The 71,933-nt window shown below is 41.2% G+C and overlaps 4 protein-coding genes across 5 annotated transcripts; 2 read left to right on the forward strand and 2 right to left on the reverse strand.

Moving 5' to 3' along the window:
- Positions 1-8,544: 8,544 nt before the first annotated feature.
- Positions 8,545-23,025, reverse strand: kdsr (3-ketodihydrosphingosine reductase). Its single transcript, XM_036597480.1, has 10 exons — positions 22,628-23,025; positions 20,096-20,185; positions 19,268-19,324; positions 19,034-19,099; positions 17,462-17,557; positions 15,196-15,387; positions 13,047-13,130; positions 11,562-11,645; positions 9,220-9,321; positions 8,545-8,988 (listed from the first exon to the last, which is right to left on the reverse strand). The coding sequence occupies exons 1-10, from the start codon at positions 22,814-22,816 to the stop codon at positions 8,869-8,871; spliced, it is 1,080 nt and encodes a 359-aa protein (XP_036453373.1). The 5' UTR covers positions 22,817-23,025; the 3' UTR covers positions 8,545-8,868.
- Positions 23,026-23,734: 709 nt separating this feature from the next.
- On the reverse strand, positions 23,735-51,502 carry vps4b (vacuolar protein sorting 4 homolog B). Of its 2 annotated transcripts, XM_036596512.1 has the most exons (13): positions 51,364-51,502; positions 48,023-48,134; positions 47,824-47,924; positions 39,216-39,327; positions 37,797-37,944; positions 35,932-35,990; positions 35,611-35,730; positions 32,140-32,296; positions 31,038-31,186; positions 29,563-29,644; positions 27,221-27,440; positions 25,741-25,881; positions 23,735-25,309 (listed from the first exon to the last, which is right to left on the reverse strand). In XM_036596512.1, the coding sequence occupies exons 1-13, from the start codon at positions 51,382-51,384 to the stop codon at positions 25,208-25,210; spliced, it is 1,524 nt and encodes a 507-aa protein (XP_036452405.1). In that variant the 5' UTR covers positions 51,385-51,502; the 3' UTR covers positions 23,735-25,207. The 2 variants fall into 2 exon arrangements, with proteins under 2 accessions (XP_036452405.1, XP_036452406.1); XM_036596513.1 differs by lacking the exons at positions 47,824-47,924; positions 48,023-48,134; positions 51,364-51,502 and adding an exon at positions 44,292-44,535.
- A 2,667-nt stretch (positions 51,503-54,169) lies between these two features.
- LOC118825431 (vicilin-like seed storage protein At2g18540) lies at positions 54,170-54,830 on the forward strand. The gene has a single exon (XM_036596017.1). The coding sequence runs from the start codon at positions 54,170-54,172 to the stop codon at positions 54,761-54,763; it is 594 nt and encodes a 197-aa protein (XP_036451910.1). The 3' UTR covers positions 54,764-54,830.
- Positions 54,831-61,294: 6,464 nt separating this feature from the next.
- On the forward strand, positions 61,295-67,862 carry nmur1b (neuromedin U receptor 1b). Its single transcript, XM_036597747.1, has 3 exons — positions 61,295-62,378; positions 64,717-65,621; positions 67,184-67,862. Exons 2-3 carry the CDS (start codon positions 64,736-64,738, stop codon positions 67,543-67,545), a joined length of 1,248 nt encoding a protein of 415 aa, XP_036453640.1. The 5' UTR covers positions 61,295-62,378; positions 64,717-64,735; the 3' UTR covers positions 67,546-67,862.
- The last annotated feature ends 4,071 nt before the right edge of the window (positions 67,863-71,933 follow it).

Raw genomic sequence — 71,933 nt, forward strand, 5'->3', positions numbered from 1 at the left:
TGACAAGGTAGGAGTGTCTAATAGAGTGGACAGTGAGTGGACACAGTGTTTAAAGACTCCAGCAGCACTGCTGTGTCTGATCTACTCGTACCAGCGCAACACACACTAACACACCACCACCACGTCAGTGTTACCGCAGTGCTGAGAATGATCCACCACCCAAATAGTACCTGCTCTGTGAGGGTCCATGGGGGTCCTGACCACTGAAGAAAAGGGAAAGTATGTAGAGAAACAGATGGACTACAGTCTGTAACTGTAGAACTACAGAGTGAAACTATACGGTCAGTGGAGCTGATAAAGTGGACAGTGAGTGTGTATATATGTGCTTCATTTAAAATAATCTGACCTTCAACCTAAAAGCTTGTCTTTAACAGGTTTAGGCCTCAGTTAATGCTGAGATACAGCACCATCTAGTGGCAGATGTGTGTTTTTTAAATGACACAGCAATTAGGTTTAAACAGTAGCTTTCATGGTCACAGCAAGGGCGTTTAAGAACCCACGTGACTTATTTAGGTTTAAACTCGTGTTAAACTCTAAACCACAGCTAAGCTGATGACAGTGCAATGGCCCTAAATATGCCTAACAAATCATCATTTGGGATTCAGCCATGTGGTCATTTTAAGTGCTTTTGGTGTGTCAAGGCCTAAAAATTGGGCATTTAAAGCCGTTTGTTTGTAAAGGTCAGTCATATAAAGTGCTTTTGGTGTGCAAAGGCCTTAAGGTTGGACATTTTAAGTGCTTTTGGTGTGCAAAGGCCTTAAGGCTAGTCATTTTAAGTGCTTTTGGTGTGCAAAGGCCTTAAGATCAGTCATTTAAAGTGCTTTTGTTGTGCAAAGGCCTTAATGTCGGTCAATTAAAGTACTTTTAGTGTGCAAAGGCCTTAAGTTCAGTCATTTAAAGCACTTTTGGTGTGCAAAGGCCTTAAGGTCGGTCAAGTAAAGCACTTTTGGTGTGCACAGGCCTTAAGGTCGGTCATTTAAAGCGCTTTCGGTGTGCAAAAACATTACGGTCAATAATTTTAAGTGCTTTCGGTGTGCAAACGTTGGTCATTTAAAGCACTTTTGGTGTGCAAAGGCTTTAAAGTTGGTCATTTTTAGTGCTTTTGTTGGGTAAAGGTCAGTCATTTAAGTCATTTTGGTGGGCAAAGGCCTTAAGGTCAATTATTTAAAGCCCTAAAAGCTTGGCCAAAGTTGCCCAAAGGTCATTTATAGCACATCAGTTCATAAACGGTAGAGCTGATTGATCAGTGAGCAAATCAGTTTCATGTTTTCTAGAAATTGTGACTAATTTTTCCAATGTATCACACATTTCTATAAGCTTCATTTCAAATAATAACTCAAAAGTAAACAAATCACCGAAACACTTCAAGGCAGTAACTTTCCAAAGATTTTTTATTGTAATCATGTAAGAAAATAAGACAAAGCAACAACGTCCTCCTTTTTTTTTCCTTCGATGGCACACAAGGTGAAAGTTTTACAAGTTTGGCAACCAAAAATGAAGAACAAAGAAAGAAATAAACCTTCAGAGGGAAACGGAAGCGGAATGTGTCCAAGGCTGGTCTAATCTTTACCTTTTAAAATGACTTTTAAACTAGATCAAATTTCGCTTAAATATATCTAAACATCAAAAACCACAACAGAAGGATGAACTACAGCATGAGCACGAGGAAGATTGTTCCCCTGAACGTACGATGAGCACATGCTTGGTTTGCATAGCTTAAAAAGATCGAAAAGAAAGATCATTGCTTGTCTGTTAGCTACGTATCGAACTGATTAGGCTGTGCTGGAATGAGCTGAGTGCTGTTAAATCTTAAGTCTTACACAAACCGGCACCTGAACCAAGGCGTTCCGCGCCGGACTGCGAGCCGGACTGCGAGCCTCGAGCCAAATGTCCAATGAGAACGTCGTCATGGCGACTCATGCATTCTCACCTTCATGCTTTGGGTCCACGTAAGGCCTAATGATTAATCAATACAAATCTAAAGTGAAGCAAACCCAAAATAAAGAACATCTTCTCCATTTATTAAGTGACAAAAACGTGAACGGCCAGTTTGCTGTGGGCTTCTCTCTTCCTGAAGGTCTACAATGGTCTACGTTAAAGGAATAGTTTAACAGAAATAAATCAAATGTCCACAGTTCTCCCCTTACACCATATGATGTTTACCAGATCATGGTTGGTGTGTGAAGTTTGCTTCATTAATTTTAAGGCTAAAGTAGCTAACAAGTAATAGAAGCTTATGTATGCCAGTTAGCATGCTGCTAATGAAACACATGCCAGAAACTAATCGAGTTGTTAAAGGTGCAGTGTGTGAGATTCAGGAGGCTCTATCAGAAGAAATGAAATATAGTTTACAAAACCATGTTTTTATAATCACCTGTGACTGAATTGTTGCGTTTTCGTTAGATTAGAATGAGCTCTTCATATCTACATAGGGAGCGGCTCCTCTTCCAACAGAGGCCGCCATGTTGCGCCGCCTTGTTTCTACAGTAGCCCAGAAAGGACAAACCAAACACTGACTCTAGAGGGCGCCTTTCACGTGTTTTACGAATTTGGTGGCGCTGTAGCTCCAGTTGGAAGACGTGGAAAGAAGAAGAATCAGTGGTTGCTGCCGGTGCTGCTGACCATTTTGTGCTGTGAGAAGTCTGAGAACCCAAATTTTGACGAATGGAGGATCAGACTTATTATTTAGCTCAAGAAAAAGTGAGGGAGGGTGAATCCTCGTCACCAAAGAAGCAAAATGAAATCGGGAGAGGCGACGGCCACCGTAGGTTCTACTACACGCTTGGAAAGGGAGGGGTGAGGGAGGGTGATTCAGTTGGTTGCAATCTTCAACCTCACCACTAGATGCCACTAAATCTCACACACTGCACCTTTAAAGGGGCATTCCGACCTAAAACTAGCATTTAATGTCATTTGATACGCCATATCATATTGTGCAGCGCAGCTTTACATCCCTCAGCCAGAGTGACAAAGTGACACTAAGTTATCTGAAATGAACTAATGTTGTTTCATACAATGTATGACACACTGTTATCTATAAATATGGACTTCAGACACCAAACATGTCCAACCACATTTGGAGTAAGGAGGGAAAACTGGAAAAATTAGACTTTTTTCACTGAACTATTGCTTTAACTGGTCTCTTAAGGCTTAAACAGGCCTCCCCGACTACCGTCTAACCGCTTCGGCCGACTACCTTCCAGGGGAAAACAGCAGCATAACACGGCGAAAAGAATCTCAAATAGTGACGTGTTACGTTGATTTGATGGACACCTTCATTCTGCCCACAGCTGATGATGGCAAAGGAAGACGAGCGAGTTCAGATTATCTACACGTCGTTTTTCTTTTCTCTGCTGCGTTTCGAGAGGTTTCAGAATGGGGGATCTATCCTGTCCTAAGAATACAGCACATAAGAAGTTGACACCACTGACTCCAGTTTATAACAGAGCAGAGCAAAGGCAACTTCAGTGCAGAGCTTCGCTCGGGACACGGAAGCTCTGCTGCTGTTTTATCGTCAATAAATTTGCTTTCTGGTTTTACAACAGCTAGAAAAGTTCAGTGAAAAGACAAAGTTATGCAGTGTCCTGCCTTATGGGTGAATGAAGTTTGCTTCTTTAGTTATGAACTGGGGCTACTAAGCTAACGTAGCCAACAAGCAACAGCTGCTACTGTTTTTTACCTGTTTTTACCCTAAACAGAAATCTGATATATGGACGCATCATAAAGGGTCAGGCATATATTTCAAAATACATGTACATACACCGGTCAGGCATAACATTCTGACCACCTCCTTGTTTCTACGTTCATTGTCCATTTTATCAGCTCCACTTACTATATAGGTGCACTTTGTAGTTCTACAGTTACAGACTGTAGTCCATCTGTTTCTCTGATACTTTGTTAGCCCCCTTTTACCCTGTTCTTCAGTGGTCAGGACCCTCATGGACCCTCACAGAGCAGGTACTATTTGGGTGGTGGATCATTCTCAGCACTGCAGTAACACTGACGTGGTGGTGGTGTGTTAGTGTGTGTTGTGCTGGTCTGAGTGGATCAGACACAGCAGTGCTGCTGGAGTTTTTAAACACCTCAGTGTCACTGCTGGACTGAGAATAGTCCACCAGCCAACAGCGTCCTGTGGGCAGCGTCCTGTGACCACTGATGAAGGACTAGAGGATGACCAACACAAACTGTGCACAGCAGATGAACTATGGACTGACAAGGTAGGAGTGTCTAACAGAGTGGACAGTGAGTGGACACAGTGTTTAAAAACTGCAGCAGTAAGTGAAGCTGATAAAATGGACAAGGAGTGTAGAAACAAAGAGGTGGTCATAATGTTATGCCTGATTTGTGTACATGCATGTCTGAAAGGTGGCTGAATGCATAACAGCACAGATTAATTATACAGTTTTATTACAATTACTTACGTTATCTGAGTTTAAACACTAACTTATTTTAATGTGTCACGGGAACAATATTCTCATTAATTTCAGGTTATAATGTACATGTATGTAGAGTTTGGTTATGCAGCTGTTCACTACATTCGGACAAATGTGGAACAAACAAATAAGATGCCTAAAAACCTTATATTACAAAACATGGAACCGGACGTTTACCCAGGTAATTTATAGTCATTTTTGTTGGTCCATTCATCATGAAATTTATAGACAACTGAGTATTTTCAAATTATGTCAAAAACTGAAAAACAACAAAGATGGAGATACAAGGTTTTGTTCCGATATCAGCGCTATAAAAGGAATATATACCTTCAATATTTTCTGTCATAAATTGTTGAATGTGTGCTACATATATATGTTTGTATATGTTGATATATGGCTGAAATGTATGTCCCATATTTGAAAATGGCCAATTTCAAAGTTGGCTTATATGTCACATATATGTCTACATGTGACTATAATAAGCTGTATATAATGGAAGTCCATATATGATCATGTATCATATTTGAAACCCATATATCAGATTTCTGTATGGGTAGCTATGCTGATGTTCGTTTGTCCATGTTTATAGATAATGGTGTGTCACACAATGTCAGAAACCACATGAACAAGCGAAGTTTGTGATGATTTAGGCGTGCAGTTAGCAAGATGCTAACAGATTGAGTAGAGCAGAGATGTTCCATATGAAGAGACGGTCACTGGTTATAATAGGAAAGCTCATAATGCTCAACATGGCGTATGTTTATGGAGAAAGTCCCACCCTTCAAGAAAAAGAGCCAATCAGCTTGCTGGTTATGCTGCGAACGCCCCCTCGTCGGTGAGATCTGCGCAGCAGCCAGAAGAACCCAGAAAAATCAGGGTTTTGTGTGTTTATTAAGCCAAACGCTACAAACTGATAAGGTTTTGGTTAGATTGTATCTGTCATTTCCAATGTTTTATGTCTTTTAAACGCTAATTTGACCTTTAGTTTTGAGTATTTTTGGTCTCTCCCCATTCAAAGAAAGAGGAGTCTGGTCTTGTATGGCTGGAAATAACTGCCCTGCGGCGTCGCAAAGATGACCAATGAGTGAACAGACCTTCCTGTTAGGACTCTAGGGCTTCTTAGCTACATAGTGCCAGCAAAACTAAAGCAGCAAGCTTTAAACAACAAACCAGTCTTGGCTGATCAACTATATTGGGTAGGGCTGGGCAATATGATGATATTTTATCGTTATTGTGATAAACTATGGCACAATATGCTTTTCCAAGCTTGTCATGGATTTCTTCAGTACTTGAACTGACATGTTTAATTCCAAAGTGAACATATTTAGGCCTGTTTAAGTGGATTCAGTGCAGCGAAGTTTGTAAAACATTGAAGAAAAATCACTGTAGGTTTATTATTTTTAATTATAGTTGTTTTATACATGGCCTGTGTTCTATATTGTCTGTTCCAACTTGTTAAATCTCAGAAAACCTAAATATTGTGATGCATACACTGTAAAAAATGTACCTAGAAAAAAAAACTATAACAAGAAACTTGAACTCAAAAACTACTTTGATTGGAATAATCAAAGTATTTATTTAGGTTGAATAAAAATTTACTTGTTGTGAAGTATTTTTTTAGGTCATTTTTTACAGTGTAGTGTGAAAATGTCTCAAATTATCATGATGTAATTTTTTTGCCACCCCTAATTTGAGGTAAGGAGGGAAAACTGTACACATTTGAGTTTTTCTCCACAGAACTACTAGCACAGACGTTAAAATGTGCACAGAATGAATTTACTCACACACTGGACAGTTTGGAATGAATCTGCTCGTGGCTAAAGACTTTCTGTTCCTCCAGCGCCCTCTGCTGGCGAAGCGGCAGAGCAACTCGAACCAGCGAGTCATCGCCGTCATGCAGTTCAGTGGACCTTTAGTAGCCCCTGAGGTCACCCAAACCACACATGCACGCACGGACACGCACTCACACGTACAGTAAACATCTCCAACAGGACCCCCCATACAGAGAATCGAGGATAAGGCAAAAATGGCAGACCCAGGCCGTTTTTTTTATCCTAGAATACAGAAAAAGTCTGCAAGTCAAACAAGTCTCACACTGAGCGTCAGTGCTTTTACAACACTACTGGAAAACTAAAAGCAGGACAACACATAGAGGAATGTCAAACATTTACCTCTGCCAGCAAAGGTAACTGACCTGACCAGGACCGAAGCTCGAGAAAAAGCAGGACAGACTTGGTGAAAGTGATTGATAAGGACGTTGATCTCGTATGGCACATGGTCTCTTTCAGAGAGCTCCACAAACGTGGGTTTACCAAAATAAAATGATTTAGGGCCTTTTCCCCCAGATTCAGATCAAGCCTAGACTAAACAGTGACTCAAGACTAGAAAAGCGGAAATTTATAGTGACAGTGTGTCAAGTTTTAAAGGGGAACTCCACCCATTTTTCAACATTTCTGCCTAATTAAGTGGTTAAGAAAGTCGTTCAGAGCGTTTTGGTGTGAAACGCTCTGTTCTAGAGAAACTCAGACTTGTTCACAGTGGTGGTGAGAGGAACCAGGGGCTGGATTCACGAAAGCTTGTGAAGGTTCTTAATACAAACACTAAGAAGTTCGTGAGAATGTTCTTAAATGCAATCCTCGAAAAATACTTAATAAGTTCTCAAATATTCTCTTAAGATAATCAGCTCTTTTAGAAAATCTGCGGCTGTGGAGCATTTTACAGCCGACCATAACGCAGCGAGGTACATTTTTTAGTTTGTATTAACTGTTATTTGCATTATTTAATCAGCCCAGAGGAGCAAAATGGAGGAAAAACATCAAAACCAAGTGTTTAAAAATTTTAGCAAGCAAGAACTAGAGGTGACGGTGGAATAAACAGGAAAAACATCCTCCTTGGAAAATACGATAATCATGGGGTGACGGCGGAAAGCGAGAGGCGAGGATGAGGAGCAGCAGAGGCAGCGCTGAGTTAATTTAAAATATATATTAATAAATTTAGATGCTCACCTCGTCATCTCTCACAGCCTAAGACAAGTGTGAGGCTGTCGTAAGGTTAAGATCTTATTTAAGAACATAAAGAATACCAACATTTCTTAGAGTTTTTCTTAAGAAAAGATTTAGGAGGAAAAAAAAAAAAAAGTTCTTAGTTATTTGAAGAATAGCAACCTTTTTCTTAAGGATGACGCACTTCGTCATATTCTTTACTTCTTTACTTTCATATTTCATAAGCTGCATTCTAAAGGTGGGGGTCGTATGAGGCTGTAACTGTCTTCTTTCCAGTCAAATAGATGGGTGATGTAATTTTAAACCCTTATAATAAAAGAAGCTGAACTCACAACTTTTGTTTTGTCTACTGAAAGTCGACCCATTTTTCCTCAAATCTGGGCTATAAACTATAAACAGACGGCGTCTCTTCAGTGATCTGCACTGTAAAAATTATTTTTATAAAATAATACAAAGAGCGTCTAAGATTTTTGGCTTTCAGCAGTAAATTGTAAGCATATAGCGATATGTGTGATCATAAAACACGTTCTGTTAATTTGAGTGGAGCTATTACAAAAAAAAAAAAATGTACATTTATTTCATGCAGTTACTGAATAATTTGTCTTACGATTTGGGCCTGTAAATTCAGATGGAAAAAAACAAAATATACCCTGGAGAATAAGACACTTTTGTGAATCCGGCCCCAGACGTTCACCTCTAAAAGCCCCCTTACACAAAGATATTACATGAAGCGGTTATGAACACACTGGCCTTTTTCTAACCCCATTCATGGTGGAGGGGTACATGCAGGGTGAAAACCTTATTTCAGATTTTCCACTATTTCACCATCATCAACATTCCATATAAACTCAGAAGACTCGTGTAGGTTCACTGGTGGTTCTGGATAGTAAATAAAATGTCTATATTTGTGTTGTAGTCATGGCGACCCCTGGTTCCTATCACCACCACTGTAAAGAAGCCGGCGAGTTAACAAGTTTGCCCACAATGAACCACTACAATCCACTCAATGACTTTACATTTCAAAGAAGAAGTTTAACAGCTTAAAATCTAGAATCTAAAACTTGTGCTCAGTTCTTACTTGCAGTTGAGCACAGGATCAGTTTTTTTTAAATGGGCAAAAAAGGCAGGAATTCCAAAGTAAACTCACTAACCTCATGGATAATTCTCCTTGTTTGTGCCACGAAAACACAAACGCAAAAGTTTCGACATTAAAATGATTCCAAATTTCTGAGGTTAAATAAAACCCTCAGTTGTCACTGCACTTAAGTGCTTCACAAGACAGAGAAGGACAGCTGGAATAAGAAAAACAGTGGCCTTGACCACAGTGTGTATTGAGAACATAAACATTTTTTTTTACGTGCTGCTCCAATGGCCACTCATTTCAGTGCTGTGTTTGTGTGTGTTTTGGGGGGGGTAGGGGGGGCTCTCTGGTTTTACTCTCGTTTATCAGCCGCTTTGGACTGCTCCCTCTGGATCATGCAGCGGCGGACGATGCTGTCGAAACTGCCCAGGTAGAAGAGAGCGATGGTGCGGAAGAGGCCCATGGTCACGATCTAAACACAGAGAAGTTATTATTCAACTTAGATTCATGTTTTTGTGTGTTAAAGTTAAAACTTTAGTATTTAAATTATTTTAGTCTAGTAGTATAAGCGCTGCTGGTGCTAGGTTGCCTGAAAATTGGTCTAAATGTGTCTTTTTTATAATATACGCAGTCCAGATTCCACAATTTACTTAGAAAAGTGTACTGTGATGTAATTTTGCATGAGAGGGATCAGTAAAGGTACCTGCTGCAGTCCTTCAGTGATGGAGGTGACGGGGGACATCCCACAGGTCAGAGCTGAGAGCATGTAGCCGTCAGGACCCACAGAGCTGTTAAAGTTCCCCTGCTGTAAAAGGATAAAGAGGTGATTAGAACAAATCACACCTGACCCACAACACAGTACTACTCAAAACGTGTGAGATTACTCGTCATTTTAATAACTATTGCTATTTGATTTAATAATAACACACTGCGTATGCTGAAATAGTATTAATGTGTCACAAAATGTACTTTTGGATTTTTCAGGAACAAAAATTTATTCCGTTCTTACATTCCTATAGAAGCACAGCAGCAGTACAATGAAAATGTTATTTCTTATGTTATTATCAAATTTAAATTTCCCTCTCGTTCAATTTTGGGCTCAAAGTCCATTTCTGCCATTTTAATTGGCCATTTGGTACATCAGCACTGCCATTTGATTTACAGAGATTTATACGCTTTAGTAGCTTGAGTAGCTTTAAACTAAAACGTATTTCAGAACTGCATGATTATGCGTAATACAAATATGCTAATATAAATTAACTATGCAATAATGGTGTCAAAATAATTAAAATGTAATTCACCTTATACCTGATTCATCTTGCACACATTTGAAATCGCATTATCAAAGAGATCACCAAGCTAGAAAGATGGTAATTCTAATGCACTCGCCTACGGCGCTCGACCATATGTTGTTCATTTTCTTAGACCTTCACCCGTCCGTCGTCTCATCAGGGCGGGGCCAACAGCGCGCTCAATACGTTGTTATTTTGCATATTTCATTTTCATGTTAATTTTGCTACTGATATGCTGCCATATGGTTAATCCTAAGGCTTATTATTCAGTAATTACACAATAATACAAACATCCTATGTTATAGGAGTGGGGAACAGAACCATCCATCTAAGGAACTGAAGTAATATACCGTACTATCTATTTATAGTCAACTGTGACACCCATCTATACCAGAGGCGTCAAACTCAACCACTGAAAGGGTCTCAACAAATCTGTGGACCAGAGAACGTTTAATGAACAATCTGCTATGACCTGAACTGGACAGAGTTTATTCAAAATATGCCAAAACTGCAACAGAAAAATATAGGCTAGTAAAATTACATGAATACTTGAACTAGTGAAAAATAATTGTTCATATATTGAAAAAAACAACAGCCTATATTACCTACAGATAAACGTTAGGCCCGATCCCATTTCACTCCTGGCCCCTACCGCTTAGCCCTACCCCTCTGTTTTGCGCGTTCATGTCTAGGGGTAGGGTGTCCTGATTCTCGTTGGGGTGGGGTGAAGTGTTAGGACTACATGGCCCTCCAAACGGAGGCTTTTCAGAGACTCCAAACAGAGAGATATGAGGAAAAAAGAAAAATCGGCAAGATGGAGAACAAGAGACCAAGAATTTTCACAAAATTACAATAACCATCATATTATCTTAGTTTAATGTTGTTTCAGTGTATTATGGCCCTTTTCTTCTAATAGTATGCTAATGTCTCGGTAGCTAGGTAACTAACTTTCCCGTTCCACCTTAAATAGTCCAGCAGTTCTGACACCTGAAGCACCACAATGTAACTGCTGCACCATTTAAGGTGGAACAGGAAAATTAGAATAAGAAGCTGGTGAATATCTGACTTCAGCTTCATATCACTGAAGAATCAGGGGTGGGTGATAATAAATAATTGCCCCCCTCTCTGAAGGCATATGATGCCCTAAATGTAACTAAAGCCCAGCAGTGAGGAGCTGAACTTTACCCTCCTCTGCTGTCACTGCAGACTGGCAGGGTCGCCTACAGAGCAGCGCTGGTAGCTGTTAATGAAGTGATGCTCTTTTTATTTGAGGGTCCCATTTCAGAGGGAAGATCTCAACCACTACCCTGTAACTCAGTTCCAATGGGCAGGGGTAAACATAAGAAATGGGATTGGGCCTTAAACCTCTTTAATTTTCTCCAGGAGGTAGGTTTTTTAAACCTGCCTATCTGCTTGAACTAGACACCTACCATCTCTTCTTTCTGTGGTGTAACTGCTGTCACTGACAGGAGGGATGTGGGTCAGAGTGCATAGTACTCTGCAATGCATGCTGAGGATTGTAGTGCGGCTCACTGTGAAACAGCCTCATACTATTAGAACATTAAAATAATTTCACGGGCTGGATAGGATTGTGCTGTGGGCCTTGCGTTTGACACATGGGGTCTATTTAATTGCCGTATTAAAAGTTTCATTATTTATATTCTTACCACTCGCAAAGGTTTCAGGTCAAGATCGAAAATCCCTCAAATCTAAGCAGAGGAGTAGTAATACATTACGCAGTCTGAAAGCTTACCACCGCGTCTTTAACGATGACTTTGGCCACCTGCTCAGGCTGACACACTCCAGACGTCTCCGAGATCAGCTTGGTCTCTAAAGGCTGAGACAGAGATCAGTTAAAATCCACCTCTCTATAAAGATGAATCATTAAAACAGTTCATTAAGAGGAGATTTCAGCCCAGAACTACACCTGAACCGTGTCTGGAAAACTATGAAACGTTTGGAAATTCGCCAAAGTTCTTGTAAAGTTACTGTGAAGACACCGTATGTAGCAGAAGACAAGAAGGCAAACGACTGGACGTTAAAGAAAAAATCTAATTAACACTTTTCCCTTTATCTCAAATGTAGTCAGTCAAGACATGTTTGGCGTCTGAAATCTGCTTCTTCAGTTCTGCAGTGGAGCTACAAGGCTAATGTACGTCAGAATAATATGTAGGATTGGAAATCAAAGGAAAAAGCAAGAATTCAATCCAGTTCCGTCACAAATTTAGCCTGAAATTAGACAGAATTGCTTGTTGCAGTAAACGTAAAGAAAAAAAAAGGCTACGTTCACACAGCAGGTAAAAGTGGCCCAAATCTGATCTTTTTCTTCATATGTGACGCAGATGTGTGTCTGTGTGAACAGATAAAGACGCTGAATCTGACTTTCATATGTGGTACTGAAATCTGATACGTATCCGATATGTAGCAGTGCGACTCAGTCTGAACAGCCGGATCGGAATTCATGCAACTTTTACGGCAATCCAGCTCGACATTCATCATAATTTAGGCTGATGTTTCTGAATCAAAACATTAGAAGACACTTCGATTTTTCGAAAGAAATGTCCGAACGCGGCCGCAGGAGAACGAGGCTGCAGCGTCAAAGAACAGTTAAAAGTCTGAAAGCAGAGTTTAAAGAATCCGAGGACGCAAACCAAAGAAGTGACCGCGCCCTTTTCACGGCTCTAACACATTCTGGGTGATGAGCCCAGCTGTCAGTCAGTGAAGCTTCATGGTGGCTCCTGTGACGCTGGTGAAGATGAAGCTGATCCTCCGGGAGCGACTGGCGCTCGTTGGCAGTCGTGATTGTTTACCTCTGGATGAGCCGTGAAGCAGCGTGACGCTCTGTTCTTCTGTGCACGTGGGTCAGTTTAGGAGCTGATCTGTTCAGACTGATGTCGCATACAGATCACATTTAAAAGATAATCTGAACAGACAAACAAAAAAATTAGATTTGGTGAGAAAATCAGATTCGGGCCACTTTTACCTGCTGCGTGAATGAAGCTAAAGTCATATTATAACATCATGATACATAAATACTATATAAACTATTGTACAGGTTAGTTTTCAGTAAGTTACTGAAACCATGAGTATCAGCCAAAGAAGGTATCGGTATCGGCTGATACTCAAGTATTGGTATGAGTATCAGAGAAGTGGTATCGTGCCACCTCTACAAACCATTCCTGTGTTGCTTTAGAAACAATCCACAGCCCTGACACAAAAACAGCAAACAGCAGCTCACCTTGGTCTTGTTCTCCTCTGTCAGGCATGGCGTGTCAGTGTCAGGAGGGTAAGACACTGTGACATAGATGTTATAGGGCTTCACCTGGAGGAGAAGATACAGAAGGACAGCTGCTGGTAATCAAACAATAAAGAGCCAAACAGTAACTACTTTAAAACCTCCAGCTCTGAACTACGGAGCCCTGCTAGTGACATCCTGTATACATAAAAATAATGCGTGGCCACGACTTAGTAAGGCGTAGGACCGAGATCCTAATGAGTGGCCACGACTTAGTAAGGCATGGGAATGAGATAATTAAGCCTTGACCACAGCTTTATTTAACTCCTTGGAACTACCGGTGGTTTCAAAACACACTTAGTCATATTCTGTACTTCATAACTTTCAGATTTCATAAGCCTCATTCTAAAGGTGGGGGTCGTATGAGAGCTGAAACTGTCTTCTCTCCAGTCAAATAGATGGTGATGTAATTTTAAACCCTTATAATAAAAGAAGCTGAACTCACAGTTTATTTTCTACTGAAAGTCGACCCATTTTTCCACAAATCTGGGCTATAAACTATAAACAGATGGCGTCTCTTCAGTGATCTGCTCTGTAAACATTATTTTTTATAAAATATTACAAAGAGCAGTAAATTGTAAGAATATAGCAATATGTGTGATCATAAAACACGTTCTGTTAATTTGAGTGGAGCTTTTACAAAAAAATAAAATAAAAAAAAAAAACACCAACACTTCACATTTATTTCATGCTGTTACTGAATAATTTGCCTTATGATTTGGGCCTGTAAATTCAGATGGACAAACCAAAATATACCCTGGAGAACAACTGGTTAATAAGGCACAATCTCGTTCCCACACATTACTAAGTTGTGGCCACGCCTTAATTATCTTGTTCCCACATTTTATTAAGCCATGGCCATGTATTAGGATCTCTTTCCCACTTGTTAATACAGCGAGGCCACATGTTATTTTTATTTATACAAGATGTCACCAGCAGGGCTCCATACTGAACTGAGCCTATATTAACCCAAATAAAGTCACAGCTAACACTGCTGGTATTTTATATGAATTATTTCTAACTCTAGCTTGTTAAAAAAGGCAAAGAAAGTCTGCTGAAAGTGCAGATTCTAAACTTTCAATCCATACCACTGTGTTTGTTAGTTAAAGAGGAGATATTCACAGTTTCACTAAAGCTACTGTTGTGTGTTCAGACTTCTCATAGAAAGAAAGTCACCCTGTACATTTCCTCTTTTTTTAACATTAAAACAGAGACCTCCTTTGACTTTATTCCCAGTCAAAATGGCCATTAAATTCTATTTAGACTTTTTTCAGATGTTTCTGAGGAGATTAGATATAAGACAATCCACCTTCATGAGGAAGGAAAAAGTCAAGTGGAGAAAAACAGAAGTTTCCAAAACTAGAATTCAAAACAGGATTAAAAGCTACAGAGAAAATGTGCCTCCTAACAACCACCTGGAAGACCTGGTAGACACCAAAACTGCCCCCATCAGATAAACAGCACTTAAAGCTTTCATCTCTGAAAGAGAGGAGAAAATCAAGCTGCTTCAGATCTGAAAACATCCACAGGTGTTTCTGTCCATCCTTCCACTGTGAGAAGACGACTCAGCGCTGTGGGTCTGAAAGGATGTGTAGCTGATCAAGAAGAACCTCACTGAGAAAAGGAGACGGACACATCAAACAAAGAAGCTGAACGATGGACTGACCACCCCAGTGTCCAGACCTCAACACCACTGAATGTGTTTGATTACTTCAGAAAATCATCAACCAGCTTCTAAGACTGAACTTTGGAGGTGTGTCTGCAGATTCTTTGAGGAGCTGAAAGTGAGTCTCCTGAAAAGAATGGAAGCTGGAATAAAGGGAAAGAGTGACTCACTGACTCACACAGCTGATATCAGAGTTAGTTGTTGATGATTCTGTTAAATCTGTGTTTTCTGCTTGTTTTTCTGACACTGAAAAATGAATAGCTTGCACTCAATGAACGTTTTGACTAGATATTAAATAAACGAAAGGTGGTCTCTGACTTTTGCACAGTACTGCATAACTCTAGGTATCAAAGGCTAAATATAATTATTCATATTTAGGTTGAAAAGCGTTCCTTGGCTGACTACAACAACCACACCCAGCCCCACCTCCATCTGCAGGGCCTCAGCGAGCCCCCTCAGGGCGAATTTGGAGGCGGAGTACGCAGTGTATCCAAACAGGCCGAGCTGTCCGGCCTGAGAGGAAACGAACACGACCCTGCCCATCCTCCGCTCCTTCATGGTGGTGATGACGGCCCGCGTCGGATACACACTGCCCAGATAATTCACCTCCATCAGACTCTGACGGACACACAGACACATCACACAGGTCAGTCTTGCACCAACACAGGAAAACATCTGTAGTGTTTAATGATGAAGCTTTTTAAAAAGATAATCTGCATCCAAGCTAAAAGCAACAGCTTGGCAAAAAATCTGATTCTCATGAAGTTATTACATGAAACAGTTATGGATACACTGTCTGACATTTTATGATAGTTTTGAAAAGGTTGTGGCATAAAATTAGTTTTTCTAAAATGTACGCATAGTGAAAGGCTACATGCAGGGCACTGTGATCAAAACAGACCCCAAAGAAAACTTTTCACCATCATCAACATTCCATATAAGCTCAGAAGTGTAGGTTCACTGGTGGTTCTGGATAGTAAATAAAATGTCTATATTTGCGTTGTAGTCATGGTGACCCCTGGTTCCTATCATCACTGCTGTAAGCAAAACCAGGAGCCTTATTACAGAAACTTCTTAACTCTGAAATCTTATCTGTTTAGGCTACGTTCACATTACCAGGTTGAAGTGGCACAGATCAGATTTTTGTCCTAATGTGACTCAGATCTGATGTTTTCAGAGCTGTGTGGACAAAAATCTGATCTTTTCAAATCCGACCTGAGCCACTTTCATATGTGGTCCTAGATCGGATACGTATCCGATTCGTGGCCATGTGACCTTAATGTGACGCTCAGATCGGAATTCATGTGCTTTTTTTCCCGCTGCGCCATCATTCAGCGTTACCATGGCAGCAGCACCGAACAGAAGTTAAAGCCTGTAAACGGTGGAAAAGCAGCTCATCTCACCTTTTTCTCCTTCGTCTCGCTCTAATAATGAAGCTGAGAGCTGATCAGAGTTAATGATCTTCTCAGCGAAGCTCGTTCTGCTCGTTAGTTTGTACTGATGATGAATGTGATTCATTCACGTGACGTTACTGAGTAGGATGAGCTCATGAGGGTCATTTCAGGACGCCGGTTTGTCACATTAATGACAGATTTGAGTCACTTACCTAAACGAGTGTGAACCATCGTGTCAGACAGATCGGATCTGAGCAAAAAATCGGATTTGAGGAATGAGGCTTGTAATGTGAACGTAGCTTTAGTCACCGATGACTTCAGTACAGACTGAATTTAGTTCAGTGTCTATTACAGAATAACAGTTCCTAACTTCATAATCTCATCATGAACTCCAGATAAGAAAACAGCATCACACAAACATCCTAACTAGACTAAACCTCCTAAATCCTGTCCTAACTTTAGGATGAACCCCAACAGGGTCCTCACTTCTGTTTAAGGTCCGTTTCTATGGTTTTTAGGCAGCTGTGTCAGCAGCATAGTTCACTACCAGCATAATGAGCTCCATTTATTCCTACTGTAAAACGCTGCTTTCACTGTGAGATGATTTTCTTTTCTAACTCTGCGTTTTAAAGATCTCAGACGCTGCAGACTCGATCTCCACCGCCCCTCTGATCACCTTCGTGTGTTAATGTTGATGATGAAATATTACAGTGATGGTGGTGAATAATGAGGAGACGGAGCTGAACGTGTGTCTGTTTATTAGGAGGAGTAACGTTAGCGCGCTCGGCTAAAGCGTTTGGGAAACGGAGACTGAAACTAGGGAGCGGCGACGCTCTGATAAACAGCAGGGGGCGCTCTCACAGTATTCACTACTTACAGTTTATCACACTTTAGTTTGTTCTGACCTTTTTACATCAGTAACAGCAGCTTAACTCACATTTTTAACTTTATTTTGATGATGTGTTTACGTTTCAGCTGTGCTTTCCTAACTGGAGATAAGATGCTGTAAGATAAGATTCCTAAATTAAGATCAGATTTGCTTCTGTAATACGAATTTGTGAAAAATCTTATCTTGACCTGTCAGATCTTAGGACAAAAATAGAGGAAGTTTCTGTAATACGGCCCCTGGTTGCCAAGTTTCTCTACAGTGAACCACATCAAACCACTCTGGATGACTTTGTTTACATCTCAACGACTGAACTGTGTAGAGAATGTTTACAGACACTGAACTGCGTAAGAATGATCAGCTTATCAGTATCATTTACCATCTCCTCAGGCTACTGGCATTCCAGACTCACCCGGAAGCGCTCCACGTCCACTTCTTCAAACTTCCCAGAGACGGAAATCCCTGCGCAGTTCACCAGCATGTCCACCGGGCCCAGCTTCTCCTGAGCCTGCAGATACACACAGACAGCCAACAGCTTCAAACAGGAGTGCAGATCTCTGACCTCAATAAACATTCAATTACAATTCTTTAGGAAACGCCAGACGCTGCATATCGGTATCATATGGGCAGAGGTGGTAAGTAACGAAGTATTTTGTTGCTGTACTTAAGTAATTTTTCTAGGTACCTGCACTTGAGTATTTCTGTCACTTAACACTTTTTACTTTTCTTCACTACATTTTAAAAGAAAAACCTGTACTTTTTACTCACATTTCTAAAACAGAAAAACTGAGTCAGAAATGATTTTTAAAGAAATACTTTTTTATTTTAAGTACATTTATGTGGACGTACCTTTATGCTTCTACTTAAGTAAAAAATCTAAGTCACACTTCAGCATTTGCTTAAGTACTTTTTTACTAGATTACTAGTACTTCTGCCACCTCTGCATGTGGGTATCATTGTTAGGCCAAAATCAGCAGACAATGCTTGATCAGATTACCACAGTGGAAAAAGAGTTGATCCAATCCTGTGACAAATCTGTCCTGAAACAGCGCCTGTTCACACCGTGAGATGTGATGTTAGCTGTGCGGTCAATACAGTGACCGAGTAACACCACAGATTACTTTCACGTCATCAGCTTAGAGCAACACTATGCAGGTTTTGGGGATTTGGAGACCCCTCTGGTGGAAATGTGCAACTGCAGTTGAATCTGATTACTGAAGCAGAATTCAAACAGGACTCAGTCTAAACTTGGTGAAGGACACGTCTTCTGAGGATGTGAGTGAATTAACTACAGTTGTCATCACATCTTCATCAGTATAATGTTGATTTTGGGCTCATTTGAGACCTAAACATCGAGCTGGACCTTCTTTCTGAGCCTGTCCATATGACGTCAATACATAAAAACGTATGATGTGGTGTGAAAAACTCGACCCGGCACATCTGACTTTTATATGGTTATTTTGATCTTTACAGGGCGACTCACAGAAGTTTTAGTCTGTTTTTATTCTCCTGGTTCAGTAATAAAACTTCTTTCAATTATTAAAAAAGCTTTAAGAGAAGTGGTTCAATTAAAAACAGATCATTTTAAACCTCAGTAGGTTTTAAAGAACAAATATTGGATCAGTATCGGCCGATATTCAATATTTCTATATCGGTATCGGATAAGAAACAGTAGTATCGTGCTGTCAATGCATTGTGAAATGAATTTACCACAATGTGATCTGACTGAATGTGACAGAATTAATATTAAGATACAGTGAATTCAGAAATGTGATGTCAGTAGCTGAATATTGACAATAATAACATGCCAGGCTTTTTCTTCATGGATTTCTATGTTTAAAGGTGAGAATTTGATTTCTGACAAAAATTGAGCTTTACTGAATATTATTAAAATCAATTCTAATTAACTATAACAGATTCTGTGAATCGCCACCTTCTTAAACTCACTCTTCTTATGACTGAACTGTCTGAAACACTAACTTACCTGTTTTATTACACTCTCCACTTGGCTGTAATCTTTGGACACGTCGACGGAAATGCACAGCACCACCTAAGAGATAATAAGCAACTATCAATAAACAATAATCAATAACTGCCACAGTACAGACGAGTAAGAACGCTTTATCTGCAGTTACAATCTGATCACTCTAAGCCGATAAAGTGCAGCTAATCTGTTTCATTAAGCATGTTAGGAGGTTCCTGTGTTTGTGGAACGTACCTGTTTATCATTTATGGCGCATTTCTCCACTTCTTTCTTCGCTTGAACCAGCTTGCTCTGTAGAGATTATTTTAAAATAAATAAAAATTAAATAAAAGTTTTGCTCAAGGGACTAAAAAGATGTTTACTGGCTCTGCAAAGCATCTAAAGGGGGATGACTAACGGGGGAATCCGACTGAAAATATTCTGATCATCGATTAAGACTGAGGTGTTTATTCTCACTCTACTCAACAATCTGGTGAAAATCTCTGTTTACATGTTCACTACAAGTAATCAGATCCAAAATGACGCGCAAGCGTAGAGAACCGCTTAGTGTAGATGTTACCATGACAACCAGCATCACGTGAGTCCAGTCAGAGTGAGATGAGCAGCAGTGAGCAGCGCTTGTTTTTAAAAAATGATGTCAGACTCAGGAAAACGTCCTTCACATGTCCTTATTAAAGAAGGCCGAGAGGAAGACGTCGTGTTCTGAGACACATAAGCTGGACGTCCGTCCCACCGCCGTCTTTTAAAGATCAGAGCATAAACTTCGTCTCCTCTGCAGACCAGTTTCTGCTCCACCATGTTGAACGGTATAAACTCTCACTATGACGTGACGAACATGATCAGAACGGACTTAAACTTTCCGATAGGGAATGTAATCAGATACAGGCATTTACACGGATATTATTCTTCTATTTAACGGATTATTTACAGGATTACCCACCTCGATCAGTCAGATAGAAACTATTCCGAATGGCCTCAATCGGACTAGAATATTCAGATTGAGCTATTAGTCGGATTATTAACGGATTATTAGGCTGCATGTAAACGTGGCTAATGACTCACCTCATCACGCGCCACTAGAGTGATGAAGGCACCTTGTTTATAGCACTCGATGGCGATGCACTTCCCAATGCCACTGCTGCCACCAGTCACCTGTTGATTGAATAAGAAATTAATTAAAATAATTTCATTAAAAACATTTTTACACACTGAACAGCCACTGAGGCTCCAGAAAGAAAAGCGAACTATACATTAAACTTTGTTTTGTAATGTTCTGTTGATTTTCTAAGTGAAAATAAGTGAACATGTCGCCTACAGAGAACAAACTTCTGCACATTTTAATACACGATTACTGTTTAATTACTGAATTTAACATATTGGGGAAAAAATAAAACATGTGGCCTGTGCACGTTATCAGCTCCGCTGACCGTATAGGAGCCCTTTGTAGTTCTACAGTTACAGACTGTAGTCCATCTGTTTCTCTGATACTTTGTTAGCCCCCTTTTACCCTGTTCTTCAGTGGTCAGGACCCCCATGGACCCTCACAGAGCAGGTACTATTTGAGTGGTGGGTCATTCTCAGCACTGCAGCAACACTGACGTGGTGGTGGTGTGTTAGTGTGTGTTGCGCTGGTCTGAGTGGATCAGACACAGCAGTGCTGCTAGAGTTTAACCTCAGTGTCACTGCTGGACTGAGAATAGTCCACCAAACAAAAATATCCAGCCAACAGCGTCCTGTGACCACTGATGAAGGACTAGAGGATGACCAACACAAACTGTGCAGCAGCAGATGAGCTATCGTCTCTGACTTTACATCTACAAGGTGGACTGACAAGGTAGGAGTGTCTAATAGAGTGGACAGTGAGTGGACACAGTGTTTAAAAACTCCAGCAGCACTGCTGTGTCTGATCCACTCGTACCAGCGCAACACACACTAACACACCACCACCACGTCAGTGTTGCTGCAGTGCTGAGAATGACCCACCACTCAAATAGTACCTGCTCTGTGAGGGTCCATGGGGGTCCTGACCACTGAAGAACAGGGTAAAAGGGGGCTAACAAAGTATCAGAGAAACAGATGGACTACAGTCTGTAACTGTAGAACGACAGAGTGAATCTATATGGTCAGTGAAGCTGATAAAGTGGACACTGAGTGGAGATACAAGGTGGTGGACTTATGAAGCGGCCAGTCAGTGTATATATAGTTATAATTATATAGTATTAATTATTATAGTTATATAATTATACTGATATACTATAATATTGCTTTATGGCAAATTAAAGGCTCCCAAAAATCAGTCTGAGGAAGGCCAAACAAGCCTCCAGCACTCCAGTATTGTACACTTCACAAAGCCGGCTTCTTATTCGAAATTTCCGTTCCACCTTAAAAGGTGCAGCAGTTACATTCTCACTACTGAGGCGTCAGCATGTAAACGCTGCATCATTTAAGGTGGAACGTAAAATTCGAACGAGAAGCTGGAGAATAAAAGGCCAACTTCAGCCTTCTCTGTACTTCTAAATGAACGTAACTAGTGACCAGCCCTTCATCCACCCACCCGTTATTGGTTACTAACAGGTTAATGTGTTACAACTGAGTTTCCCCAGACAAATACAAATCAGAAATCATTAGAATTTATGGAGCCCCTGAGTGACGTGGTGACTATTTTTTAATAAGGCTTCACCACAGTTTACTATATTAAGGCCAAAAATTAATATGAGGCCACCAATTAATATATTGAGGCCATTATTAACTATACTGAGGCCACAAATTAATATACAGAGGCCACAAATAACCACACTGTGGCTACAAATCAATACATTGAGGCCACTAGTTACTACATTAAAGCCACAAATTAATATATAGAGGCCAGAAATGTATACTGAGGCCATTATTAACTATATTGAGGCCACAAATTAATACACAGAGGCCACAAATAACCACACTGTGGCTACAAATTAATATATTGAGGTCACTAGTTACTACACTGAAGTCACAAATTAATATACAGAGGCCAGAAATTAATATACTAAGACCACACATTAATATTTTGAGGCCATAAATAACTATATTGAGGCCACAAATGAATATATCAATGCCAAACATTATTATACTGAGGCCACTAGTTACTACACTAAAGCCACAAACTACTACACTGAGGCCAAAAATTAATATATTGAGGCCACCAGTTACTACGTTGAAGCCACAAATGAATATACAGAGGCCACAAATTTATATTGAGGCCATTATTAACTATATTGAGGCCACAAATAACCACACTGCGGCTACAAATTAATATATTGAGGCCACCAGTTACTACATTAAAGCCACACATTAATATATAGAGACTAAAATTACTACAACGAGGCGACGAATTACCACATTATGGCCAAAATTAATATAATAGACGCCACAAATGAATATATTGAGGCCACGACTTATGAGAAAATTAAACTGAAACTCGTGGCCTCGACATAGTAAGTTAATTCGTGGCCAAAAATAGTCGCCATGTCACCTCAGGGCTCCATATTTTAGTATTTTGTTTGTTTTAGTCTTTTTTTCCAGGATGAAGCTGCTGGCTGGCTTCAGCTGCCTTACCACGACATGGGCCCCGTTGAGTTTGAGCGGTTTGGGGCTGATCAGAGGAGATATCATGTAGAGCAGCAGGACGAAGGCCACGACGAAAGCAGCGACCACTAAAAGCATGACGAAGGGCAGGAGCGGCCACCAGGAGCTGGAGAAGAGCCAGGCCGAGACCGCGGAGCTCCAGCCCGGGTCGGAGGACATGGGGCTCCCGGTGGCTGGAGGCAACCAACAAGCTCACTAACGCTGTATAAAGCGGAGATTTTCCCAAGGCAGACGCGCGTTTGCACGGCTTAAGAACTCGTATTTAATATTAATACGCCTGGGAGGCTCACGACGGCAAGGCAAAACGAGTTTAAACGCGTACGACTGGCCAATATGAACCAAAACACAACATTTACTAGGGCACTTGGACGCGATTCCGCGCTCGTTTATGGGATATGTAGTTTTTTTAGATCTCACGTAGCGCTGAAGAACGCTGCAACACGCTCATCGAAAGACTACACGGTCCAGAGTTCAGCGCCGCGTTTCGGGCGCGTCTTACCTATTTTATGGGATTTGTAGGTTTGCTTGGTTTCACAAGGTGATTGAATACGTTGGAAGTGTTTTAGGTGGAGGACTACAAGTTCCAGAGTCCAGCGCCGCGTTTGAAGAGACCGTAAACTTCCGTAACGCTTGTTCACAGAATTTGTAGTTTTTTAGGTGTCATTTTACGATGAACAACAGCGCAGAGCCCTTACAGGGCGGACTACAAGTTCCAGTGCCGGTCGTAAAAATCGCTGTCAATCGCAGTGATGGGCTGTAGAAAAGTTAAAACGCCCAAATTTTAAGGCAACGGTGTAGTAAAAACAAGAAAAATACGTTTTCTGCACATATATTAACCAAAGCTTGCATGTGTAAGACGACCAGTTCTAAGCTGGCTCCACTAAAAAGTTCATTTTGATCATAATAACAGCATAAAATCTAGGATTACAGCAAGAAACACGTTCCTTTCTTTCAGTCTAATTACATTATTTTGTAGAATCAACATTTCTGTGATGTTCATTTCTGTTTAAAAACTGGAAGCGCTCAATTTATGCTGATGAACCTAAAACTGGTTAATGAAGAACTGCTTTTGACCCATTTTCTTTGCAATCTCAGCCTTTATTTACAGGTATGTAATAAAAGAAACAAGCAACACCAAAAAAAACTCATGAGCTCCGAAGCAGACAGATCTTTGAAGAGCTTCCAACTGAAGACGGGTACACAATTATGTAAAAGTACATAGTAATAGCACATTTTAAAAGCCATATTCTCTCTATTTTAATAATATTTTTAAGGAAAAACCAACACCATATGTGCATAGGAGTACAGGCGTGTATACAATCTGATAGAGTATGATTTTTTTTATTATTTATTTATTTTAAATGAAATGTGCAAATAATAGACAACCGTCTCCCAAATGTTCTGACTACGGAACAATGTAGACCTATTCACATACGTAGACCTTCTGGAACTGAACAAAGACAATAGATATATGCGTTGAAGGCACATGGTTTGCTTAGCCGCAGCAAAAGGGTGAGGTGACCAGGAGAAGGCATGTTCAGATATGTCACATGTACCTTAAATCTGCATCTTTTTATTCTGGTACTCACTATTTTGCCACGAGGCAGCCCTGTAAGTCTGTAGAACATGTAGTTACACTCGCGCATATAAAGAAAGGTTGCTATATCACAGTTGCTGGCAAGAAGAATTGCAATTTTGTTGAAACTGAGAGTATTAAATATGATGAGCTAAGCACATTTGAGTGCTTGGCCCCCTAAATGCCTCTTAGTGATTCTTAATGTGGACCAACGGAGCGAGATAAACAGCTCAAAGGAAAGGTATTGTTGATATATCTGGTCTGAAAGAGCTACAAAACATCAGCCCTCCACCAATCATAGAGGGGATGGGAAGTCTCAAGGCATTGTTATAGTGATCTTCATAGCAAGATCTTCAAACCCTTTTCAGTGGAAAAACATGTAAACGTCTTTCTCTCCTGGGTTATTTACCTTAGCTTCGGTTGTCGAGTCCATTCAGACGTACTCTATAAATCAGTATCAGCACTTGACCAGTTTGAAGGCTTCATTCTGACACTGCCCACTGCATCCAACAGAATCAAGGTAAGGCTTTCGCTTTCAAACAAGCGGAAATATGTATGAGAATAACTTCATATTAGTGCCATGTACCACTGAACAAAGGCGTTCGTGAGGAAAAAAAACAAAACACATACAGAATGCGGATGAATTCAAAGCGAGCCGTGCAGACACGGACAGTTACGATGAGAGATCCTGCTGAAAAGACACGCAGTGGACACGCAGCCTCGGCCTGTGCTGATGGTAGCCATAAACAAACAAAACAAAACAAAAGGAAACAAAAGGAAACTAAACAAGGCTAGTATATGAATCAAGAGACAACAGGTCCCCACGTAGCGTCCAGACTAGCCCGACTGTGCCGTCTGCTGAGCCGCCGGTCAAAGGGAGAAGTCCAGGAGGAGAAGAAACTGAAGAGAAGGAAGGAAGTAGACTTTACAATCAAGATGTGTTTGCTTTGGTTTCAGGAAGAGAGGCTTCCCTCTCAGCCCTCCTGGCCGAAGTCCTCGGTGAACTTCTTCAACTTTTCCAGGTCCTGCTCGTTGACGGTGGGCTTCGTGTTGGTCAGCGATCTCAGCATGTCCGACTGAAAATACAAGCAAAATGCAGGTTTTAGCTCAAGTGAAAGCAGGAGAGCGCGAGCTTTGCAGAACGGCTACAAAAATCTGGAACAGTTTGATCCAATAACCTATCAAGGACGTCTGAAACGGTTACGACTTCGCAAACTTAGTATTCAATAAAGAGGACACGCTGTCCTAATTACCCGGATTATACTTTGTGCACAATAGACTACAGATGATTACACCTGGGTGATGAAATGTTAACGATAACTATAAATATCAAACATTTTTGACATTGATAGTGTGAGCAAGGGCTTGAACTTTGAACAGTTGCGACCGGGTTACTAGGTGCCACTAGGTGGCGATGTGCATTTACTCTAGATGTGAAGAGGGAAGTCTAGCTATTCACTAACAGCACAAATTAGGAGAAAGCAGAGTTAGAAGGAACAGAACTCACCATGCAAACCACAGGCTCCAGCAGCTTTTCTCCAGGAACTTCCATCCATGTCATCTCTACGGCGTTTGGATCACCTGGAGAACAAGGGGTCAGATAGTCGTCCACAACGAGGTTTGGATCGTCTCTTGAGGGCCCACGTACCTATAAATAAATAAATGAATAAATAAATAAATAAATAAATAAATACATACATACATACATACATACATACATATTTAAAAAGTGACTTAATTGTTAAAAGTTGTCGGGAAAAATTATTGTATTATTTTCTTTACCAAAACTTGAATTTTTATTCAAGCTGAAAGAGTGTGTGTTTGTGTGTGTTGGTGTGTAATAAAAGCTATTTGGTGTCCGTTGGAACATTTATGACAAATACACCAACAGCAACTTTGAAAGAAACCTTTTTAGATGACATTAATCCAGGGGTCACAACCCAAATGTTAAGAAGAGTCATTTTTTCCTTTCAAGAAAAATCAAACCACCTTGGGAGCCTCAACATTTTATGTCTATTTTACCATCTTGGCTGTAAATATGTCTCAGTATGTGTTAATGTGCTAATATAGACCAAAAAAACAAACAAAAACACAGACTTACTTTGCTCTGCTTTAAGCTTTAGCTCAGCTATAGCTGCTTTTCACACATCTCCAGCAGGAAACTTTTCCTCAAAAGTAGAACAGTTTCTTGTAAAACGTCTCTCAACTTTAAATTTTTACGAGGTTGAAGTCGTTTCTCATTCGCCAGCTTCTTGTTTGAATCTTCTCATTTCACCTTAAATGGTGCCTCGAGTGCCAGAATGCAACTGCTGCACCATTTAAGGTGGAACGGGACAATGTGAACAAGAAGCTGGCGAACGAGAAGCGACTTCAGCTTCGTGACTTTTTAGTGTTTCAGTTTCTCACTGCAGATTAAACGTATCAGGAAACCAGCTGGAGTGATTATAAACACTAATAAGTCCATTCAGCTCCAAATTATCGATGTTCATCTTAAATCTCTCTCTTTGCCGTTTCGTTAGCTACTAGCTAGTCGAGACTGTTGTCTGTGTTGCTATGGTGACCAGCAGTCTGCGCTGATCTTCAGGGTTAAAGGGTGAATCAGCAGTTCTACATTAACTCCAGAGTTTAAGACCATTTATTGTTAAACTGTGTTGAATGATCAGCAGAGCTTTATTTTACTGTAAAGGAGGATTATTTTATTTTTACCTACTAATCTGATTCAGCTGTGGAGCCTCAACAGGGCAGTAAAAGAGCTGCATGCAGCTTCTGAGCCACATGTTGCCGACCCCTGGACTAACAAATGTAAGGTTAGCAATGTTTTTCTCTGAGATAGAAGATTTTTTCTGACAATAAATATCATATTGAAGTAACAGTTTTACACACTTCATATTTTTGGTCCAACACACACCAAAGTGTGGTTTTCATAACTACATGAAAAATCACGCCAAAGGGCCAAAATATGTCCCGTTATTAAAACGGCGTCGTACCCGTTTGAAGTGAGTGGCGGACTGGACCTTCCTGACCGGCTGCATCAGCGCGTCTCTCACTATGATGCTGATATCAGCTCCTGAGTAGCCGTCTGTCTTCTTCCCCAGAGTGACGAAGTCCGCCTCGGTGAGGCTGTTTGGAGTGGTGCCCAGGTGCAGCTTAAACATGGAGGAACGAGCGTGCTCCTCCGGAAGAGGGATGTAGATACGCTTCTCGAATCTACAAACACACAAAGGAGGAACTTGAGTAATCCAGCCGAACACTGCAACTAGGCTTAACTACACAATTACACACCACGCAGAGCTTAAATAAAACATTAGGTATCAAAAATTAAATTAAAACAGAGCCTGTCCATCAGACCTGTTATCACCGAAAATGTGATATCAGGGTAGGAGTGGGTGATACAGCAAAAATATATCATGATACTTTTTCACGATACACAATAAATGTATCACAATATATTGACACAGACGCTGCACTGGTAGTGTGACACTTAAAAACTGACACTGAAACTCCAGATACAATGATTTTGTTCAACATTTCACACTCTGGACGGCACAAAAATCAATTAAACAGGACTAATTAACTAATTAACCCTCTGTTTCTAATCGCAGAAATCCGATTCAAACACTTCCTGAATCTGTAGAGTCGCCCTTTCCATTCCATCTTATCACGAGATCCTATGAGACTCACATCCGGAGTTATGAGCCTGTGAAGAGGGGCTGAGATACACGTCATCTGCCTCTCACCGTGTGGAACTGGTGGATTTGTGTGTCCGACTACATTCTGTATGAAACTGACCAATGGACACTCAGGAAATCACTAAGGACTGACCATCACACCAGAAACCCTCCATTCTAATTGTGACACTTTATGAAACAAACAACAGAGCAGTAATTTGCAGGCGCTCTGATGGACCTTTTTTTTCTGTGTATAAGTGATTTTGGTCTTTGGACAATTAAACTGTGGATTGAAGTCCTTGACAACCTTAATGTCGAGCCGTGCTGGACCAAAGTGGACAAAAGCCACTACAGAACTGCATTATTTTAAAGGGGACCTGTTGTGTTCATTACTTTATTTTTGCTACTCTCCTCAAAAGAAGGTGCTTCAAAGAAAATGGTTCTATATAAAACCATGAACGCTCAAAGAATCCTTTGCTTGATTAAATGGTTCTTTGCATCATTAAAGCGTTCTTCGGACTGATGGAGAATGTGATGTAGATGATTCTGTATAGAACCTTTTTGAAAATATCAAGCTTCTAACAATAGAAGAACCCTTCTGTGTGCTATATAGAACCATTTTAGCACATTCATGCACATTCTCCATCAATCAGAAGAACGCTTTCATGACGCAAAGGGTTCTTTGAATGTTCATGGTTCTATATAGAACCATTTATTTTAGTAAAGAACCCTTGAAGAACCTGTTCTTACAATAGCATCGGTTCTGCCAGATCAGTTTGATCCAGAGTGGATCCTGAAAGTCCGGTCAGCGTCTCTCCACACACTACAGCACTGAACACACTCTTCCTCCTCCAGTAGCCTCTGTGCACTGTGTGAGGGTGCCGAGCTCGCTGGTGGGTGGGCAGTAAGGACTGTGTTACATGATGATGTCATCTTGTAACAAAGGAAAAGGGCTGGAATTCCAACGAGGCGTTTCAGGCAGCTGAGAAAAGAGGATTCTGCGGGAGAGAGTTTCTCCCTCTGGAGGGAACTTTGAGCTTACAGACCGTTTACATACATAAAAAGCTTCATTGCGATTCACTCGAAAGAGGCCCCGAATATTCTGTAATAACTGTCGCTGGGACGAAGCAATCTGAGCCGAACAACGTGCAATGATCTCTTCAGTATATGGAGCTTCGAACAAGCCGGGATGCCCCTGCGTCGGAGCGATGAGGTGGCGCCGGACAGCCGCTGCGACATTTAACCTCTGGAAAATTACTGTCCATTCAAACCAGTAAATGCACCATTGCTATAAATAGCATGACCGTTCTCATACCGCTGTATGGAGCTGAACCAGTTCTACAGCTCTAATCTCACCAGCTGGGGACTCTATCATATGAGCTCCTGCCTCAGTGACTCATGCTTGAGCTCTGCTGTCTCGTGGTGTTCTGCTCTGCTACAAGTGTGTATTTCAATAGAGAGTTGAAAAACCTGTCCTGTGTGAGCTGAATCAGCTGAACAGCACACGTCATTCAAACCCGGAACGGCCTGTAGATGTCATTCGGAATTTCTAAATGACAGACGGGCGTTTCCTTCTGCAGTGAAGGCTCTGAGCAGGACCTTTCAGTGTAGTTTTCCTACAGCACCTATAGCACTGGTTTCCTATAGAAAGTGAGTGTTACCGTCTCCTGATGGCAGAGTCCAGTGTCCAGGGGATGTTTGTGGCTCCCAGCACCAGAATTCCCTTGTTATCATTACCAACACCTGAGAAGATAACAGTTAATTAGTGTCTCTTTATAAGCATATTACAGTGGGCTATATGGCAATAATGTTATCACGATACACTACACGACACAGTACACTAGCAGTGTCACATTTAGAAACACTGGGCACAATTAATCTTATTCAACATCTCACATTCTGTACTGCACTAAACCCAATTAAAGCAAATCCACAGATTTTTAAGAAATTCTACATAATTAAATGGTTAAGATGTAAACAGAGTCGTTCAGAGTGGTTTGGTGTGAAACGCTCTGTTCTAGAGAAACTTATCAAGCCAGAACTGTTCACAGTGGTGGTGATAGGAACCAGACGTCCACCTCTGAAAGCTCCATCACAGACAGCTAGTATCTCGCTGCTGTCGGAACAAAACCTCGTATCTCCAAAGTGGTAACTTTACAGGAGAAGCAAAAAACCTATTTTACTTTTAATGTAAGTCAATGGAACCAGAATTTTTTCCAAGTCATTTTCAGCCGTTTCTTTTGGACAATTCATCATGAAATTTACAAACAATGTAAAGAGCAACAGGTTTTTTCAAATTATGTCAAAAAACTGAAAAAACGTAAAATGGAGATATGAGGTTTTTTTCCGACAGCAACGTTATGAAATGGTTAGATAAACGCTGCCTGATATGTGACGCACTGTTTTATGATAAAGGTTTGGTTTAAAATGTATTTTAATACATTTATTTTAATCCATTACTGATGGAGGGATGCATGCAGGGTTATGAGGCAAAATAGTCCCCAGAAAAGCTTCTTTTTTCAGGTTTTCCACTTTTTACCATCATCAACATTCCATATAAACTCAGAAGACTCGTGTAGGTTCACTGGTGGTTTTGGATAGTAAATAAAATGTCTATATTTGTGTTGTAGTCATGGCGACCCCTGGTTCCTATCATCACCACTGTAAAGACATCTGAACCATTTCACACCAAACCGCTCTGAATCACACTGTTTACATCTCACACACTGAATTATGCAGAAATGTTTAAAAATCTGTGGAATTCCCATTTAAGCTTGTTTTGATGAAACTGTTATTCAGTGTTCTGTACTAATGATATCTATGATCTGCTCAGAAAATCATATTGTTTATCCTAATAACAAAATTTATCACAATAACGATAAAATATCATCATATTGTCCAGCATTGTACAGTACCAGATAACCACATAATAATAACGCATTTGACCCTTGAACTATCCGAAGTGGTGCCGGCTGCAGTGCGCTGTATTTTGCTATGTTAGAAACTACAGCTTTAAGTAAACAAATACTAAGATCATTTCAGATATCCATACATTGAATGACCACAGCCATTCCTAGATACAAGCATCTCAAACCTTTCTGGCTACAATGAGGGGCCTTTAAGAAGGTTCTCTCACCCTGCATCTGGACGAGGAACTCCGTTTTGATCCTGCGGGCCGCCTCGCTCTCGTTCTCGCTCCGGGAGCCGCACAGGGAGTCGATCTCGTCGATGAAGATGATGGAGGGGCTGTGTTCTCTGGCCAGAGTGAACAAGTTCTTCACCAGCCTAAAGGAGAGAAACGTCTCAGCTGGTTAAAAACAGCGCGCTGCAGGAAACAAACCTCAATCGCCTTTTGATTCCACAATAACTAAAGATAATGCGAGCTGAGCTGAGCTGAGGGCAGTGTGGGGTTTAAACCAGCACACAGATATTTGGATAAACAGTTCTAAATCAAGTAAGAGTTTTAAATGAGTCTTAAATCAACAGGAACATCTTTGCACTTGTGTCCAGTTTTATATACAGGAAAGTCATTTAAGATTACTTAATTACTTGGCCTGGTTTGAGGCAGTTATCACGACGCTGATTGGTGCAGAACAAGCTTCTATTTCTTGTTGGCAACCTTAGCCTGGTAGTTCCGGCGCAGGACTAAAGAAGCAAACGTCAGACACTAAACGTACTAATATCTGATCCTTGATACATCATTTAATCGCATACTTTAAACAGCACTGCAAAGAATTCTCTCTCAGCAAGTGCAAACATCTTAAATGTAGTCAACATATCTAATGTTTCTCATTTTCGCTTGTTTTGAGTAATTTTATCTACTAAAAAAGTCTTTTTCGACTGACAGATCATTTGACTTGTTTTGAGAAGTACTGCAGATCATTTAGGCATTATTTAGAAACCTGATGCCTTAAAACAGGCAGTTACCTAGAAATGGAATTAGGCATTTTCATAAAACAGTTACTTAAAACAAGTAAAAATGTAGAGAATTAAGTTAAATAATCTTGTAATATTCTTACTCTAATCTCACGATACAAAAATATTAGATAAGCTGACTCGATTTAAGACATCTTCACTATTATTATTATTTTATTTATTTATTTATTTTTTTGCAGTGAACGGCTTGAAAATCCAAGATGAACAGCCAGTCGAGGCTGGCGCTGGGCCACTGCTATAACGGAGCGCCACTGCTGTGTGGTTAAGAGAGAAACTCTGGAGGAAAAGCTGGAATGACTCACTTCTCACTTTCTCCCAGCCACTTGGACACCAGGTCTGAGGAGGAGATGGAGAAGAAGGTGGAGTTGTTGGCCTCGGTGGCCACGGCTTTGGCCAGGTAAGACTTTCCTGTGCCTGGAGGTCCGAAGAGCAGAATCCCCCTCCATGGAGTCCTTTTACCTGAACAGAAAGAGGCAGGTGGGTCATCACAGGCTACATTACAGACAGCGCCCAGACCTGAACCGGACACTTCGAAGGACACTATTAAAAAGGCTGGATACCCTGCTAAGCTAACTACTAACTAACTACCACATTACATGTTCATACACTGCAGGAACATATATCTTAGCACAGGAGTCGCAACCCAAATGTTAAGAAGAGCCATTTTGTCAAGTTTTAACAAAAAATCTACATTTTATGTCCATTTTACTGAAATAACGTTTCACCATCTTGGCTGTAAATATGTCTCAGTATGTGCTAATTTACTAGTACAGGCTAAAAATATAATATAAATGAAAACGCAAACTCACTTTGCTCTGCTTTAAGCTTTAGCTCAGCTATAGTTGCTTTTCTCGCATCTCTGGCAGGAAAGCTGTTCGCAAAAGTGGAACAGTTTCTTGTAAAACGTCTCTCAACATTTGGCTTTTGACGAGGCTGAAGTCGCTTCTCATTCGCCAGATTCATGTTCGAATTTACCCGTTCCACCTTAAATGGTGCCTGAGGCGCCAGAATGGAACTGTTTAAGTAACATTTAAGTTTAAGTCCGTTCTGATCATGTTCGTCACGTCACAGTGAGAGTTTATACCGTTCAACATGGCGGAGCAGAAACTGGTCTGCAGAGGAGACGAAGTTTATGCTCTGATCTTTAAAAGACGGCGGTGGGACGGACGTCCAGCTTATGTGTCTCAGAACACGACGTCTTCCTCTCGGCCTTCTTTAATAAGGACGTGTGAAGGACGTTTTCCTGAGTCTGACATCATTTTAAAGTCATTAAAACACAAGCGCTGCTCACTGCTGCTCATCTCACTCTGACTGGACTCATGTGATGCTGGTTGTCATGGTAACATCTACACTAAGCGGTTCTCTACACGTGCGTAATTTTGGATCTGATTACTTGTGGTGAACATGTAAACAGAGATTTTCATCAGATTGTTGAGTACAGTGAGATAAACACCTCAGTCTTAATCTATAATCGGAGGTCATCAGATAGCGAGGTAGCTACCTATAGGTACCTAACCTCAGTTTAGCTTCATTCTCTGGCGGAAAGAGTAAAAAACTTCTCTCTGGTGTCCATTTTGTGGTGGTTAAAGACAGAATCACTGTCTCCTTTAGGATTTTGTATCTAAAAATTAGTGGCTGGGCTAGCAGTCAGGACTGGGTGACACCATAAATTGAACAGGACCTTCTCTGAGTACCTGAAGTCATGCAACCCGGAAAGAGGTTTTTGGAAATATGCAAAAATGTAAAGATCTAATCTGAAGAATCCCAACCTAAACATGCAACAGTTTTGCTGGTTGGTCTGTATGACATAATACAGTATATTTACAATCATTTAGCAGGTCCAGCTATGCACAATTAGTCCCAGGGGGATTTATAGTGAAGGGATAAATGACTAAAAAACATTCTGGTTTTTAAATGTTTATTTATTACTATTTGGAACAGCATTAAGGCTCATGATTTATTTTATCCTATATCTAAATATCACATCTATTACAGATTTTGAAACTCTCCACATATGTGACAACTGAACGCTGTGTTATAGGATTGAAACGAAGGTAAAGAGCACAATTTATGACAAGCAGTGTGTTTCTAGGCAGCATATCCTCACAATCAAACCTACTATAGTGCCACTGACGCCTCTAGCCATTGCTCTATGGCTGAAAGAACTGAGGAAAAATGATATTAAACCTGATCAGGTTAGTGAGATTAAATTAAACCATCATTTCAACTACTACAGCAAGTTACCACAACCTCAGACGATGCTAATTAACATTAGTTAATATTAGTCTCAGATTGTGTAATATGTACTGATTAGGGGTGGGAATCTTCAGGCACCTCACGATTCGATTACGATTCAGAGGCTGCGATGCGATTATAAAACGATTATCGATGCATCTCGATGCATCTTTTTTCTCTGTACAGGATTTCTATCTTCCTACTGTCTAAAAACTTGGTAGTTTTAAAGCAAAGTATTTGTAATGATCCATAATGTAAATGTATTATGGATCATTACAAATACTTTGCTTTAAATATCTAAAATATCTTTTATTAATAAATCAAATGGAAGTGATGTGGCAAGTGAACTAGGAGGCTCTCATTCAGAGACGCTGCTGCCACTCATCTGCGATAAAATGCGCTGTTGCCCTGAAATAAGATCCAGTGGTGATGGGTGTCCACACAGCGCGTTACAGCCGTCCTTCCCGTTTTCTTTAGTGATCTTATAACTTCGGTTTTGGTCTCGTTGTACAGAGGGGGGGTGGGGTGAGGGGGGTGGAACAGCAGGTCACATAGCCCCGAGGTCTGGCCTCACCAGTAGTGAACGAAAAAACAGGGATTAATATGAACATTTGGAGACTTATTCGCATTTATAAGCAGCGCGGTTGGTTAAATCTGCAATGAGAGACTGTCTTTGTCTAAAAAATTGCGAAAATGAACTCGCTTCCTGTTCCACCTTAAATGGTGCAGCAGTTACATTCGGCACCTCAGTCAGAATTTAAGGTGGAACGGGAAAATTAGAACGAGAAACTGGCGAGTGAGAAGCGACTTCAGCCTCGTAAAACAGCCGGACGCCGAGACATTTTACAAGAAACTCTTCTACTTTTGAGGAAAAGTTTTCTGGCGGAGATGGGAGGAAAGCGGCTGTAGCTAAAGCTTAAAGCAGAGCGAAGTAAATCTGCGCTCTCGTTTATATTGTTTAGTCTATACTAGCACATTAAGACATACTGGACATTAAATGTTGTGGCTCCTAAGGTGGTTTGACTTTGTTGAAAGGACAAAATGGCTCTTCTTATCATTTGTGTTGTGACTCCTGACCTAACCTGGCTTTAATGCAGAGGGAGCCGGTCGGATTTCTCACTCATCCAGTTGTGTTTTTGTTATGTGCCGCCACAGACTGTCCGGGCGCTGCACTTACCCACTTCCAAGTTCCGCCTTTTGCGTTTCGTCAACATTACGTTATAAATTAAATTTTTTAGAAAAACGATTTTTGACATTTATGAATCGACTCAGAATCGTTCACATCCACATCGCGACGCATCTAAGAATCGTGTTTTTCCCGCACCCCTAGTACTGATAGTCAAGAACGCACAAAATCCTAAAACCAAACTCTAGTTTTAGGCCAGAATGCCCATTTAAGTTCTTTCATCTTCTGGTTATGAATATTTTCTTTATTCTCTGTTAAACTGAGCCACTGAAACATTTAGCAACATCTCCATTCCTTTGTATGTCACCAAAAACTGTTCAGTGTCACACGATGCCGGAGAGAAAGCGCTTACCTGTGAAAAGGTGTGGGAATTTGATGGGTAAGATAACAGCTTCCTTCAGAGCCTCTTTGGCTCCCTCTAGTCCCGCCACATCGTTCCACTGAATGTTAGGCTTCTCTATGACGATGGCCCCTAAGAGCAAAACCCTCCATTAATCACACATTCAAGCTCTGTGGATTCCACCGTGCACGTCTTGCATTTGGTTAGACTTGTATTAACCAAACTTTTCCCCAAACAAAATGAGAGATGAGCGCTAGAATCTTCATAAAGGAGAATATGATGATACGTAATATAATAATACATGAGAATAATACGATATGATGAGGAACCAACCTGAGAGCTGGTTCTGGAACTTCTTCTTCTCTGGGTCTTCTCCTTCATCACTGTCATTACTGCAATGAAAAACCACAAGTGTGGACATATTTTAATTTAATAAAGGGTAACAGAACCATGGATAGTTCTGAAATGTGGAATCAACCTACTAAACTATAAAAACAGCACCGTAACAGCCTGGTTTGCGTTACCATTAACAGGCACATAACTCGGCGAGTCATTCTAAATCTAGTTTACATAACTCAGGGGTGTCCAAACGTCTTTCAAAGAGGGCCAGATTGTGCCGTGTTTAAATACCTGAGGGCTGACGTATTATTCACAAATGATTTAAGATATTAAGTTTATAAAACATCAGCGTATAGAAACTGAGCTTTCTGTGAGCTGCTGTGTTTCCTATCACTGTATAAAAGATGCACGAGGCTTCTTTGATTGCTGGACTGTTCGTTCAGAACAGTTTTGATAAGCGCTTATAACTAGAGGTGGGTAATCCAGGTCCAAAACATAAAAAACCCTCCCCAGGATTTTGTTCCAACTGCTTGACTTCTCTAATTTGCTCAAACCAGCAGCAAAGGTGTTCAGGCAGTTGGAACAAAATCCTGGGGAGGGTTTTTTACTTTTTGGACCTGGATTACCCACCTCTAGTTATAATAAATAATTAAATTAAGAGTAACAGTACAAGATGTCTGATGTATTAATCATAATCATATTACTATTAAAATGATTTTTATTTGTTGAAAAATATGATTTGTGAGAGAAACTAAACAAAAATCTTTACCTAACAAAACCAAAAATGCAATGTTCTTTACATATCAAATAAACGCAGCGTAGCTGTGTTTTTGTTCGACCTTAAAGGGTTAATATTTACTGAATTTGCTCTGATAAGAAGTTCTCCATCTCGCCAAAATCGCCAGTGTTCAGTGTTTAGTTTGAGCTTTATGTCTGTAGTTGTGACAAAATGTAGTTCACTAAATAAAGCTGCAGGTCTGGTCAGCTGCCTCCATCAGGTGAAAAGGGAGAACTGCACTGTACTAGCTTGCAGGCCACTTACAACACACTGTAAAACAGAAGCCGGGGGCCAATTAAAGTCTGTCCGTGGGCCGCATTTGGCTCCGGGGCCGGACTTTGGACACCCCTGACATAACTAATATTACTCTCATATTGTTGATTTTCTGAAGTGAAAATACAAACATAAATATGGCATTTTTCTGCAAACTTCACATTTTTTACGTGTTATTTATTTTTCAATATGCTAAGCTCAGCAAATGAACAGTAATAGTTCATTAAAAAATGTGCAGAACTGTGTTCTCTGTAGAGGACGTGTTCACTTATTCACACTCAGAAAACGTGTAATTTGCATATCGCTGCTGTCAAAACCTCACATCTCCAGTTTTATCGTTCCTCAGTTTTTGACATAATTTGAAAATGCCTGTTGCTCTTTACATTGTGTGTAAGTTTCATGATGAATGGACCAAAAGAAACGACCCAAAATTACTTGGAAAAAAATCTGGTTCCATTGACTCACATTAAAAGTAAAGCATGTTTTTCCTTCTCCTGTAAAGTTACCATTTTGGAGATACGAGGTTTTGTTCCGACAGTAGCGATATACACTTCTTTTTTCTTTTTTAACTTCTTTTGAATCATTTTGTCTAGTAAAACTGCCTTTTTCCATTGGCAGATAATTGTGCTTGATTTAAAAACATTATTATTCAAATCTGGATTACGTCTCCTATAAAATAAGCAAAGTATCTGCCAATAAAATAGGAATTTCTCAATTCAAAATGATTTAAAATCCTCCTACGACAACCTTTTGACAAATCTTAAATGTATCGACTACACTTCAGTTTGCAGTGCGTATAAATACGCACCCTTTCTCATCGGACTGGGACTCCTTCACGGGTTTAGCGGGGGCTTTCTCTTTCTTCTTCAGGTACTCCTTCAGCTTCTCCGCCCGGTCCAGGTACTCCGCACATTTGGCTCTGATGCTCTGTTTGGCTTTGTCCCCCTGAGCTTCATCTGAGGGCCAATCATAACAGCGGCGGTCAGTTTAAGCCAGGGCTCACCAGTATGTGGTGTGGCTGCAGATTCTCGTTCCAATCAAGCAGAAGCGCATGATTCCGCTTGTTTAATCAGTTGCTCTCCGTCTGTAAGCATCTGATTAGCTCTGTTGCTCCTGCTTGGCTGGAATGAGACTCTGCAGCCACACTGGCCCTTTGTGGAAAGACTGATGACCCCTCCTTTAAAAATAAAAAAACTCTCCATAATTTAGTAGATAAGATGTAATCACAGTGATTCAGAGTGGTTTGGTGTGAAATGGTTCAGATGTCTTTACAGTGGTGGTGATAGGAACCAGGGGTCGCCATGACTACAACACAAATATAGACAAATATAGATTTTATTTACTATCCAGAACCACCAGTGAACCTACACGAGTCTTCTGAGTTTATACGGAATGTTGATGATGGAAAATAGTGGAAAATCTGAAATTATAAGTTTTCTTTGGGGACTATTTTGCCTCACAGCACCCTGCATGTATCCCTCCACCATGAATGGAGTTTAAATTAAATTTCAGGCCAACACCTCACCTGATTCATAACCGATTAATGTAGTAACTTTCTGTGAGGGAGCTTTTAAAGCTGGACGTCTGGTTCCTATGACCACCACTGAACAAACCTGACCCTGAAACTCCCATTTAAATGAACAGTTTGGCAATCAAATTTACACACATTCAAACAAAAAATATAAATCACACAATTTCCCCTCGTACCCCAAACGTGTTCAATCAGCCAAGACGTGTTTGGTATCTGAAATCTGCAGGCTGAAGTCGTTCTTTGCATGGTGAAACTGTTCTTCAGTTTGACTGAGAATGTGTTGTATACGGTTCTATAATAGAAACCTTTTGAAAACGGCTCGATATAGCACCTAAAAGGGTTCTGCTAATGTGACAATGTCAAGCTTGTGACAGTAGACACCCTTTTGGTGCTATATAGAAGCATATACACACTCTGAAGAACCTTTTCACCATCCAAAGAAATCTATACGCATGCAAATGGTTCTGAGTGTTAATAGTTGTATATAGAACCACTCTCTTTACTAAAGAACCCTTGAAGAACCATCTTTTTAATATCGTTAGCTACATTAGCCATGTAACTCCAGTGCAAAACTAAAGAAGCAAACTTCAGATCTCAGATTTTTGGCCAAACTAGTTATTTAATGTCTTTTTCCGACTACAGCAATAGAAAATGCGCCGGTCCAGACAGGCCATCAGGCGGACAGCGTGTACTCACATTTGACCACGTGTAGGAAGTACTGGACTGCGTGCTGATAGAGTCGCAGGGCCTCCTCATAATTCTGGGCCTTGTCCTCCTGAGCCGCCTTACTGGCAAGATCTATAGCTTTCTGTAATCACAACAGCAGAAACAAAGTCAACAGAGGGGTCAGAACAGGCAGGAGGGAATTCCTCAGCTTCAGGTTTGACCAGCAACTTCTGTCACTGTCTGTGTTTACATGCAGGGATTTTCACCAATCCGACTTAATTCATTCAGATTACAGATTAAGACTGAGGTGTTTATTCTCACTCTACTCAACAATCTGATCAAAATCTCTGATTACATGCTCACTACAAGTAATCAGATCCAAAATGACGCACACGCGTAGAGAACCGCATAGTGTAGACGTTACCATGACAACCAGCATCACGTGAGTCCAGTATTCCGAATGGCCTCAATCGGACTAGTCTACTCCGACTGAGGTGTATACATGGACGTGTTCCATTCCGATCGAGCTGTTAGTCGGATTACTGATGGATCATCAGGCTGGATGTAAACGTGGCAACAAAACGAGATTTGTTATTAATTTTTTTTTTTTTGCCCATAAAGGTGAAAACGGTTCCATATAGCACCAAAAAGGCTTCTTCTATTGTTACAAGTTTGACATCAGAACAGAAGCACCCTTTTTGGTACTATATAGAACCGCTTTCAAAAAGGTTCCATATAGCATATTTAGCACGTTTGCCATCGATCTGAAGAACCCTTTCATGATGCAAAGAATCTTTGAGTGTTCATGGCTCTATATAGAACCATTTTCTCAGCTAAAGAACCCTTTCAGTGTATCTAGCACTAAAAAGTGTTCTTCTATTGTTATGATGTCAACATAACTTTTTGGGTGCTCTAAAGAACCATTCTCCTTACTAAAGAACCTTTAAAGAACCATCATTTTTAAGTGTGCAGTCCATTCAGTCCATTTATGGAAACCAAGCTCATCCATTTCCCTCTACCAGAGAGCAGATCTCACATAGTGTCTTTGTTTCATTTGCATATTACCCAGCATTCAATGCCAGACTGAAAATATACATTATAATATCTTCTAAGAGGCGTTTAATATATGTATATGTGTAGTTAAATAGTTAATGTTCTGTTCGTAAAGCTTATAATGAGGTAGAGTCTATTATAATTAACTATAGACTACAAGGATTGTGCAACAGGAACGTTTAAATAAAGATGAAACAATAAACAACAATTACAGACACAATATTGACATTAAATTAAAACTGTCACAAAATATTTTCTATCAATTATCAGCCCAAGGCTGCAGTTTTACCCCACAGGACACAATACACAGTTAACAAATGTGAGTGGCGCCGTTTCATAGCAGGTTTGTTACAGGATTGGATCAGATTCATTCCTTGTTCTGCCCTCCAATATATATATATATAGATATAAATCCCTATAAATAATTATGATTTAACAGCTTGTCTCTTGTTCACTGTATGCAACTACTGGTTTGAACCTGAAGTGGCTAATTAGCTTCCTTCCCAGCTGTTGATACTGTTTTGAAAGAACAGTTCAAAATAATAAAAACTAAACAAAAAACTGTGAGTTAATTAAGCAACAGAAACGAGAGGGAGAGTGTTATCGCGAAATAACAGAGTAACGAGCTCCGCCCACTCGCTGCTCAGTCTGCTGTAAGCCTCGCCTTTTGAAGCACAGACTGAGCCATAAAACTGCCACAATATCAAGTTCAGCTCAGTTTTGTTAGTTTTTGCCAGATCAGTATTAATGTTGTTTTGTTCCAGCCAGTCTGTAAAGCATCTTACAGCCCATTTAGTTTGGCGAATGGTGTTGGGTTCATTTCTGGCTGATTCCAGGTTGTTTAGCTGTTCTTCTGTCTCAGCTGCCGACTGAAAAGCTGCTCAGTGGTGATGACAGTTTGGGAATTTAGTGTCGTCTCATCTTCAGAATCTGACCAAATCGGCTGTCGGTCAAATGTGATCTTAAAAGTCAAGTTGAAATATTCAAATGTCTTGAGCGTCTCCTACAGCTGTCAAAGTCGTTGCTTAGCAACCGCATCTCAGCAGAGTGATACAGTGTTTGTGAAAAACGAATGGGTTCATTCACCTTGTTAATGCTAATTACACATCATCTAATATCGTAGAAAATAAATCATCATGCAGAATTATCGATATTACCCTGTACTGTGCAGAAATTAGCATAAACCTGAGCGTCCTTTTGACTTTAAAAATGAAGATTTAACAACAGCCCAGAAGAAAATAACAATAGGAACTATCAAACATGCTAAAACATCTGCAACCGGTTTCAGTTCCATAACCCTTTAAACCTCCCCTGTGAGCTTCTGGAGGCTTTTACTTCCCACACGTGCTACACTGGGTGTGGATATCAGTGAAGACCAGCACAACATGGACAAAATATATCTGCACTGCTATTAAATCACTGCACACTGCAGCGAATCTACCAATACATTAGGAATACGTCAGTGAACTTTGGTTACAGACTGGCTTGATTCATTTAGTGGCCAAAATAATAGACTGTGGTTGGTTTATATGAAACCTCAGCTCAGACAAACTAATTTGGAGCTGTGATTGGTCAGGATGCACACAGCACACAGTCAGAACAGTGTGACTGGTTAGAGCTCATTTGCATATTGCAGCCTTCTATGATATTATCTCAGAGATCTGAACCTGCTGGACCAGGAGGCTTCTAATCAATAATGAGTGAGTTTACATGCACCCAATAATCCGATCATAATCGGATTTCTGCAGTTATCTGATTAGTCAAAAGGTGTAAACAGCACCCTCAGATTTCTTAGATCAGAGTCTAGAAATCTGATCAAGAAATCTGATAAAGAGGCTGGATTGTAGCTCAGTAATCAGATTTCTCAGTGCTGTGAACTCTTACTCTGATTTCTTTCGGATTTCTCAGTCTGAGCATGTGTGAAAACAGACGGCGGTACCAGAAATAAGTGAGCAGCGTCGCTGCGAGACGCAGCAAAACACTTTTGGGGCGACGCTGAGGCCAAATTCATGCTTGACGAAGAGAAGGATTTAAATATTCTTCATCTTCTAGATGATGTTTGTTCATATTTCCAGGTAAAGTGGCTCAAAGTTTAAAAAAAAAAAAAGCCACAGTATGAAGTTTGAGTTTTGTGTTTTGTTTACGTCTCGTCTTCAACCAGTTTACTGGCTGGTTGTAAAGCAGAAATCTGATTACTGTCTGACTCATGTAGACTTGGAGTTTCCCCATTATCTGATTACGCAAGTGCATGTAAACGTGTTGATCGGATTACTGACAGAATCTGATTTTCTGCAGTTATCGGATTATTAACTGCATGTAAAACCACTCAATGGTTCTTAATTAGTCCTCTACATGGTGAAATGATGGTGAATGTGTTTTATATGGTTCTACGTAGAACCTTTCTGAAAATGGCTCTATAAAGCACCAAAAAGGGCTCTTGTATCTTGTCAAGCTTTTAACCGTCTTTGATGCTATACAGAACCAATTTAGAAAAGGTTCTATACGGAACCATACACAGCACGTTCTATTCTCTACAGAACTATTTCATGATTAAACGGTTCTTTGCATGGTGAAACAGTTCACAATTGTTTTTGAAAATGGTTCTACAGAGCACCAAAAAGTGTTCTTCTAATGTTACACTCTTAAAAAGACAGTTCTTAAAAGGTTCTTTAGTAAGGAAAACGCCACTATGCAAAACCATGAACACTCAAAAAACCTTTTGCATGATCAGAGGGTTCTCTGCATGGTGAAACGGTTCTTCAGATTGATAGAGAACGTACTGTACAAGGTTCTATTGAGAACATTTTTCAAAAAGGTGCTATATAGCAGCAAAAAGGGTTCTGCTACTGTTACAGGGCCCCTTTTGGTGCTACATCAAACCATTTTCAAAAGGGTTCTATTTAGAACCATATACAGCACACCCTCCATCAATCTGAAGAACCCTTTCACTATGCAAAGAACCATTTAAGCATGAACTGGTTCTACAGTTGTCTTTACTAAAGAATCTTTACGATTTTTTAATCGTTATCATGAGTATTATGTCTATTTTTATACTGAAATAAGCCAAAATTATTTTTATATTTATTCAAAGTTCCTCTCAGTCATCTTGGCCATCACAGCTGCTGCTAAAGTCCTGTTAAAAATAATAACCACTTTTTACTCTGAAGCCTAAAAAGATTCAACACTAAAAAGCATCTTCTGAGCTTTAAGCCTTTAAAACTAACCGTACTTGGGCGGTAAGTTAGAGGGAAACTCCACCCATTTTTCAAAAAGTTCTACATAATTATACAGTTTAGATCTAAACAGAGTGGTTCAGAGTGGTTTGGTGTGAAATGCTCCGTTCTAGATAAACCTACAGAGTAAGAACTGTTCACAGTGGTGGTGATAGGAACCAGACGTCCACCTCTAAAAGCTCCCTCACAGAAAGTTACCACATGATGAAACGGTTACAAATACCCTGCCTGATGCCTGAGATGTTGTTTTATGATAGTTCTGCGATAACTTTTTGGCCTAAAATATATTTTTTTAATCAATCTATTCTTGGTGGAAGGATACATGACGGAAAAATAGTCCCCAAAGAAAACTTATTATTTCAGATTTTCCACTATTTCACCATCATCAACATTCCATATAAACTCAGAAGACTCGTGTAGGTTCACTGGTGGTTCTGGATAGTAAATAAAATGTCTATATCTGTGTTGTAGTCATGGCGACCCCTGGTTCCTATCACCACCACTGAAAAGACATCAGTCTCTACAATCAACCATCTCGCACCAAACCACTCTGAATGACTCTGTTTACATCTGAAACACTGAATTATGCGTGAAATTTGGAAAAATGGGTGGAGTTCTCCTTTAATTACGTTACACCGAGCAGTGACAGTGAAGCGGCAGTAAGTATAGCTGAGCGGCGGAGCCACAGAGACCGAGACTGGAGGCTCAAACTCCGTTGAGCAGAGATAAACGTGGATTTAACTCAGATATGAAGGCTGAATTCCGTGTTTTCGGCGCTGATAAGGCGAGCTTTCCGTCCTGTTTCCGAACTTCTTCTTACCTGCAGGTTGTTGTTGTTGGCAGCCATCAGGGCTGATCCCTCAATAAAACCTCAATATCTCACAAAAAACCGAGGCGTTTTCTCCAAACCGACGGCTTCAGTCACCCCGCCACCACCCGCTTCCACGGACACGGAGAAAGGAGGGGAAAACAGGGAGGATTCCCGTCTTACTGAACTCCACTTTCCCAGGATAATGGAGGAGACAAAAACTTCCGTGACTAAAATGTCGAATGTCACTTCCGCCTCGGAACTCGTGACGTCACGTTGGATGACTCCAGGCCGGGTTGCCATGTTGGCGAAACGAAATGACCCATAACGGCTGATTTCGAGTCTACATTGTAAACAATTGTGCAGCTTTTAAACGTAAAGTAACCGGGTTATTTTCTGATCATTCAACTTAAGCCAACAGAAGAATAATCTGTTATTTTTTTTGCATTTGTTGACTTAAGTTTAAGCTGCTTTTTTTTCGTACTGTCTCAACATTTATTCAAAATATTTGGTTTGGACAAAACATCTCAGCAGACAAAGTTTGATCCCATAATATTCCAAACACAAAAAAATGAAGTGCATGTAAACACACTCAGTGGATTAGTCCTCATGGTGAAATGATGGTGAATGTGTTTCATAGGGTTCTCTGTAGAACCTATTTGAAAATGGTTCTATCGAGCACCAAAAAGTGTTCTTCTAATGTTACACTTCTAAAAAGACGGTTCTTAAAAGGTTCTTTAGTAAGGAACGCAACTATACAGAACCATGAACGCTCAAAGAACCTTTTGCATGATTAAAGGGTTCTTTGCATGGTGAAATGGTTCTTCAGATTGATGGAGGATGTGCTATACAAGGTTCTATTGAGAACATTTTTTAAAAAGGTGCTATATAGCAGCAAAAAGGGTTCTGCTACTGTTACAGGCTTGATATCATTTCAATAGCAGAACACTTTTTGCTGCTACATCGAGCCATTTTCAAAAGGGTTCTATTTAGAACCATATACAGCACACTCTCCATCAATCTGAAGAACGCTTTCACTATGCAAAGAACCATTTAAGCATGAAATGGTTCTATACAGAAGCATTGTCTTATATATATGTGCTGGTCAAAAAACCTTGATAGGATCCTGGCCTTCTCTTTAGGGCCCACAGCAGGTTCGAGATTGCTGTGGGGTGAACCTCAGTGCATATGAATGTACAGCATTTCGGGCACGGACAAACGTAAAGATGTTTATCAGTATGTCTGGTATTCCATTTGCTCCAGTGAGAGGATTTTTAAGACATCTGGCAACCCTGTCTACAGGTAACATGCAAAGAATTACACAAGACACACCCGAAGCTGAATTGCGTTACATCACATGTGGGCTAAAGGATGTGTTTCGATGTAATGACGCTTTCAAATCCCCTCGAACTACAAATACATTATATTAGATTTATTTATTTTGCTGTTTTTAAGGAAGAAAAGCCTCTAAATTTATTTCTAGAAATGAACTGTAGTCCAAATTAAAATGCGGCAAAACTTCTCCACTCCAAAAAATAATAATTTTGTTTAAATAATAGAGTTTATTTAAACATTAAAGTCTATTATTTTAATACAGACAAATAATAAATGTCTTTATTAAAATAATAGAGTTTGATGTAGTATATAAACACTAAAGTGACAAAACATACCATCCGTATATGGAAACTAAGCTGAAACAGCCTGTTTTTAAATCATTGTTTTTGTGATGTCACAAAAAAACAACCCATTTACATATAGCCACCTATTCAGCCTACAGCAGTTTAGCCCCACCCACTCGTGCTGAAGTTATAAGGAGAGTTTCCACCCGGACTGCTTTTTGAATGAGTCGTGATACAGGGTAGCCAGTCAGAACAGAGCTCATTTACATATATCAGTAACAAAAACAGCCTGTTTAATTCTAAAGGATGAAGAGATGTTTGAAAATGGTCAAATACAAATGATAAACATTAGTTTTATTACTGCTTTTGGTACATTAAACCAAACAGATTTCAAAAGTGGACATAAGGGGAAAAGCTGTAAAGATAGGGGCCCTTTAACACTGTGTGAGATCATCAGTGCAGCATATTATGATCTGGAATCAGCTTTCCTACTTTAAGGCCAAAGACATGGAGCTGCCTTGCTAATGTTAGTGCTGAATGAGAATAAGATGAGTTTGAACTTACCTTCACCGCAGCCACGATACAACTGACAACGCAGACAAACCGAGAGACACATTGATGTGGGATTGCACTTTTCCACCAATCTCACTTCATCAAGTAACAAAACGGTGAAAAATCTAATTCTCACAGTTTCCCCTCACCCCAAATGTAGCTGAGTGGGTATAACATTATATATAGTATTCAGGTGAAGCCCAACTTCAATAAGTACAGAATCTACCACGTTGTTGGTAAAGCCGCATGCAGGAAAAGCTCTCCGTCAGTGTGGAAAGATGCACATGTTCAAAAACCAAAACAACCCCCTCAAAAAACATGATTTTTAAGTGTTATATGAGCCAAAGCTTCAAAATATTATGTGAAAACATTGGGAATATAGAGCCCTGGGAACACAGGGCCCAAGGATGATAAAGCCCTGGGAATATAGTGCGCTGTGAGTGTAGGCCTTGGGAATGTAGGGCCCTAGAGAACATAGGGTTCCAGGAGTATATTGTACTGGGAATATAGAGCCTTGGGAATATAGGGCCCTATGATTGTAGGCCTTGGTAATATGGGGCCCTGGAAATATAGAATTCTGGTAATATTGAGCCCATTACAGGGCCTTGGGAATATAGGGTCCCAAGAATATAGTGCCCTGTGAACATAGGGCCCACAGAACATAGCGTCCCAGGAATATAGGGCCTTGGGAATATAGCACCCTGGGAATGTAGGGCCTTGGAAATATAGGGTCCCAGGGATATGGCACCCTAATAGGACCTTGGGAATATGAGGCCCTTGGATATATAGGGCCCTGGGAATACAGGGCCTGGGAATATATAGCCCTATGAATATACAGCCCTGGGAATACAAGACACTGGGAACATAGAACCCCTGGAATATAGGGAGCTAGGAGCATATGTCCCTGGAAACATATGGCCCTGGGAATATGGGACCCTGGGAATACAGGGCCTGGAAAACTACAGGGCATTGGGAATATAGGGTCCTAGGAATATAGCACCCTGGAAATATAGGGCCTTGGAAACATGGAACCCTGGGAATATAAGGCTTTGGGAATGTGGAGCCCTGGAAATGTAGGGGCTGGGAATACATAGCCCTATGAATATACAGCCCTGGGAATATAGGGAGCTAGGAGTATATGTCCTAAATCTTCACTAATGTTCATCAGATCAAGTTGAATGGCCTTCACTTCCATTAAACCAGCGCGCTGAGGTCTCAGCTGATTTTAAGATCTGTGTTTGTGAAGCTCCCTGCTCTCGGGTCTCTCCTTAGTCCTGCGTGATGACTAATCTTCATGTGATGAACGACTGACGTAATACAATACAATAAATACCACAGAGGTTGAAGCTGTTGAACTAGTGACCTCTAGTGACCTGTTTTTTATCCAGATAATCCTGAAGCTCCTCGGCCCGGTCCAGGTACTGGACACACTTGTCTCTGATCTTCTGATTGCCTTCTTTTCCCTGCGGCTCACCTGAACACACACAAATGAGAATTGAAACACAGCCGGAACACGTGTGCCTAATTTTATCCTCTGGCTAATTTTTAACTCGGCCTTAAAAGAACACTCACGCTTTATTATATGCAGAAAATACTTGACTGCATGTTGATATGATTTGATGGCCTCCTCATAATTTCCGGCTTGATCCTCTTGTGAAGCTTTGTTAGCTATCGCTATGGCTTTCTGAAACAGAAATGAGCAATGGAAGCAGGTAAGAGGAGAACACTGGATCTGTATGGTACACTGTGAAGAATATGTAGTATTTTAAAATATATACGTCTTTATGGCAACATTGTTATATATCACATGGTGTAACATTAGCATACACACCAATCAGGCATAACAGAGCAGGTACTATTTGGGTGGTGGATCATTCTCAGCACTGCAGTGACACTGACGTGGTGGTGGTGTGTTAGTGTGTGTTGTGCTGGTCTGAGTGGATCAGACACAGCAGTGCTGCTGGAGTTTTTAAACACCTCAGTGTCACTGCTGGACTGAGAATAGTCCACCAACCAAAAATATCCAGCCAACAGCGTCCTGTGGGCAGCGTCCTGTGACCACTGATGAAGGACTAGAGGATGACCAACACAAACGGTGCAGCAGCAGATGAGCTATCGTCTCTGACTTTACATCTACAAGGTGGACTGACAAGGTAAGAGTGTCTAATAGAGTGGACAGAGAGTGGACACAGTGTTTAAAAACTCCAGCAGCACTGCTGTGTCTGATCCACTCGCACCAGCACAACACACACTAACACACCACCACCACGTCAGTGTTACTGCAGTGCTGAGAATGATCCACCACCCAAATGGTACCTGCTCTGTGAGGGTCCATGGGGGTCCTGACCACTGAAGAACAGGGTAACAAAGTATCAGAGAAACAGATGGACTACAGTCTGTAACTGTAGAACTACAAAGTGCACCTATACAGTAAGTGGAGCTGATAAAATGGACAATGAGCACAGAAACAAGGAGGTGGTCAGAATGCTATGCCTGAGCGGTGTGTATACTTATAACATCACATAGTGTAACTTTAGTATATACATATTTATAGCATCACATGGTATAACATTAGTGTATATGTACTTATAGCATCACCTGGTGTAACATTAGCATATACATACAGCATCACACGGTGTAACATACACACACATACAGCATCACATAGCATAACATTAACACGTACATACTTCAGCATCACAAGGTGTAACATTAGCATATAAACACGCCATGGTGCAACCCCAGCTTATACATACTTATAGTCTCACATGGTGTCCCTAAAACCTTAGCATATGCATACGTACAGCATCACATGGTGTAACATTAGCATTTGTATATTTATAGTGTAATGTAACGTTACATTTGCATATATTTACTTCCAGCATCAAATTGTATGACATTAGCATGTACATACTTTTAGTGTTACATGGTGTAACATTAGTGTATACATAGTTTTTGGCATATTTCCTAGAATTTTGTTGGATGTCCTGTGTTTGAAATGATATTCATATTTTAGTTGGGTGTGTGACAAATACATAGACAGATATAAGTGACCACATATTAATAAATGAACATATATAATGCTGTCAAAACATATAAGATTGTTATATATATATATATTATAATGTTGTCATTATCAGTAAAAATTGTATCAATTATATACAACCCCATTTCCAAAAAAGTTGGGACGGGGAAACAAAAGGCTGGTAAAGTTGTGAGAGAGAGAGGCGGAGTCTTTCAGAAGTAAACACGAGGAGGGGTTCACCACTCTGTGAAAGACTCCATGATCAAATTCAAGAGCAACATTTCTCAACATAAAAGAGCAAAGAACTTGCTTTCCATCATCTACGGTACATAATATCATTAAAAGATTCAGAGAAGCTGGAGAAATCTCTGTATGTAAGGGACAAGGCCAAAAACCAGTATTTACTGGCTGTGATCTTTGGGCCCTCAGACAGCCCTGCATTAAAAACAGACATGATTCTGTAGTGGAAATCACTGCATGGGCTCAGAAACACTTCTGAAAACCACTGTCTGTGAACACAGTTCATCACTGCATCCACAAATGCAAGTTAAAACTCTAAAATGCAAAGAAGAAACTGCACATAAACAGGAAACGCTGCCACCTTCTCTGGGCCCGAGCTCCTTTAAAATGGACCGAGTGGAAGTGGAAAATTTAAATTTTTTTGGGAAATTATGGACACTGTGTCCCCTGGGCTAAAGACCACTCAGCTTGTTATCAGTGCACAGTTTAAAAGTCAGCATCCGTAATGGTTTGGGGAGCATTAGTGCACATGGCATGGGTGACCTGCACATCTGTGAAGGCACCATTAATGCTGAATGATATATACATGTTTTGGCAACATATGCTGCCATCCAGACGACGTCTTTTTCAGGGAAGGCCTTGTTTATTTCAGCAAGACAATGTAAAACTACTGCATGTATTACAACAGCATTGCTCTGTATTAAAGGAGTTAATGTGCTAAACTGACCTGCCTGCAGTCCAGACCTATCACCACTGAAAACACGTGGCACATTATTAAATGAAAAATATGACATAGGAGACCCTGAACTGATGAGCAGCTGAAATCCTGTATCAAACATGGAAAACATTTCACTTTCTAAACTACAGCAGTGTCTCCTCAGTTCCCAAACACTTACAGAGTGCTGTTAAAAGAAGAGGTGATGAAACTCAGTGGTAAACAGGCCCCCGTCCCAACTTTTTTGGAACATGTTGTTGGCATCAAATTCAAAATGGGCATATATTTTTCAAAAAACAATAAAATTTCGCAGTTTCAACATTTGATGTGTTGTCTTTGTACTGTTTTCCTTTTAAAATATGGTTTATATGATTTGCAAATCATTGCATCCTGTTTTTATTTACATTCTGCACAGCGTCCCAACTTTTTTGGAGATGGGGTTGTAGACAAAATACAAAATATGCTATAGTATGTACGTATAGATTTATTACTATAATTATTATTAGTAGTAGAAGTATTTGTATCAGTATTAATACTGTACAGTACATAAGAAACAAACCACACCGTATAAAGGGAGTGAAGGATGCCAGTCCAGCATTAGCATAGCACACCTTCAAAACAATCCAGCACCAACAAACAGATCCACCAAAACACAGTCAAAACAAACCGAATCACTGCCATTCAAACGCCTTCACTGACACACTCTGAGGTTAAAGTTCATCAGGGGCCGTTAATGAACACAGTGTGGATCAGAAGCAGCAGATTATCCTGTAGTTGGACTTGACACAGAGTTTACTGGAAGACTGTGATTTATGTCTGAGTTACCACTGGTCAGTCTGGTGGTCATTACCAGGCTGAATAATAAAACACAGAATCTGAAAGTGGTCTTAACTGCTGTAGAGGAAACAGGAGAACAGATCAGAGTCAGCCTACCTGTAAGTTGGTGGGCTCCATTAGAAATGCTGTGAGCGGATCTCAGGAGGGATCGTATCATAGGAGCTCAGAGGCTCCGTGAGTCAGTTTCATTTCGTCTGCTGTTGTCGGAGTTTGGCTTTTCCTGCTCGGCCTGCTGAGCTCCACCCACAAGGACAACAGCCGAGGAATGAGAGCAATGCAGAGAGAGAGCAGGAACAATGACGTCAACAGAGAAGTGACACAGATTCAGCAAACAAATAAACAAACAGACCCACCGATGAAAACATGACTAACCGAGGAGCGTTTCTTTATTCCTCTGCTCACGTTTACAGGCTGGAGACTTTGGGACCAGGAAGGTTAACACCTGTGATATGAATGGACTGGATTGTGTGAAGTCTCCGCTAAACACAGACGTCCAGAGAAGCCATGAGGTGGTTATTATTGTCTGGACTGTTATCTTAAAATCATGACTTAATCGTCTTGTGCTCTTGAGAATGCAACTTGTGTTTTGTGCGATCTCCAGATAACAAAAGTTGTTTTCTGAAGATCAAAACTTGCGTTTCCTGTGATCTCAAGATAACAAAAGTTGTTTTCTCAAGATCACAATTCATTTTTCTAGTGATCTCAAGATAACAAAAATTGTTTTCTAAAGATCACAACTTCTTTTTCTTGTGATCTCAAGATAACAAAAGTTATTTTCTCAAGGTCACAACTTATTTTTTCCAGTGATCTCAAGATAACAAAAGTTGTTTTCCTGAGGTCATAACATATTCTTACCGTGATCTAAAGAAAGCAAAAATTGTTTTCTTGAGGTCACAACTTATTTTTCTTGTGATCCCAAAATAAAAGTTGTCTTCTTGAGACCACGAGACAATTAAGTTGTGATCCCAGATATTATAACTACCTCATGTCCTCTCTGGACGTCCGTAGCTAAACGAGGCCTATGAACAATTTAGCTTCACAGTAAAAATGAAAAGAATCCCCGTCAGAAACATCCAGCTAAGAGCAGCTCTGTGATCAGAAACTGACCACTGCTGAAGGGCTACAGCGTGGCTAACACAGACTGGGCACGAACAGATGAGCTACAGTCTCTAACTGAACACCAGCAGAGTGGAGCTACAAGAGAGGGGTTTCTGATAAAGTGGCCAGGGAGTGTATGTGCTAATACGCTAAATTAGGTTCAGCTGTAAACGTCACTCACGTTTGTCAGACTGGATGGATGGATCAAACGAATATAATGTGTTTGAACTGTTAAAAGTGCTGTAACATTAAACAGAAGTAGAAATGAACTGCCTGTATTTCTGGGTTTTCACCACAAGGGGGCGTGAAGTGCTGAAACTCATTAAACAAATCCACTAAAAATACACCATTAACGCTGATAATGAATCTATCAGCAGTTCTTTTGTGATCATACATGTATTTATTAATTGACCTTTAAGCTGCATTGTTCTTGTGATCTATATTATCTGTAAATATGCAAATTAGCTCGTTTATTACAAACGAGAACAACTAATAACACAATCTAAAGAGCCCCCAAAAGAGCATGGGGGGGGAATGACATGGGTTTCTTTATAATGGGAAAAAAACTATTGTCTGTTTAATGACCTGAGATTTTTTTCACAAATTAATTATCTCGGGATCATTTTCCCGGGATCATTTTCTGGACTTTTTTAACATGCAGGTTGTTCTCTAAGCACTTTGCATGTGTCCACCTACAGCCAGTAAGACGTCCAGAAAGCTGCAGCTGCTCTTGAATGAAAATCAACACCTCAGATCTCTTTGTGCTGCTCTTCCTCTGAAACCGTCTGCTGTGATTTAACATTGTCTGTTGACAAACTTTGAAACAGTGTCTTTGTATTTGGGACCGAGTTCAAAGTAAAGTGATATATAGCGGCCAGTGTCCACTAGAATAGCTCCAATCACGGAGACACACCGTCCAGCAGCCCTGAAAAACGGACACTGGGCTTGGAGAGACGTTAGAGAGTGGAATGCTGCCTGAATGGCGTATTGGTGCCATCTACAGGGCGGAGTGGGTAATGCAGTGAAACACTTCTGCTTATACATGTCGAGACCATTATCTTGAAATAATTCTCTCAAGATTAACTTATCCTGAGAAAATGATCTTAACATAATTATCTCAAGAAAATTATCATGAGAAATATATCCTAAGAAAATTATTTTTAATTAATTTGAGGGAAAAAAGAGTAACTCTACGACTACCAGTACTACTACTACTACTACTAATAATAATAATTATAAAAATAAAAATAGTAATAATAGTAATTAAAGCCCTCGTGCCTTTGTTGACGTCACCAAAGTGTGGCCTTTGAAGGAGGAGGTTAGACCTTCCGAACGCGAGCGCGCCGTGTGACGTCACAATGAAGGGGCGGGGCCGGCGCTGTGTGACGTCACCCCGTGATCGAGACCTCTAAAAAAGAGTATTTTGCTCACATTCAGAGTCGCCGGACACTGAGAGAGAGAAGGTGAGTGACTCTGAACTGCAGGTCAGCACTTTTAGTGAAGCTCGAACCGAGTCGATTCAAATCCGTATGAGCAAAATGAATCATTTATTCTGATCTCATTCAAAGCCTTGAATACCTCGAATATCTATCTATCTATCTATCTATCTATCTATCTATCTATCTATCTATCACACAGTTTGGAGCTTCAGTCTTTTATTTTAAACTAAATCTTGTCCATTCTCTCCTTCAGCGTTTCAGGAAGAAGAATGGAGGACAAGAAGGCAGAAAGATGGAGGAAGATTTCAGACAAAGAATTCAAACTGTGGAAAAGAAAAGTGGAGAAGATCATTAAAGAGGAAAAGATGGAGAAAAAGAGGAAGCTGGAGCAGCAGATGAAGGAGGAGATGGAGCAGCAGAAGAAGGAGAAGAAGGAGGAGAGGGAGCAGGAGAAGGAGCAGCAGAAGAAGGAGGAGAAGAAGGAGGAGAAGGAGGAGAAGGAGTGGGAGAAAGCTGAGGAGAAAGCAAGGAAAGCAGGAAAGGAAGCGGAGAAGAAACTGAGGGAGGAGCTTGCTGAGCTTAAGCTCAGATTCAAGGAGACCATGAGGAGATATAAAGAGGAGGAGAAGATCATAAAGGATCAGCTGAAAAGGCTGATAAAGGAGGAGAAAGAGAGAGAAAAACAAGCTAAAAAGGATCTGAAGCAGGCCCAGAAGGCCGAGAAGGAGAAGGAGAAGGAGAAGAAGAAGAAGCTCAAGGAAGAGCTGCTACGAATGGAAGAAGAGAAAGAAGAGGGGAAGGCTGGAAGGAGCATGGAGGACAAGGAAGCCCAGGAGAACAGTGATTCTGCTGAGAAGAAGGAGAAGAGCAGGTTCCTGAAGATCAGGAAGAGACTAGGGCTGCAGCCCGGCGCCACCTTCTGGATCTGGTGGCCAAAAGTTTACATTGTGCTCAAGTGAAGAACCGCTTTCCACAATTTTCCCGCTTTCATCATCATCATCATCATCATCCTCATCATCATCTTAAACCTCTTGGTCCGACTGGGGTCGCAGTTGCAGAAGCAAAAGCAGAGAATCCCAAATAGGTCTGTCCCCCTCAACTTCCTCCAGCTCATTCTGGGGCACCCCAAGCTGCTCCCAGGGTAACTTGAGGATATAATCCCCCCAGCAGCTCCTGGGACAACCTCGGGGTCTCGTCCCAGTTGCCCGTGCCTGGTAAACCTCCACCAGGAGGTGGCCAGGGGGCCTGAACCACCTCAACTGGCTTCTGTCAATGTGGAGGAGTAGCGGCTGTACTCTGAGCTCCTCCTGGATGACTGAGCTCCTCACCCTGTCAGTAGAGTGTAGCTCGCCACCCTGTGAAGAGAGCTCGTTTCCGCCGCTTGTATCCACATCTCATTCTTTCGGTCATTACCCAATGACCACAGGTGAGGGTGGAGATGTAGACCGACTGGTCAACACAGAGCTTTGCCTTATGGCTCAGCTCCATCTTCACCACTACAGTCCAGTACAGTGACCGCATTATTGCTGCCGTCTGTCCCAGCCTGCCACCGATCTCACCATCCATCTTCCCGTCACTCATGAGCAAGACCCCGAAATACTTAAACTCCTCCACCTGGGCAGTCCCCTTACTCACCATCCTTTTCTGGCCTTTTCAGCATCTCATCATTTTTACCTGAATAAAGTTTCTCCTCCTCCAAATGTTTGTGAGGTTTTGTGTTTATTCTTGTTTACATCAGCGTTTTCCATCCTTTTTTTCATGGAGTGGACGGTCTGTATGGCCAGGCTGCGTTCACTGAGCCTGTACTGTGGTTTCTTAAAGTGGCCGGTCTGTACGGCCAGGCTGTGGTCACTGAGTCTGTACTGTGGTTTCTTAAAGTGGCCGGTCTGTACGGCCAGGCTGTGGTCACTGAGTCTGTACTGTGGTTTCTTAAAGTGGCCAGTCTGTACGGCCAGGCTGCGTTCACTGAGTCTGTACTGTGGTTTCTTATAGCGGCCGGTCTGTACGGCCTGTCTCTGTTCACTGAGTCTGTACTGTGGTTTCTTAAAGTGGCCAGTCTGTATGGACAGGCTGTGTTCACTGAGCCTGTACTGTGGTTTCTTAAAGTGGCCGGTCTGTACGGCCTGTCTCTGTTCCCTGAGTCTGTACTGTGGTTTCTTAAAGTGGCCGGTCTGTACGGCCTGTCTCTGTTCACTGAGTCTGTACTGTGGTTTCTTAAAGTGGCCGGTCTGTACGGCCTGTCTCTGTTCACTGAGTCTGTACTGTGGTTTCTTAAAGTGGCCAGTCTATATGGCCAGGCTACGTTCACTGAGTCTGTACTGTGGTTTCTTAAAGTGGCCGGTCTGTACGGCCTGTCTCTGTTCACTGAGTCTGTACTGTGGTTTCTTAAAGTGGCCGGTCTGTATGGCCAGGCTGCGTTCACTGAGCCTGTACTGTGGTTTCTTAAAGTGGCCGGTCTGTACGGCCTGTCTCTGTTCACTGAGTCTGTACTGTGGTTTCTTAAAGTGGCCGGTCTGTATGGCCAGGCTGCGTTCACTGAGCCTGTACTGTGGTTTCTTAAAGTGGCCGGTCTGTACGGCCTGTCTCTGTTCACTGAGTCTGTACTGTGGTTTCTTAAAGTGGCCAGTCTATATGGCCAGGCTACGTTCACTGAGTCTGTACTGTGGTTTCTTAAAGTGGCCGGTCTGTACGGCCTGTCTCTGTTCACTGAGTCTGTACTGTGGTTTCTTAAAGTGGCCGGTCTGTATGGCCAGGCTGCGTTCACTGAGCCTGTACTGTGGTTTCTTAAAGTGGCCGGTCTGTACGCCAGGCTGCGTTCACTGAGTCTGTAAATTGTTATTTAGTGACAGGTCGGTCTTTGTAATGCAACCTGTAAGAAGTTCTACTCACGATTCTGCAGTTTTCTGTTATCAGAACTCATTTTTCTGCTTAAAGCAGTAAAAAATAGAATGCAACTCTTTTAATCCTAAATAAATATTTTAAAAAGCAAGAGTAAAGCGGTCCAGGTGATGAACCAACACAGCAGAATGAAATTATACCCCAAAAAGGAATTAGGGACTAAATGTGAAGGACTGAAATGGAACAGAGGAAAAAGTAGATTACTCTCCTCGTCTCCTGAGTAGCAGTAAAAGTATCATCTAATCTCAGATAAGTACAAATCCATCAGAACCGTACTGTAGTGAATGAAACCTGAATAACTGGACCCACTTACTTCTTCGCCACTTTTAGCCCAAAGGGGGCAGTGTTGTCCCACTAAAGTCTGTTTTATTGCTATTTTTCTTCACTGTTGTGCTTTTACAGTATACGCTCTTCTTCAAGGGTTCTTTGGTAAAAAGTGGTTCTATATAGGACCATGAACACTCAAATAACCCTTTGCATGACTAAAAGGTTCTTTGGATGGTGAAAAGGTTCTTTAGATTGAAAGATAATGTGTTGTATATGGTTCTATATAATACCAAAAAGGGTTCTTCTGTTGTTACCATGTCAAGCTTGTAGCAGTAGCCGAACCCTTTTTGGTGCTACACAGAACCTAAACATACGGCAAATTCTCCATCAGTCTGGAGAACAGTCCGCTTCACCATGCAAAGAACCATTCAATCATGCACAGTGTTAAACACCATTTTCCTTACTAAAGGACCTTTAAAGAACCACCTTTTTATGTGAGTACTTGTGCAGTGTAGACAGACAGACAGACAGACAGATAGATAGACAGACAGATAGACAGACAGATAGACAGACAGACAGATAGACAAACAGACAGACAGACAGATAGATAGATAGATAGATAGATAGATAGATAGATAGATAGACAAACAGATAGATAGGTAGATAGACAGACAGACAGACAGACAGACAGATAGATAGATAGATAGATAGATAGATAGAAAGACAAACAGATAGATAGGTAGAAAGACAGACAGATAGATGGATAGATAGATAGATAGATAGATAGATAGATAGATAGATAGATAGACAGACAGACACAGACAGACAGACAGACAGATAGATAGATAGATAGATAGATAGACAGACAGACAAGTAGATAGATAGATAGAAAGACAAACAGATAGATAGGTAGAAAGACAGACAGACAGATAGATAGATAGATAGATAGATAGATAGATAGAAAGACAAACAGATAGATAGGTAGAAAGACAGATAGATAGATAGACAGACAGACAGACAGACAGATATACAGATACAGTAAGTACATTTCTACTCTTGTTCTTTCCTCTCTGCTGCTATTCAGTTAGAGAGTTGATGCAGTTAGCCGTCCTTTAGTCCTTCATCATTGGTCAGTTTTTTACTAATAAAATGCTGATCTATATGAGTCTGTTCTCACTAATGCACTGTTACTGCTTGTTTGCTGAATTTAACAAATTGGGAAAACAAAAACAAAATGTGGCATAAAGTTATGGCACAATTTTAATCCATACTTTGTCATTGTTTCCTAATATATTCAATTCAGCTAATAGTTGCATCATATAATATGCATTATATGCATTTAAAAAAATGAAAATGATGAAAACATGCATAAATCAGGAAAAATGTCATATCTAGGCGTGTTCTCTGTAGAGGGCGTTCTAACTGATTTTTAGTTAGAAAATCAACAAAGCGTTGTTTGACCAGTGGTGTTAAACTTTAAGCATTTGAATATGTGTCTGTAAATGGACTGTTTTTAATGACATCTACAACAACAGACCGTTTTTGAGCCTTGTTTCCATACATGGGCCGTGTGGGCTGGGAAGTCTGTATGTTATGAAAATCTAATAATGTATACACATTAAATCAGACTCTTTTATTAATTCCTGAAAATCCCAGTCTAATTACATACTCATTATTCAGTAACTACAGGGACTTCAGTGCAAACTGACTGAGCTGTTCTCAGGTTGTAGAAGTGTGTTTGGGTCCTGACCATGTAACGAGTTAAAAAAGTAGTGAGGAACATTCTTTTTTCCACGATATCGACCCTTCGAGAGGAAAACTGCCCAGTTACTGCACTGAAGAAATGCACCGATACGTTTTATGATGCTGTTCACAAGACTGAGCACACCAATGCAAGGTCAACAACCGGGAAGAGAGATGATCTATCCTGGTCATAAACAGCCATAAAGAGATAGATAGTCCTCTTTCCAGGCCTCCCTGTCAAACACCTTTATCTGTGGCTTTTATTTGCTGGTTTAAACCTGGGAGACACAGACAGGGACATTGATCACCATCTGCACATCGAGGAGGCCTCGTTCAACTGTGCTAACAAAGCATAAAGCCATGTTCTTCTGCTCTGTGTGACTAACATCAGCCTGTCTGCGCTGAGTAATGACCGATAAGCACATAGGAGAACAATGATGCGGTCAGAGCATAAGCAGAGTGAGTGTAGATGTAGCTGGGAGAGATTATGTCACTGTTACGCAGTGGACACTGCGTTCTGAAGGCCTCTGCTGAAGGGAGCCAGCTGTTTGTGATATACTGACTGTCATCTAAGTTATTTTAAGATGCTGCTGCGTTCAGGCCGGGCTTTTACCTACCGCACGCTAATGCAGCGTCCGTCTGGAACCTGGAACCTTCCTTTTAGGCCTGCTGAAGTGTGCCAGTGTGTCCTCTGACCACCGCTGGACAATGAAGTGCTGGCTCTGAACACTGATACCCATCTGATATAGGCATTTTAGCACAGATACCAGTTTTAAAGGGGAACTCCAGCAAGCTTTCCACATAAATAAGGGGTTAAGTTGTAAACAGAGTCGTTCAGAGTGGTTTGGTGTGAAACGCTCTGTTCTAGAGAAACTTACCGAGCCAGAACTGTTCACAGTGGTGGTGATAGGAAACAGATGTCCACCTCTAAAAGCTCCCTCACAGATGATGTTGGGTAATTTACCACAGAATTAAATGAATGAAAAAACAAGAGGGCCACACACTGAGCTTCAAAAGTACTAATGGTTCTTTGCATGGTGAAATGGTTCTTCTGATCAATGGAGAATGTGCCGTATACAAGGAGGGAGGGAGAGACAGAGAGATGAAAGAAAGAAGAGAGAGAAAGAGAAAGAGAGAGAGGGAGAGAGATAGAGAGGAGAGAGGAAGGAGAGAGGAGAGAGATAATAGGGGGAGAGAGAGAGAGGAGAGAGAGAGAGAAAAGAGAGGGGAGAGAGGGGAGGAGAGGGGAAAGAGAAAGCAGAGGGGAGAGAGAAAGGAGGGAAGAAGAGGGAAGAAAGAGAAGAGAGAGGAAGGAAGGAGAGGGGAGAGTGAGAAAAGATTGAAGACAGAGGGAAAGAGGAGAGAAGGAGAGAGAAAGCAGAGGCAAAAGACAGAAGCGAGAGAGAGACAGAGAGAGGAAGAAGAGAAGAGAGAGAGAGGGAAAGAGAAGAGAGAGAATCAGCGAGAGAGGAAAGAAAGAAGAGATGAAAAGAGAAAAAGAGAGAAAGAGAGGGAGAGAGAAGAAGAGAAGAGACTTATTTTCACTACTAAAATGAGCAAAAATGTGTAATATAAGCAGGAGCGCCTAAACTTTTGCACATGCCCGTGGGTGTGAGAGGGCGCGGCTGCGGGAGATACAGAGTCTTTAATCTCTGACCGGGACCTGCTGAGTGTCTCAGACAGAGAAGACACTGAGATCAGAGCTGAAGGTCAGCAGTGTTTCGGGTCCTGATCTCAGAGACGGAATAAAGGCCCAGTTAAAGGAGTAAAACCACCTTCTGTTTCATCATTTCTCTGCTTAACGCGAGCACAGCTGGAACACTGCACACCCGCTTCAGTCCCACGGACCTGGACCGGCCGAACGGCTCTCATACCGAGCAGCCAAGTCTCCGACCTTCTGACCTTCGCTGACTCCTGTTAGCAGCTGCAGAGAGAAAGAACAGCAGGCGTCCAGAGAGCACTGTAAACACCAATATACACACCAATACATCAGAGAGAGAGAGAGAGAGAGAGATAGAGAGAGAGATAGAAAGAGAGAGAGAGAGAGAGAGAGAGAGAGAGAGACAGTAGAGAGAGAGAGAGAGAGAGAGATAGAGAGAGAGATAGAGAGAGGGGGACAGTAGAGAAAGAGAGGAGAAAGGGAGGGGGGAAGAGAAGTTAGAGAGAAAGATAGAGAGAGAGGGGGAAAGTAGGGTGAAAGGGAAAGGGAGAGGGGGAGAGAGAAGAGAGAAAGAGAGAGTGAGAGAAAAAAGAGAGAGGAGGAGAGAAGAGAGAGAAAGAGTAGAGAGAGGAGAAATAGAGCGAGAGCGAGTAGAGAGAGAGCCAGAGTAGAGAGAGAGAGGAGAAAAAGAGAGGAGGAGAGATAAGAGAGAGGGAGAGAGTAAGAGTGGGAGGATAGAGAGAGAAAGAGAGAGAGAGATTATATGAAAGGATAAAAAGACAGTAAAAAAGAGAGATAAAGAGCAAGAAAAAAGAAAGAAAGAAAGAGAAAGGGAGAAAAAAAGGAGAACAGAGAAGGAGAAAGAAAATTATGTGAGGGGAAAGAGATTGAAAAAAAGAAAAAAGACGAGAGAAAGAGAGAGGGATAAAGAGAGGGGGATAAAGAGAGGGGGATAAAAAGAGAAGAGCAAATGAGAGACGGGAAGGGGAGGAGAGAGAGGGTGTAGGAAGGAATCCAAGAGGAACACAACGTCATTCATGAGAGGAGGAAAGAACAGAGAAACAGAACGAGGTGAACATCAGAGACGAGCAGCTTCACTTCAGCCGACTGAAAGAGAAGAAGAGAAAAGAAGGGATCGCACTGACGCTTTATTACTGAGAGAGAAGTGTAAAGTGTTTAAAGCTGTGGACAATGCGGCAGGAGACTGACCATCACCTCCATCAGCAGTCGATATCTCTGACCTTCACCTGCAGACGGTAACTCTGACCTCCACCTGTGGACGGTAACTCCGACCCTTACCTCTTACCTGCGGACGGTTATTCTGACCCTTACCTGCGGACGGTATCTCTGACCACCTGCAGACGGTAACTCTGACCCTTACCTGTGGACAGTAACTCCGACCCTTACCTGCGGACGGTAACTCTGACCCTTACCTGCGGACGGTATCTCTGACCACCTGCAGACGGTAACTCTGACCCTTACCTGCGGACGGTATCTCTGACCCTTACCTGCGGACAGTAACTCTGACCTTCACCTGCGGACGGTAACTCTGACCCTTACCTGTAGGCGGTAACTCTGACCTCCACCTGTGGACAGTAACTCTGACCCTTACCTGCGGACGGTTACTCTGACCCTTACCTGCGGACGGTAACTCTGACCCTTACCTGTGGATGGTATCTCTGACCTCCACCTGCAGACGGTACCTCTGATCTCCACCTGCAGACGGTAACTCTGACCCTCACCTACGGATGGTAACTCTGACCCCTACCTGCGGACGGTATCTCTGATCTCCAATGGCGGACGGTATCTCTGACCCCTATCTGCAGTGGTAACTCTGACTCCTATCTGCAGACGGTATCTCTGACCCCTATCTGCGGACGGTATCTCTGACCCCTACCTGCAGCGGTAACTCTGACCCCTATCTGCGGACAGTATCTCTGATCCCGACTCCTGAACACTGTCTGAGACTCACTCATTCAGCACTGTCTCTCTCTCTCTCTCTGCAGGTGAGTGATCTGATCACAGAATCTTCTCAGTGCTCTCTTCAGAGTTTAAAACACCTTTAATACACACAGAGAGAATATAGAGCCGTTCTAGATAGAAACACTGAGGAGGTGTTAATCAGATGTGCATCAAAATGTATAAAGTATTTATTAATGTTTGTCAGATGTTTGTCAGTTGTTTATCAGATGTTTGTCAGATGTTTATCAGGTTTTCATCAGGTTTTTATCAGGTGTGTATCAGATGTTTGTCAGGTTTTTAGCATATGTTTATCAGATGTTTATCAGGCGTTTGTCAGGTTCTTGTCAGATGTTTATCAGATGTCTTGTCAGGTTCTTGTCCGATGTTTATCAGATGTTTTGTCGGATATTTGTCAAACGTTTATCAGATGTTTGTCAGGTGTTTATCAAAAATTCATCAGATGTGTTCTAAATGTTTCTCGGATGTTTGTCAGACGTTTATAAAATGTGTATCAGGTGTTTACCAGATGTTTATCATGTTTTCATCAGGTTTTTATCAGGTGTTTATCAGGTTTTTATCAGATGTTTGTCAGATTTTAATCAGGTGTGTATCAGATGTTTGTCAAGCTTTTAGCAGATGTTTATCAGATGTTTATCAGGCGTTTGTCAGATGTTTATCAGATGTTTTGTCGGATATTTGTCAAATGTTTATCAGATGTTTGTCAGGTGTTTATCAAAAATTCATCAGATGTGTTCTAAATGTTTCTCAGATGTTTGTCAGACGTTTATAAAATGTGTATCTGGTGTTTATCAGATGTTTGTCAGATGTTTATCAAGTATTTAAAACCTAAGCATTTTGATCTCAACAACTATGATAAAGGCTACAGCCTTTAGGATGTTCAGGTAAAGAAGCACTCATTAACTAGATTAAGTGTAATTCAACAAAGAACATTCTAGACTTCCCAGCTGTCCCAACAGGAAATCTGGAAATATCATATACCAACCCAGTGTTTGGGATTGTGTTTGCTGGGTAACGATGGTTGGACGTGCCCTGAGTGAGAGACTGCTGCTAACATAAACACAGGCCTCATGCCACCGATTCATGTTTACTTCCACCCTGCTTGGCCGTGAAAGAATGATGGTCTCTTGAGAAGCTGCATACTTAGAGATCAGGGTCTTGCTAAACAATACACACCTTAAATGATGGGCTTGACTTTTCAAAGAAGTAGAGCATATAGATCAACACTAAGTGAGCACATCTTTGTCGCAACACCCCTCAAGCAAAATAGAATGGCTCCACCACCAATGCATATGTCCTACACAAAATGAATTGGTTTAATGTGGGCTAAATAATGTTAACCAATGAGGACTCAATGGGGCTTTTGGTTGGGGAGCCTTCATGGGTTACAGGTAGTGGTTGCATAAACTAGTCCACTGGTGTGTTGATTAGTCGGCACCATGGACAGTTAGGCAGGGACAGCGCTCAATTTTAATAGTGGAGGGAAAAACAATAGCAGAGCCAGTTTATGGGGAACCTGGCCAAGTGCTATTCCTCATATTATACCAAAAACCAATACCAGGCTGCAAAATGCTAGAGGGTGCCCATGAGCAAGTCCTTAATGAATGGGGGTGAATAACGCGAAGCAGCTAAAAAACAACATTTGTAGTCATTCATGCAGGAACTTCCTTGGACTGGAAAGTACATTAAAAGTTTGGTGGAAACTCACCAGTATCTTAATGTTATTCTACAGAAAACAGGTATTAGGGAAATCACTCTTAAAAATATGGTTCTTCAATGGTTCTTTGGTAAAGACAGTGGTTCTATATAGAACCATGAGCACTCAAGGAACCATTTGCAAGCTTAAATGTTTCTTTGCCTGGTGGCAGTTCTTCAGATTGATGGAGAATGTGTTGTATATTGTTTATGTATCACCTTAATAGGTTATTCTATTGCTAAAAACTTGACATCATAACAACAGCAGAGCCTTTTTCAAAAAGGTTCTATATAGAACCACATACAACACATTCTCCATCAATCTAAAGAACCATTTCATGAACCATGCAAAGCCCTTTAAGTATGCAAATGGGTCTCTGAGTGTTCTATTCAGAACCCTGTCTTTAAAGAACCCTTGGAGAATCATCTCTTTTAAGAGTGCAGGATGCTAGCATTACTGCTAGTGAGTGCTGATTGGTTGGCATGCTGCACAACTAACATTTGTCTTACACTCTATGACATACACTTATTTTTGACAAAATTCAGACCTTAAGACTGTCGTTCTACTATTTTGAGCTGGGTCAACTACATTTGTCCATTTATATATCTACATCTATAATCTATAATCTATAATTTATAAATGTCTATAATGTATGGTATCTTCTACAGGTCTCATTATCACCAAACCATGCTTCCGCACAACTGCTCGTCACCTGAAAATACATACGTCCTCCCCGACCCATCATGGTGCCCCGAGTCTAGAGAGTGCATCATGTGGAACGTGAGCTTGGAAGACCTTCCGGACCTTTGCTTGAGTCGCAACGAGTACCTGCTGAAGCACCTGGGTCACCGCCGCTCACCGCTTTTCATGCCTATGTGCATCGTCTATTTGCTGATCTTCGTGGTCGGGGTGGTGGGCAACGGGCTCACTTGCGTGGTCATCGCCCGACACCGGGTCATGCGGACCCCCACTAATTATTATCTGTTCAGCCTGGCCATGTCCGACCTGCTAGTCCTGCTTCTGGGACTTCCACTGGAGCTCTATGAGCTTTGGTCCAATTACCCATTCCTGCTGGGAACCGGCGGTTGCTATTTCAAGACATGCCTCTTTGAGACCGTCTGCCTGGCTTCGGTTCTAAATGTCACATGCCTGAGTGCTGAACGTTATGTGGCTGTAATTTACCCACTGCGTGCCAAGCATGTTGTTACAAGGGCCCATGCCAAACGGGTGATCCTAGCCCTGTGGTTGGCATCTTTCATCTGCGCCTTGCCCAACACCAGCCTGCATGGAGTCCTGCTGCTTCCACCTCGCTTTGGACAAACGTTCCCAGATTCAGCCGTGTGCGGCCTGGTACGACCCGCCTGGATCTACAACTTGCTAGTTCAGGTGACGGCGCTGCTCTTCTTCGTGCTGCCAATGCTGACCATCAGCCTGCTCTACCTGCTGATCGGCCTGCAACTGAGGCGTGAGAGGCTGACAGTTAACACCAAGGCATGGCCTGAGCAGAATAGGATTTATATAGCACAGAGCGTCCAGCAGAAGGCACGACACCGGCAGGTCACCAAAATGCTAGGTGAGTTGCAAGGCACCTGTTATTGAGGTGTTCACTGTGGACTTAACACTGTCACTATCAACTTCTACTTTATAGCCCCACCTTGCTGGTGTACAGTTAGAGACTGTAGCTCATCTGTTGATGCAGTTTGTGTTAGTCATCCTCTAGGAAGCCATTCCTGCAGAGCTCCAGTCCAAAATAAATAATAATATTAATTGATGATAATAAAGATAATGAGCTCAATTTGTATAGTTTTTTTCAAACACGAGGTCACTTTACAACAGCAATAAGAACACAGAAATCAACAGCAGACAAAACACATGCCACTCGGCTGTGGGAAAACTCCTCAGCCACTAGGAAATGCCTCTTTATCCACAAGCCCAGGAAAACTCCTCATCTGTGGTCCCAGTCTTCAGCCTTCAAACAACTCCTCACCCATGTGGAAAACTCAGAGAAAGGTCTCTCTGCCAGTGAGCCCAGGGAAAGGTCTCTCTGCCGGTAAGCCCAGGAAAAGTCCTCGTCCGTGGGCCCAGGAGAACTCCTCAGGCACAGGGAAAGGTCTCTCTGCTGGTAAGCCCAGGAGAACTCCTCATCTGTGGGCCCAGGAGAGCTCCTCAGCCACAAGAAAAGCTCCTACACCACAGTGAAAGGTCTCTCTGCTGGTGAGCCAGGGGAAACTCCTCTGTCTGAAGGACAGTGAAAATTCCTCACCCACAGGGTAAACAACTGCAGAGAAAGGTTTCTCTGCTGGTGAGCCAAGGGAAAGTCCTCAGCCGCTGTCCCAGGAAATCTCCTTAGTCATAGGGTAAACTCTGCAGCTGTGTGGAAAGTCTCTCCTGGGGAGCCTTGGAAAACTTTTCAGCTGTGAAGGTCTCTCTGCCAGTGTGCCTGGGATGACTCCTTTGCCACAGGTAAAACTTTAGCCTTGCAGAAAACCTCTAAGCCATGGTCCTAGGAGAAATCTTTGGCCTTAGGAAAAGGTATCTCTGCCAACAAGCCTGGGAAAGCTCCTCAGCCTTGAGAGAAGGTCTCTCTGCCAGCAAGCCTGGGAAAACTCCTCGGCCACATGGAAGGATTCACTGCTGGTCTTCCTGGGAAGACTATTCAGCCACAAGTAACTCAGCCGTGTGGAAAACTCTTTAGCCATAGGTCCAGGAAACTCCTCCGTGTCAGAGAAATGTCTCTTAGTTGGGTCTCTCAGTTGACAGTGTCAAACAACTTAGCCAGCAGAGAGAGTTCATAAACATAGCAATGAACAGTACAAAACAAAGCAAACAGGACTGATGTGAAGTGGCAGCCAAGTGCACACAGTGTTTATGATCACCAACATCTTATCCACCACAATTTATTTAGCTTCAAAAGTCCTTGAGTATCTAGATCAGATTTAGGCTTTGGATAAGCTTTGTGTGATTTGGGTTGGAGGTGAAACCTGCAGGAATGTAAATCTCCAGGATGAGGCTAGATACTGTAGATTTTTCCTGCTATTGAAGCTGTTATTTTCTAAAACTATTAATAATGTCTGCAGTCAGTTCCTACACTCACATTGTGCTCACTCACATATTGTGCAATTTTCCCTCTAACAGTTGTGTTGGTGATTGTATTCGGGATTTGCTGGGCGCCATTCCATATCGACCGTGTCATGTGGAGCTACATTGACAACTGGACTGAAGACTACCACCGCATCTTTGAGTTCGTCCACCTGGCCTCTGGCATCTTCTTCTACCTGAGTTCGGTGGTCAACCCCATCCTCTACAACCTCATGTCCTCACGCTTCAGAGAGATGTTCCGTGAGGTTGCTTGCCGAGGGACTCACCAACGCTCGAGTATCACTCAGGTGTCCCAGCGCAGCACAGTCTATGAGAAAACTGTCCATGGGACCAGACTCTCTCAAGACATATCAGCATGCATGCAAGGACAGAGCTTGACAGGGACAGGAGCACCATGACCTCCTTAATGGACCCGAACATGAACCATCCATGCGGCAGTCACAGCAACTTATTTCTTCAAATGAGAAATTAAGAAATGTCACAAATCAGTTAAATTAAGAAATATTTATCAAGGATGAGTTGAATTTCTCTGATTCTGTTGTACAAATGTTATATATCTGTCAATAATACCAAACATGCATGGTGATATGAGATGTAGGGCCTTAGCTGAACTAAAAAGCTTAGCAATGTAAAAAAATGATAAAAATAATGTACAACCCCATTTCCTAAAAAGTTGGGATGCTGTGCAAAATGTAAATAAAAATAAAATGCAGTGGTGTGCAGTTCATTTAAACCCCATATTTCATTTAAAATACTACAAAGACAACATATCAAATGTTGAAACTGGGAAATATTATTGTTTATTGAAAAATATTTGCCCATTTTTAATTTGATGCCAAAAATACGTTCCAAAAAAGTTGGGGCGGGGTGACAAAAGACTGGTAAAGTTGTGTAATGCTAAAGAAACAACAACCTGGTGGTTGATTGGCAACAGGTCAGTAACGTGCATAAAAAGAACATCCCAGAGGAGCTGAGTCTTTCAGAAGTAAAGATGAGGAGAAGTTCACCACTCTGTGAAAGACTGCACCATCAAATAGTGCAAAAATTCAAGAATGACGTTTCTCAACATAAAAGAGCAAAGAACTTTTGCTTTTCATCATCTATGGTACATAATATCATTAAAAGACTCTGAGAATCTGGAGAAATCTCTGTATGCCAGGGACAAGGCCAAAAACCAGTATTTGCTGGCTGTGATCTTTCAGCCCTCAAGCGGCACTGCATTAAAAACAGACATGATTCTGTAGTGTAAATCACTGCACAGGCTCAGGAACACTTCTGAAAACCACTGTTTGTGAACACAGTTCATCACTGCATCCACAAATGCAAGTTAAAAGTCTAAAACGCAAAGAAGAAACCAAATATAAACAGGATCCAGAAATGCTGCCACCTTCTCTGGGCCTGAGCTCATTTAAAATGGACTGAGTGGAAGTGGAAGTGGAAAAGTGCCCTGTGGTCTGATGAATCAACATTTGAAATTCTTTTCTGAAATCATGGACACTGTGTTCTCCAGGCTAAAGACCACTCAGCTTACTATCAGTGCACAGTTCAAAAGCCAGTATTCATGATGGTATAGGGGGCATTAGTGCACATGACATGGGTGACGTGCACATCTGTGAAGGCACCATTAATGCTGAATGATATATACATGTTTTGGCAACATATGCTGCCATTCAGACGACGTCTTTTTCAGGGAAAGCCTTGTTTATTTCAGCAACACAATGTCAAACCACATTTTGCATGTATTACAGCAGCATGGCTCCGTATTAAAAGAGTCTGGGTGCTAATCTGGCCTGCCTGCAGTCCAGACCTGTCACCACTGATAACATTTGGAGGGTTATGAAATGAAAAATATGACAAATGAGCCCCTGAACTGTTGATCAGCTGAAATTCTATATCAAACAAGAATGGAAAAACATTTCACTCTAAAAACTACAGCAGTGTCTCCTCAGTTCCCAAACGCTTACAGAGTGTTGTTAAAGAAGAGGTGATGAAACACAGTGGTAAACAGGCCCCCGTCCCAACTTCTTTAGGAAATGGGGTTAGCATCAAATTCAAAATGGGCAAATATTTTTCAAAAAACAATAAGATTTCTCCGTTTCAACATTTGATATGTTGTCTTTGTAGTATTGTCCTTTAAAAATATAGTTTATATGATTTGCATATCATCATATTTTTATTTACATTTTGCAGAGCGTCCCAACTTTTTTAGGAAATGGGGTTGTAATTATCAGGCAGGTCTACAGTTCCTCTATAGTGTATATACCAAGAAAGCAGCGATTTTGTTGTTTCCAACTGCTAAGTGGCCTGTACCATCCCTGAGGTCCCAAATTGAATCTGGTTACCCTTCCTGGCAGCATGCCGGGCCGGGATTAATGAGTGGAGCAAGAAATAGTGCAGGTTATTGATGAGTCAAACACAATCATCACTGAAGTCAGATGACCAGAATTTAAAAGAGTAAAACCCTTAAATGACCAGGGTCTGCCGGTGGGCCCAAAGCTTTATTACACACTTCTATAACCTAAGAATAGCTCAGCCAGTTTGCCACCACACTATCTCCAGAGGACTATTACAACCATGAACATTGTAAGAACTGTTTGCATGATTAAAGGGTTCTTTGCCTGGTGAAATGGTTCTTCAGATCAATGGAGAACGTGTTGTAGATGGTTACTCTATTGTGAAGATGTCAAGCTTATAACAAAAGAAGAACCCTTTTTCAAAAATGCTCTTTATAGAACCATATACAACACAATCTGAAGAACCGTTTCAGAATGCAAATGGTTCTTCGAGTGTTCATGGTTCTATATAGAACCATTGTCTTTACTGTAGAACCCTTAAAGAACCATCTTGCTAAGAGAGTGGAGCCAAATAAGCAGCTCATATTTTTTGATACACTGTACAGTCATATTCGGGACAGGCTTGTCACCCTCGTTATCCTGCTCACCTGTGTTTTGTTTGTAACTCCTCCTTGTGATGATCGCCCCCAAGTTATGTTTTGGCAATCTTCCATGTACTTATAGTCCTTTGATCGATTTTGTTCTCTGTAATGCATTGTTCTTGATTTGTTGTTTAGATCTAATTAGTGTTCTGCCCTTTTCTGTGTTTTCTCATCATTGTTTTTACCCCAGTTTAGCTTGTTCTTTGTATCAGTTTTTCCCTTCCCAGTTTTTCATGTTAGTCTGCTCTATTTTAAACCTTTACACTTCAACAAACGTTCTTCTAACTCACAAACGCATTTAGAAGTACAAGTATGTGCAGGGGGTCTGCCTGTTCACTGGCCACTTTATTAGAAACACCTACCTTGTGCTTCCACTAACTGGCCACTTTATTTGAAACCCATACTTTACTGGCCATTTTAATAGAACCACGCACCTTTTGCTTCCACTCACTGGCCACTTTATTAGAAACACCCACCTTGTGCTTCCACTAACTGGCCACTTTATTAGAAACACCTACCTTGTTCTTCCACTAACTGGCCACTTTATTAGAAACCCCTACTTTGTTCTTCCTCTCAGTGGCCACTTTACTGGAAACACCTTGTTTTTCCTCTCAGTGGCCACTTTATTAGAAACACCTTGCTGTTCCACTAACTGGCCACTTTATTGGAAATACCTTGTTCTCCCACCAACTGGCCACTTCATTAGAAACAATTGCTGTGAATATGCTTTTAATGATTGTATGGAATTACTGTTATAATAACACAATTCCGACTTAATATATAAAGAATAAGTACGGCTTGGCTTTCTACTCATGATTCTTTTGTTTTGGTGTTGGACTGCTTTTTTTATTTTAGAGACAATTTTGAACAATGTAACAATATTATTAAATCAGCTGTATATAATAAACAGTTCTCTCAAAAGAACACCGCTTTGAATTTCCATGTTTGGCCTTTTGAAAGCTGCAAAAAAATGATTACTCATCCATTGTATATACATTTAGCAGAGGGGAACCTTCAGGTTCTTCTAGGCTTTCAGAGAAGGCCTAATGATTTCTGGGAACTAAAAATACCTTTTATTTAGTACATTTACATCCATGTCACAAGCTTCGCGTGAAACATGGAATGATTTCAGAAATCTTGAATGTCTGTGTTTAAATTAGAACAGCCAAAAAAGCGAATCACTGTCAGCTAACAATGCTAACAAATGACTAGAATTACTAGTGATGCGTTATCATAGTTAGCATTATTGTAGAAGTTCGACCAAGTTTTGCCAAATTTAATAGTGACGGTTCTGCATTACGTCACTAAAACTCATGTTTGGTTCTTTTGCTTTTGCTAATTTGACTTCAGCGTATTCCTACTGTTCTATATCAGGCAGTAAAACTGTTATCAGTGCTGTTCTGCAGATGTAGCTGAGTACAGAGGCACTTCTCTCTAATTAACGAGGATAAAATGTCCTACAGCGAAAGCATCAGTTTCACTCTCGCACAAACTTTCTGTGTGCATGTGTTTAAGCTTCGCCAGAGCCCCGTTTACACCTCAGATCTCCTCCTGAAGTGGATGTTTGGATGTTCTCGGAGGGAAAATGGCACATGAGCTGCTCTAACTGATCTGCTATCAGCACTGCCAGCCAACAGAGGGCATTTAAAACCACCGTAGTAAAACACAGAGAACAATTAACGCACACACTCACAGGACTGGGGAGAGGTTTAGTCCTTTAACTGTTTTAAACGTTTTTCGACACTGAATCTAAGAAATCATGTGTTAATCCATTCCAACAATGTGTTAACCCATCTGACAACAGTGTAAATGTTCCCTCAAAGGTACAACAGTGGTTTTAAGGTCTGATTG

Source organism: Colossoma macropomum, unplaced genomic scaffold, assembly GCF_904425465.1.
Source record: "Colossoma macropomum unplaced genomic scaffold, Colossoma_macropomum, whole genome shotgun sequence".
NCBI classification, from domain to species: domain Eukaryota; kingdom Metazoa; phylum Chordata; class Actinopteri; order Characiformes; family Serrasalmidae; genus Colossoma; species Colossoma macropomum.

Excerpts from the sequence above, each read along its gene's own strand:
- kdsr (XM_036597480.1), bottom strand. The coding sequence starts at position 22,816 with ATGTCCTCCGACCCGGGCTGGAGCTCCGCGGTCTCGGCCTGGCTCTTC. Across the intron at positions 13,131-15,195 it reads CTGAGGCCCTGCAGATGGAG|GTGAAGCCCTATAACATCTA; the intron begins GTGGGGCTGGGT and ends CTTCTCCTCCAG. Across the intron at positions 11,646-13,046 it reads CAGAGGAGAACAAGACCAAG|CCTTTAGAGACCAAGCTGAT; the intron begins GTGAGCTGCTGT and ends TCTCTGTCTCAG.
- LOC118825431 (XM_036596017.1), top strand. The coding sequence starts at position 54,170 with ATGGAGAAAAAGAGGAAGCTGGAGCAGCAGATGAAGGAGGAGATGGAG.
- vps4b (XM_036596512.1), bottom strand. The coding sequence starts at position 51,384 with ATGGAGCCCACCAACTTACAG. Across the intron at positions 37,945-39,215 it reads CTTCCTACACGTGGTCAAAT|ATGAAGCTCAGGGGGACAAA; the intron begins GTGAGTACACGC and ends ATTGGCCCTCAG. Across the intron at positions 35,731-35,931 it reads GTTCCAGAACCAGCTCTCAG|GGGCCATCGTCATAGAGAAG; the intron begins GTTGGTTCCTCA and ends TTTTGCTCTTAG.
- nmur1b (XM_036597747.1), top strand. The coding sequence starts at position 64,736 with ATGCTTCCGCACAACTGCTCGTCACCTGAAAATACATACGTCCTCCCC. Across the intron at positions 65,622-67,183 it reads GCAGGTCACCAAAATGCTAG|TTGTGTTGGTGATTGTATTC; the intron begins GTGAGTTGCAAG and ends TCCCTCTAACAG.